The sequence below is a fragment of the Magnolia sinica genome, unplaced genomic scaffold (assembly GCF_029962835.1).
Source record: "Magnolia sinica isolate HGM2019 unplaced genomic scaffold, MsV1 ctg202, whole genome shotgun sequence".
NCBI classification, from domain to species: Eukaryota; Viridiplantae; Streptophyta; class Magnoliopsida; order Magnoliales; family Magnoliaceae; genus Magnolia; species Magnolia sinica.
In genome coordinates, this window is record NW_026682776.1 from 10607 (window position 1) to 82695 (window position 72089).

At 42.1% G+C, this 72089-nt stretch overlaps 1 protein-coding gene across 6 annotated transcripts; it reads right to left on the bottom strand.

Annotated features, from left to right (window-relative positions):
* Positions 1 to 1157: 1157 nt before the first annotated feature.
* LOC131236083 (putative beta-glucosidase 41) lies at positions 1158 to 29897 on the bottom strand. 6 transcript variants are annotated; one of them, XM_058233175.1, is made up of 14 exons: positions 29671 to 29897; positions 28753 to 28819; positions 28602 to 28660; positions 16340 to 16415; positions 16170 to 16241; positions 15579 to 15666; positions 14142 to 14400; positions 11448 to 11563; positions 10899 to 11122; positions 10776 to 10807; positions 10581 to 10683; positions 10026 to 10134; positions 1563 to 1744; positions 1158 to 1444 (listed from the first exon to the last, which is right to left on the bottom strand). In XM_058233175.1, coding segments are annotated over exons 1-14 (1512 nt in total). In that variant the 5' UTR covers positions 29794 to 29897; the 3' UTR covers positions 1158 to 1442. The 6 variants fall into 6 exon arrangements, with proteins under 6 accessions (XP_058089158.1, XP_058089156.1, XP_058089154.1 ...); XM_058233173.1 differs by having other exon boundaries at positions 1514 to 1744; positions 29671 to 29896; XM_058233171.1 differs by having other exon boundaries at positions 1158 to 1744; positions 29671 to 29893.
* Positions 29898 to 72089: the final 42192 nt, after the last annotated feature.

Below are 72089 nucleotides of genomic sequence, written 5' to 3' on the forward strand. Positions count from 1 at the left end.
TAGATATGTCTAGATGGGAGTAAATGATATAGATTGAAATCCAAATATCTGTTTGGATGGAAATAAATGGGAGGAATTGGACTACATAAAAAATTTCAATATATTCATAAGAATATATATGGTATCCAAAATCAACTTTAATATCACAAATTAGTGCGTATATGTGATATATAATATAATAAGTACATTGAAATATACACTTTTGCTAATAATGAGGATATTTCAAGCATTGGGTAGGCCACAAATGTAAGGATTACAAAGAAACAACTTGCCAATGTTTTTTAACATACATTTAGATGGCCAAACTTTGGATGGTTTTAATCATCCTATTTGTATGATTTTAGCAATGTAGCTAATAATTGAATTGTTTTAGAGTATCATCAACGTGCCACAAGTATGGCGGACATGTGCATAGCATCAGCTTTGTTTATTGGTGCAACCCTCTAAGGGAGCTCAAAAGAGCATTTCATCTCCATTTACTTCAACATCATCTCTTAAAGAGGATTTCATTTACATACCCATTTACTCCCATTTTCATTTCATTTCTATTCATTTACTCCCATCCAAACACACCTCAAATACCATCTACCTCCATATACTCCTAATTCCTCTCATTGGCCTCTAGTTACTCCCATCCAAACAGCCCCTATGATGGGGCCTCCTCTCATTGGCCTCTAGTTACTCCCATCCAAACAGCCCCTATGATGGGGCCTACCATCTTCTATAAGTGCAATTCAGATCATGCATTTGGGTTTTTCCACCTTATTAGCCAAACATTCCAAAACCCAACATCATTTGTAGCCATGTAGGCCACACCTTTGAGAACAATGAACAACTCACTTAGTTTGATGCCGACCATTGAAACTTCCACATGCCATGCATCACTTTCAAATTTTGGGCCGAGATGATTTTTTGGATATATGGTGAGGATGAGATGATTGACCATACGCACAATTTGTATTCTATGTACACATCACATGGGGGCCTCACAAAGTGAAAGTTCTTGTGGAAAGATATGACTCAAAACATGTGAAAGGAATCCTACATGCAACAAGTAGGAAAGAAATATTTCATATTGGATAATATGCCCTTTTTGTATAAATTGCTTACTAACAAAGCTTTGTAGTGGATCCCACCCCACATTTTAATACAGGAAGTGAATCAATCTTAATCTATTTCATAGAAAATGAATATTTCATAATGTACAAACAAGGTGAAGGATCCATTGCTAAATTCTAATATTTGACACCCTGACTCTACCCTATGCTGACAATCACACCGATCAGATAATCCTAGCCGCATATTTGATAACTGTCAATTTTTTTCAAACAATACAATTGAAATTCAAAATGTATATAATCAACTCGCCAGGAAAGCCCAAACAGTATCATTTTCGGCGTCAGCCACATCCATGGTAGGTCCTTACAGATGAACGGTCTTGATCCTGCACATGCATTCCATGTTTACAGAGATTTCTTGCTTAATTAATTAGATATTAGCATTTGGCACCTACCTTGTTAAATAAGAAACCAAAGAGAAAGATTAGCAGGACATGGTGATACAATTAGCATCTGTTTGCCTGAGAAGAGATCTGAACCATTGAACAGAAGCTTTTGGGATCCTTGTAAGGTTGTTCTTGTAGTCGACGAAGTAAAGTCCAAATCGGACGGTGTAGCCCGAGTTCCATTCCCAGTTGTCAAGTAGGGACCACACAAAATAACCACGAACGTTGCATCCGTCCTCCCTACATTTTTTAGTATATATCAATCTTTATTCTATAGTTGTTTAGGCCTGTTTGGATAAAGAAAATCCAAAACATGGACATGGCGAATTCCTACGGAATCCTCATCAAATGAAAGACTATGGAATGATGCATGTTTGTTTTTTTATTCACTTTTGATCATAAAAAAAGCTCTCAAAAGTTTAGTCAAAGAAATGACTATGGCAAAAATTGGAGAATAAAAACTTTAGGTTTAGCATGGTCAATTAAAAATTAGTGGAAAAGGTAGATATATACATGTGTGTGTGTGTGTGTGGGCACACACACTATAAAGACTATAAAGAACATAAGTAATACCTCAAAAGCTCATTGATGGAATGCATCAAGCTAGGCTCTTTAGACCGTTGGAATCATAACATTCCACTACGTTCTACATTCAACATCCATGGTGGCCCAATCTGTGGTAGCACTCACTCTAGCTTTTTTCCAAGACATGACGGTTGCACTCTAGTTGTCCAAACAGACCTTTTGAGGATGTGGTGTTGAATCTAATACTAATTGTTAAGAACCTAACCAATATGCCAAAAGCTCCAAAATTGATAGGATGCATCAAGCTAGGCTCTTTAAGCCATTGGTATCTTGACACACACACACACACACACACACACACACATATATATATATATATATATATATATATATATAATAATTAAAAAATAATCAACTAAAATGGGTAGATATCTATATATGTGAATAATAATGTACATGGTTATTCAAATGGTGGATTAATATCATTCTTTGCCCCACGAGATCTTTTATTTTCAAGTAATCCTTATAAAAACTAAGGAATTTGACCATACTAACCTCGAAGTTTGGTCAAATTACCTTGGGAGCTACGACGTTCCAGATATCTCAAAAGTGGCCTTCTGACAACTTTTGGATATTGTTTCGGACGAAAATGCCTCTATCCTTGGTTCAAGAGTCGTACGGTCCTTGAGTGAAACAGAACCTACCTTCTGTTTCAACCCTCAAGAAAGTGACGGATTGGCTACTCCCCTGCCAGCAACCAATGGCTAATGCTCGGTTGTCTATGGGCCCCACCACCATGTATGTGTTTCATCCATGCCCTCCATATATTTTTGCAGATCATTTTATGGCATGAATCCAAAAACGATGTATATCCCAATCTCAAGTAGACCACATTACAGGAAACAGTGTTGAATGAGCGTCGTAGACCATTAAAAACATTTTGGGGGCCATAAAAGTTCTGGATCAAGCTGATCTTTGCCTTTTCCTTTCATTTGTGTCTGTACGACCTAATAAACAGTTGGGATGATGTGGTTATCATGTTACATGGGTCGTGACTAGCATGTTACATGTGTCGTGGTTGGCAGATGATACGAGTTGTGGTTGTCATGCCAGATGGGTCGTGGTTTTGACATCCCATATAGCTTGCATTTTCTGCTCCTGCAATCTATCAATAGTCATCTCTACATTATGGTCCATTTAAGATTTATATTTGAATAAAATTTAGTCTCCACGGTGTAAATAGATCATTTCATCTGATGGACGATAAGGATCTTATGTATGTTTATCTCATGTAGTCACCAAGTTAGTGCAAGTCACACCATCGTCATGCAAATGATATATGTATAATAGCATAGGTCGCATCAGGTGTAGAGTTGGGCAGAAACGAACCGATCCGACGGATCTGACCCGATCTGACCCGATCCGCTTTAAACCGATTCGAACCGAAGGCCAAGATCGAGTCGAATCGAGTTGGCCCAGTCAGATCCGACCGTAAAACGAATCGAGTTCGGATCAATAGTCAATCCGGATCGATCCGATCTGAAATCCGATCCGATTCGATCCGAACAATGTTTATTCAACAGTGTTTCTTATAATATTGTCCACTTGAGATTGTTTAATACTATAAAATGATCTAGAAAAATAGATGGACAGCATAGATGAAATAAATACATCATGGTAGGGTCCACAGAGCACCGACTACCCACCATTGGCTAGCATGGGGAGTAGCCAATCCGTCTTCTCACCCCTGGGTATAAGAGGGCAGGCACCAGGTGGCGAAGTGACGTTGGCTAGCTATACCACTTTTTTAAATCGAATCTGCTGCAACACCGATTTCACGCAGAGCATAAAACATCCAAGCTACGTGGTGTTGTCCATGTTCTAAATGTAAAATCCACTCCGTCAAAAAGGTTAGAAATAATATATTAACTGTACATAATGAATATTATTTTTAATAAATTCTCCATAAGGACCCACCAAAGAGAACAATGTAAAATTACATCAAGAACACTTAAGTTCATATATTGTGCTTTCAGAGTTTTTTATCAGTCTGATTTTCATATATTTTATTCATCCTAGATATTTACACCTGATTAACGGTTTTGATGATATATAAACCCCAAGTTAACTCCACAAATAAACCTGCGGTTGGAATCTCTTTCTCAATGTTTCCTCTAGTGTAGCTCACCTGAGGTTTATATAAATCTAAATTTTTACTCAATAATCTAATATATAGAATAACACTTGATGGATGAATTGGATTTTAAAGTTAAGATATGGCGGACCGCAGATATCTTTGGTGTTCCACGCAGTAGGTTTAAACAGGTGTTGTGAACAACACTCGTCCAACCTTTTTCTCCTCTTTTTGGAAAAACTGCCTTCTTTCTCTGCGTTGTCAGACGGCGTCTAACCGACAGTTGATTTTTCTCCTGAGTATGGTAGTCCACGTGACCACGGATGATCTTTTACCTACAATGCTACATCCTCTAATCAGAACCGTTCATACCATGGGCCTCACTAGAATGGGCCATGACCAAGGAAATTGGATACATCGTAGTCATCTGATCAGTGGATCTCAGGTTGCCAAGTGGAATAGGTGGTATTATTACCGTAAACTTTGCTTCTCTTGGAAACGGCGTAACCATCCGATCAATGGATGCAATGTTAACATCGTAGTGCATCCTTTGTGGGGTCCATTGGATGAACAGCTGTAATATCTAAGAGTTGTTTGGGAACATTTGAATGGTGTATTACCCGCGTGCTATCATAACACGGCTACTTCTCTCTCACCTGCTTTATCCAATGCTTTTCTTTTTCTCATATTCCTACACGCTAGCTAACTTCTGCTCGCAGTCATATCGAGCCACAAGCTCTCTGACGGCCGCGGGTTTCAAGCGAAAGCCTTTCACACGAAGTTCTTACGAGGGATGCTAAGTGGGTCCCACTGTGATGTTTGTGATAAATCCACATCGTCTATCCATTTTGGGAGCTCATTTTAGGACATGCGGCCAAAAATGAATTGTATCCAAAACTCAAGTAGCCCTTAGAAGAGGAAACAATGCAGATTCAATGAAGATTCGATTCGAACCATACCTAAACTAATTCGACTCGATTTTCCTTGCTGAGTCGGACTCAGTTCGGGTCAAGCTAGCAGTGCAATGGATCGAATCAAGTCAGAGGACTCGGACTTGGTCCCAGATCGGATCGAGTTCGGGTCGGTCATAAGAAATTTTGGACCGAGTCGAGTTAGGCCCAATCCGGTCCGACTCGACTCGATGCCCATCTCTAATCAGGTGGTTGTAATGCGGTAAGAGTCATAGTTGTAGTGTCGTAAGGGTCGTAATTATCATGGGTTGTGGTTGTTTTCATTTTATAGGCCTTGGCCCTAAAATGATAACTACGACCCATATAACATGAGAACCACGACCCATATAACATGACAACCATGACCCATGTAACATGTCAACCACGACCCATGAAAACTACGACCCATTATAACCATGACCCATATAACATGATAACCACGACCCATATCATATGAGAACTACAATCCATGACAACCACGATCCATAAAACATAACAACCACGACCCATGAAAACCACGACCCATATAACATAACAACCACGACTCCATAGGAAACCACGACCCATATAACATGACAACTATGACCATAATTATAATACAATATGAAGAATAGTTCTCTTTAACGGGCACACAGGGAGCCTGACCATAAACTGCAAAACCACAACTCCATGGGAAACAAACAGTTCTCTTCAACGGGCACCCAGCGAGCTGAAAAACTCTGTTGAGAATTTTTTTTAGTTTGAGCCTGACCATAAACTGCAAAACCACAACCCCATAGGAAATGAACAGTTCTCTTCAACAGGCACCCAGCGAGTCGAAAAACTCTTTTGAGAATGTCTTGTTTGACCCTAACCATAAACTGCAAAATCACGACTCCATGGAAAACCACAACCCATATAACATAACAACCACAACCCATTTAACATGACAACCATGACCCATATAACATGACAACCACGACCATAATTACAATACAATATGAAGAACAGTTCTCTTCAACGGGCATCCAATGAGGTGAAAGTAATTTAAAACCCAAGTACCACTTTTATAGGCTGATGAACCAATGGTTAATATGATTAGGATGAAGTGCGACTATTAGGTTTTCAATGCTAGGAATACCATTTCTCGGGATTACGGGGAAGTAGTGACATTAATGGCATTTCCTGAAGAAAAAAAATGTGGCACTGATATCGAATGGTTATGGATATGACGAACAATGGGTCGTAGTTGTCATCCACAATGGATCATAGTTGGTAACCACGACTCAGTGTGTATGAAAACTATGTCCCTGTCGTGTGATGGTGGTTTACATGTACATTAAACCATGGTTGTTATCCACGTTAAATCATGGTTGTCATCCAACGTTGGATTGTCGATTTGGAGGAAAACGAATTGGCTACTCCCCCCGTCACCAGTCATGGGTCCAACCATGATGTATGTGTTTCATTCATTCCATTCATCTATTTTAACAGATCATTTTAGGGCTTGATCCCAAAAATGAGACGGATATAAATCTAAGGTGGAACACACCATAGGAAATCAACTGACAACCACGACCCGTGTAACATGAAAACCATGACCCATATAACATAACAACCACGATCCATAATAACTGGAAGCCACGATCCATATACCGTGATAACCACTACCCATATAACCTGCCAACCACGATACAAGGTTATGGGACAAACGAGTTAGGCCTTGCACAGGTCGTGGTTGTCATGTTATCTTCTTCATACTGTATTGTAATTGTGGTCGTGCTTGTCATGTGATATAGGTCGTGCTTGTCATGTTATATGGGTCGTGGTTCTCATTTTAAGACCAAGGCCTATAAAATGAAGACAACCACAACTCTTATCTCATGACAACCACGACCTATGACAACTATGACCCTTATGACACTACAATCATGACCATTTTCCGCATTACAACCACCTGATGCGACCTATGCTACTATACAGATATCGTTTATATGACTATGGCGTGACTTGCACTAACTTGGTAACTACATAGGATAAACATACATAAGATCCTTACCGTCCATCAAATGAAACGATCTATTTACACCATGGATACTAAATTTTATTCAAATATAAATCTTAAATGGACCATAACGTAGAGATAACTATTGATAGACTACAGAAGCAAAAAATGCAGGCTATATGGGTCATGGTTGTCATATTATATGGGTCGAGGTTCTCATGTGATATGGGTCCTAGTTCTTATGTGATATGGATCGTGGTTGTAATGTTGTAAAAGTCATAGTTGATATGGGTCATGGTTCTCATGATATATGGGTCGTGGTTGTCATTATATATGGGTTGTAATTGTCATTATATATTGGTCGTGGTTCTCATGTGTGCCCCACGAGTTTGGTCCTTGCCCACGCCCAAAAAAGAGTTCCGTACACATCACTTTCTTAGCATTAAATACGACGTAACTTCTTATTCCCTAAAAAACCGTGCGACTACTGAAAAAGGATAAGGGCATTTTAGTCTAAGTAATTTTCAGAAGCTTGTCACAAGGCCACCCTCGGAATATTTGAACGGTTGAATCCTTTTAGGTAACTTGACCAAACTTCAAGGTCAGTACGGTCAATCTCCCTAAAAACTATCCATCTCCTCTAAAAAAATTCACTTTTTTCTCAATTCTGCTAATGGGTTGCAACTAGCAATCCTTCAAAAAAAAAAAATCGCACTCGAAAGTGTTTCTTTTAATAAAAGGCTGTTTTAAAAAAAAAATGTCTATTTTGATTTGCCACAAAAAGGTGAGTCAAATCCATAATTCTAAAACTCACTTAACTAAAAATATGACTGAGTTAACTCAACCTGGTGAGATTTCAAGCCCAGTAATGCGCTAGCAAATATGACTTCTAATAGAGGAGAGGGGGAAAGTAATGTGCTAGCAAATATCCACGTTAATATTACTTCTAACACTTCTAATATTAACTTATCAAATATCTAGTTGAGTGATGTCAACTCTTCTTGTCAGCACAACTTGGCTAATCATCGAGTCGAGTTGGGTTTTCAATGCTTCTTTTCCTTTTCTGATCTTCTGAAATATAGTTTTGAATGTTGATTGAGCATGGATGGTTTTTTTTTTTTTTTTTTTTTGAAAAAAAAAAAAAGAGTTTAAAACAGAGTTTTGCTAACTGCATTTTTTGAGTAAATCCTTGGAAATGAAAAATCAAATTCACAGCTGTGTTTTTTCCATTAACAGTGGCTAACTCAATTTCCATGTAGTCAGAATTCATTTCCAAAGTATTCTTTTGGTTTTAAAAATAAAGGCTGGTTTGGGAATGTAGATTTAAAATCAGGTGAATTTTAGTCTCTACGAAGCAAAGTGGATTTGAAATCATAACTTTGATAGAGGAGTTCAGAAAGACCTATTTTGGGGGATTTGGATTCCTCTCAAATCCAAATCTCTCCAATTCCTTGCTCCTAAAATGACCAAAAAAAACAGCAAATTCCTCCAATTCTATGCTGCCAAACGAGCCCTTAGAAAAATCAAAACCTAGTTGAAAAAGTTCATGGTTCATGAGCGAAAGGACCCAAGTCAAAACCTAGCCCATTAATCGACTAAGAACCGGGCCCACTAGCCAAATGCAATCTAAGAGCAGTTTGGGCAACCTTGCAACCCTTTAGTAGACTCAGCCCAGGCCTAGCCCAATCAAGTAAAGGGCAAGAAAACTAAGTCATGGGCCCAAAAAATGGGCCCCTAGCCCAAAGGAGGGTAAGATCATCAGGCTATCCATGCCCAGCACAGCCCAGGGGCAATCCCATAATAGTCTTGTGTGATGAAGAGGGGCAAAACTTCTATTTGTGTTTTCTAACAATTTCATCAATGGTGATGAATTGTCTATTATGTGTGGCATAAATGTACATCAATCCAAACCGTCCATACTAGAGCTGTACATGAACCGAGTTAGCTCGGTTAACTCACTTGACTTGACTCAGAAAATCTCAACTCAGCTTGAAACTTGGTTTGAGCCGAGTTGAGCTGATTTTTTAAGCTCGAAAAAATTTTGAGCCGAGTCCGAGCTTCACCGAACTTAACTCCACGTAGCTCGAAACTTGACTCAGTTTGAATCAATTCAACTCGGATCGAGTTCACTTAATGTAAATATTTTGTAAATATTTATATATTTACATAAATTATATATTATAATATATATTTTATATTATATATATTAAAAATCCTAAAACCTAAACTCGAACTCAACTCGTAGGCTCCAACTCGAACTCAACTCAAAAGATCAAGCTCCAGCTCAGCTCAAGCTGGCCTGAGTGTTGAACAAGCCAAGCCAAGCCAAGCTAAGCTGGCTAGTTGCGCTTGAGGACTAAGCTGAGCCGAGTTCGAGCTAGGGTAGCCTACTGGCTGAGTTGGGCCAAGCTGGACTTAGTTCGGCTCGTGTACAATTCTAAGTCCAGACCATGGGTTCATTGTGGTCAGAGCACGTTCCAAAAGAATCACACTGTTCAGATAATCCTAGCCATCCATCTATTTGGCCATCAAATAGTTGGACAATAAGAAAATGATCAGCGGTCCAATTCGACCGACATTACAAATGGTTCAAGTGGCCCATCAATGTGCCACTTGATATGCTCTATCGATAACTGGGCCCACAATTCATGTAGTCTAGTCTCGCCCGAGTTGACTCAGCTCGACTCGATTTCATCCCTGATTGGGTTGAAACTCGACTCGACTCAGAAAACTCGGTAAAACTGGGCACGACTCGACATTATTTATATTCTAAATATCAAATATTACCGAAAAAAAAAAAAAAAAAAAAATCTGAAATAGCTGAACAGGTTCTACGAGTTTTTGAGTCGACTCAACTCGACTGGGTTACGAGTTGAGTTGGGTTTTCTTCTTTTAAACTATGGTTGTGACACACGACCATTATCATACCTTATTGCAGCTGATAAATTGGACAAGTAGTCCTTGTGGTAGCTGATTCTCTTCTCATCCTGTAATGCCTTGCTCAAAGACATGAAAGGGCTGTTTGGATCATCCATGCCTGCAAACATGATTCTAAAGTTCAATGTTGTTGGTAATGGAATATATATATGTACATATATAGGCATGTTTGGATGAACAATTGAAATGAATTGCAACAATGGCTTCCCTTCAATTCCAGCTTGGAACACATAGAATTCCAATTAGGTGGTTCGATCGTCGTTGTGAACTAAAATGGTGCTAAACCCAATTCAATTCAATCGAGCATCCAAACACGCCTGTTACTGTTGAAACATGTTTGGATGCACCATTGAAATGAACTGCAATAATTGTTTCGCTTCAAGTCTGACCTGAAACTCATATAATTGCAATTAGGAGATTCGGTCGTTATTACGAATTAAAATGGCACTACACCCATTTTGGAGATTCCTCTACATTGAACCAACCAAATCGCACTTCAATTCAATTGAGCATCCAAATGGCCCGAAACTGCGAATTCGGCAATACCGTTTTCGGTTATAATAACTGGTGGGTCCCCATAGTTATCCTTCATGTATCTTGCCAACTTGCGAATACCCCACGGGACGATATGCAGCCAATGAGAAGCAGCCTGAGGGAACATGTAGCACAAGATCTTTAAATCTTAGCTAGAAATCAGTTTCAAAGATGCAACAAATTCAAAGTAAGCAGGGGGAAATGTACTCTTTCTCCAATCTGCACTCCATGCCGAAACGCTACAATCAAGATATTGAGCTGATTTATTAGGACCCCATTTTATCAGATTTTGAAATCTGAAAGAAGGGCTGTGATTTCTTGGTGTCTTACAGGTTGTGATCACGGCCGCGTCGGATGAAGCATCCTGCAATACCAACTTCCAAATCCTGCTTCTATCATTCCGAGCATACAATGTTGTGTAATGGTTGAGGCCCACGAAATCCAGTGACCCAATCAATGATCTGGATGCCTCGGGTGTGAACTCGGGAAGTCTACTCCCGACGAGATTCTGCATCGAATGTGGATATCTGCCGAAGAAAATTGGATCCAAGAACCTGATTCAATTAGCTTATGTTACCACCTGTATGTCTGTTAGATAATGAGAAATGTGATTGCACCAAGTTTCCGTGAGTGATCCTAGCCATCTGTCATGTGGGCTGCTACATTTATTCTCGCGGTTGAAAATTTACGCTTGTCCGATAACAGATGGACAACATATGAAAAAACAGGAGATTAAAAAGTAGGCCAACAGCCCATTTTCAATGTTCATGTGTGGCCCATTTGTATGTCCATATCAGCCTATTTTTTTGTGAAAATGCAAACTTGGTGGGGGCTACCTGATGATCAAATGGATAGAATAGGATTTGAGTAAAAGGATACCATCCAAGCACAAAATCTATTGCTCTTCTTGCAGCATCCCTGTCTTCATCAGCATCAGATATCGGTTCATACCATTTGGCATCAAGAGCCATTCCGATGAGGCCTCCTTGTCTTTCCTGCAAGACCCAAATGAACCCAATGACCTCCATCGCAAGAAAAACATGAACGAAAATTCAAGGCCATGTTTGGATGCTCAATGTAATCGGATTGCAATAATTGTACTTGCCCCCAGATTGTATGTTCCATCATTTGGTCGTTTGATTGCCATTATGAACTAATTGCAATTGACCAAATAGCAATTAAATTCAATTGTGCAACGAAACACACTCCAAATCCTACTTTCTTGTTTGGCATCCATTTAGGAGAATGGGAACAGTAGGGGCAAATTAGATGGGTCACCTTGAAATGAAGATTGTAAGTATGAAACACAAGCCATGTTTGAAAGCTCAATCAAATCGAATTGCAATAATTCAATTCAATAATTTGACTAGCTTTACTAATCGAATTGCAATCATTCAATTCAATAATTTGACTGGCTTTACGAATCGAATTGCAATAATTCAATTCAATAATTTGACTAGCTTTACGAACAGAATTGAAATAAATCAATTCAATAATTTGACTATCTTTATGATCATTAGCCGTTTGGTTGCCATTATGAACTAAAATGGAGCCACCCCACACTGTTCATTTCGCCTACAATGAATTGAATGGATCACAATTCAGTTTGATTGAGCATCCAAAAACACCCCAAATCCTGCTATCTTGTATTGCATCCATTTAGTAGAATCAGAACCTTAGATGCAAACTGAGTAGACTGATCACCTCAAAATAAGGATTCTATGTATGAAACACAGGCAGTGTTTTGATGCTCAATCAAATTAAATTGTAACAATCCAATTCAATAATCTTGTGTATGAAACAAAGGCAGTGTTTTCATGCTCAATCAAATTAAATTGCAACAATCCAATTCAATAATCCAATGAAGCCCCATTGCATTTACGACAGGCAGTAGTTTGGCTGTTGCTGTGAACTAAATTGGAGCCACCCCATATTGGTCATTTCCTCTATAATGAATTGAATGAATCACAATTTGCATTGATTAAGCAGACAAACACACCCCAGATTCTGTTTTCTTGTTTTTCATCCATTTAGTAGAATCAGAACGGTAGATGCAAATTGGGTAGACTGATCACCTCCAAGTAAGGATTCTATGTATGAAACACAGGCATTTTTTGGATGCCCAATTGAATTAAATTGCAACAATCCAATTCAATAATCCAACAAAGCACCATTGCATTTACGACAGGCAGTAGTTGAGCTGTCGCTGTGAACTAAATTGGAGCCACTCCATATTGGTCATTTCCTCTATAATGAATTGAATGAATCGCAATTGGTATTAATTAAGCATGCAAACACACCCCAAATCCTGTTTTCTTGTTTTTCGTCCATTTAGTAGAATCAGAACCGTAGATGCAAATTGGGTAGACTGATCACCTCCAAATAAGGATTCTATGTATGAAACACAGGCAGTGTTTGGATGCTCAATCGAATTAAATTGCAACAATCCAATTCAATAATCCAACGAGGCCCCATTGCATTTACGACAGGCAGTAGTTCAGTTGTTGTTATGAACTAAATTGGAGCCACCCCATATTGGTCATTTCCTCTATAATGAATTGAATGAATAACAATTCGTATTGATTGAGCATGCAAACACACCCCAAATCCTGTTTTCTTGTATTGCATCCATTTAGTAGAATCAGAACCGTAGAGGTGAATTGGGTGGACTGATAACCTCAAAATAAGGATTCTGTGTATGAAACACTGGCAGTGTTTGGATGCTCAATTGAATTAAATTGCAATGATCCAATTCAATAATCCAATGAAGCCTCATTACATTTACGACACGCAGTGGTTCGGCTGTCGTTGTGAACTAAATTGGAGCCATCCCATATTGGTCATTTCCTCTATAATGAATTGAAGGAATCGCAATTCACATTGATTGAGCATGCAAATACACCCCAAATCCTGTTTTCTTGTTTTGCGTCCATTTAGTAGAATCTGAACTGTACATGCAAATTGGGCAGATGGGGTCACCTCGAAATGAAGATTCTATGTATGAAACACTGGTTATTTTGGGATGCTCAGTCAAGTAGAATTGCGACAACTCAATTCAATAATCCAACGAGGCACCAAATTGCACTTACCACGGGTAGTCGTTTGGCTGCCATTTTGAACTAAAATGGAGCCACCAATGTTTGTCATTTTCTCTATAATGAATCAGATGAATCATGATTCAGTTTGATTGAGCATCCGAAAACACCCCAAATTATGTGTTCTTCTTTTCTGTCCATTTAGTAGAATCGGAACCATAAATGCTAATTGCACAAACCGGCCACTTTGAGAAGAAGATTCTCAGCATGAAACACAGGCCATGCTTGGATGATCAATCTTATCAAATTGCAATAATTCAATTCAATAATTGGACGAGGCCCCACATCTCATTTATGACCAGTAGTCCTTCCTCTGTCATTATAAACTAAAATGCAGCCACCCACATTGGTCATTTCCTCTATAATGAATCATGATTCATTTCGATTGATCATCCAAACACGCCCCAAATTCAATTATCATGTTTCACATCAATTTAGTATAATCGAAACCAATGACACGAATTCAGAAAATGGTCACCTTGAAATGAAGATTGTAAGTACGAAAAGTAGCAGCATGAGATAAGAGGATGTGGTGTGCGACCGTATAAGGTTCCATCGACGATTTTCCTTTCTTACAGAATACATGAGATAGAATCGAACACCTTCCCGGAGCTTGAATGCCAGTGTCGTAGCCTTGAATAGAGAATCCGTGCGGCTCGTTGAAGGTGATCCAGTACTTGACTCGATCGCCGAAAGCTTGAAAGCATGTATAAGCATAATGCTCAAAATCTTCTCTGCTACAACAGAGGAACATTACTGCAATCTGAACAATGGTTTTACTACTCAGACGACTCACTCCGACTGGTTCAACCCTGAGTTGGGTCATGACTCGCCGAGTCTGTGCCCATTTTCAATTCTAACTCATGGTGTCGAACCAGATTGGATCTGACCAGGTCTGAGTCGACTCGGGTGGGTTGAATAAGACTCATCTGAGTTGACTCAGACAGTTCGCACAGGACTCGTCTGAGTCTTACAACCTTGATCTTAACTGAAAATTTTTGTTACAGAACAAGGACCCATAACACATACAGTCTGAAGACAGGTAGGTCCCACTAAGAACATGATGTAGGTCCCACTAATGCCTAGAACTAAGGTGTTCCAAAACAGTAATGGCCACCATCGTTATCTTTATGACACTGGCTGTAACAGCCTCCGTATCGGCCGTTATAATTCTTTTTTATTTTTTTGAAAAAACTGTTATGGGCATTACAAAATCATTACGGGATGGCCGTTTTGATCCCTAACACATAATAGATATGCCTATTACCGTTACGTGACGGCCGTTACATAACCAATTTGGAATACCTTGCCCAGGACAGGTACAGCAAAGGTGTGGGGTTAGGATCATTCATGAGATAGGTCCCACTAAGAACATGGCTTGATCTTGTCCAATCATCAGATGGTCCACGCATGTACATTGAGTATGGACTGTAGGCCTTTTCTTCTAACCATCCATTTTTTCTCGTACATGTGGCACGCTTGATGTCTGGACAGCTCTGATTTTTTGCAAATGGAGCATTTGCAAAGGGTCCCATTTGATGAATGGCACAGATCATGCACTTCTTGTGACACATTGGCGCTTGTATGGTTAATCTTGCACAAAGTATTACCATCAACAGAAAATTAGGTGACCCACCTTCAGTGAAGGTTGACCGTTGGATCAGAGGATCCCCCATGTATTGCAACCTGACGAAAGATCGGCTTGATCGGACAGTAGGCCACCGTTGGATCAGGGTGATCTTTGTATATGTTGGAGAAACAAAGATCACACTGATCCTATGCTTGCCTGTGTCCCAATGAACAAGAATTTCAGGCATGTGCAATACACGAGTGGCCTGTTCAATTGAATGGTCAAGATTAACAGTAGGTGGACCCCACAGTGATCTGTGAGCAGTATCATATACATCGAACTTACATAATCTGTGTGCTCAGCCAACCATCATATCTATCCTCAAGTGCCTGTGGAAGATCCCAATGATATAGAGTAACGTATGGTTGTATTCCTACAAAAACCAAAATAAATAAATAAATATTAAATATTTACATCTGGACACTTGGAGAATCCGATCGACCGATCTGAACGGTCCATTAGGTCGATTATAATACCATACAAAAATCATGCCGCCTGGATGATCTGAACCAACCATATGGTGTCCTTTTCTTAAAGCCATCCGTTTTCCAAGTGAAGGATGGGGTGGCTAGGATTGCCTGATAAAAGAGACTCTTTAGAATCATAAGCAATCCTTGATGGTCCCTGGTAAATAGAAAGCTCAAATTGCTGATTGAGCTTATTTCTTATAGAGATGATCTTGACCATCCATTTAATAAGCTATTGATCAGATGGTTAGAATTGTCCAATCATGTAATAATTGAATGGTTCCTGATGAAATGGGTGATAAACCTAATTCACGGTCCAGATCGATCAATCGGCCATCCAAATGTTATGATGGAGTGGATCAATCCTTATAAGTAAGATTTATTAGGGAGTGGGTTATTTGAATTAAACCCTTTTCTAATAGAGCATCAATGAGACTGTTGTAGTAATCTATTCCTTCTGGATTCGGCTCCCCAGTTCCATCTGCCAATACAGGAGCATGTCATGATCACCGTTTAAAAAAATAAGAGAAGCGATGGATATATCTCTCACCGTTGAATACGTATACGGTCGATTCTTACTTGGGAAGATCCGGGACCACGAGATCGAGAATCTGTAAGCGTCCATCCCCAAGTCCTTCATCAAGTCTACATCAGTCTGTAAATGGAGTTTCAATCTCATTAGCAAACCGTTAATCAGTGTGTTTGTACCCCCCCATGAGTACTAATGTCGACCATTAATTTCCACCGGTAAACGGTCTTCTTTAATTAATGGACGGTTTCGATCTGAAAAAACATTGTTTGGTACAAGTGGCATATTTATCTACCAATCAGGTCCATTTATTTATTAGACCGTCTATGTATATCACATGTGCGCAAAAAGAATATACATATACATATAGGCATTCTTATCTATCTAACCAATCCAAACAAAAATAATTAATGGACAGGATTGTGTGATAAGCTAGATATCATCCTTCGATATGTGGTTGGTAACAATTTTTATTATTGAATTTTGTCTTAGCATATAACCATCAAATGTCAGCTTGATCCAAAACTTCAGTGGCCCCCAAAAAGATTTTAATGGTGAACGTTTAATCCCCAACACGTGGTCCACTTGAACCTTGGATGCACTTCATTTTTTAGACCGTATTCTAAAATAATCCAGAAAAATGAATGAATGGCATGGATAAAACCCATACATCACACTGGCACCCACAGAATCCCTGGACTGATTCCGTCCATGGTAGGGAAGGACACAATTCGCTTCCTTCAATTTCCACCCAAGATGGCCCATCAACATCATAAAGTGTCCTATTTAATTAATGGATGGTTTCGATTTAAAAAAACATTGTTTGGTACAAGTGGCATACTTATCTACCAATCAAGTCCTTTTATTTATAAGACCATGAAAGTCACATCCATAGGTCGGGTCACATCCATAGGTCGCCCTAATAAATAAGTATATGTATTCAGTATTCCTTATTATATTATTCCATAACCTAATATATATATATAGAGAGAGAGAGAGAGAGAGAGAGTCATGCTCACCTGCCCACCTACACACTCACCTGCCCACTTACACACATGCACACCTTTGTAGACGTTTCATGGGCGTCTAATCCGAACGGTCCATGTGATGCAGAATCACATGAGACTCAAGGAACAAATTTTCACCCTAGTCTAAAATTATGGTGGGTCATAGCAAAGAAAAAAATTATGGTGGGTCATAGCAAAGAAAAATGCAAATGAAGGGAGCAAACTGTTTTCATTTTTCATGGCCTCTCAAAGTTTTGGATCAAATTAAAAATTGAGCCCGGTGGGTTTCATCCGGTTCTGCTTCATGTGGACCGTTAGGATTTTGAAGTCACATCACGTGTGATGATTTTTTTTAAAAAGTTTGCATGAGTGCGGTGAGAAGTGGTGCTATGAGGTCAACCGCAGCTTCCCATTAGGTTGAGCTCTGTGGGCCCCATCATGATGTATGTCAAACATCAACACTAACAGTCATGCATCATTTTATGGTGGACCACGGGCTTAAAAATCAAATCAATACATGACTTGGGTGGGCCACAACACATACAACAGCTGAGAGGGGTTACCCTCCCATTAAAACATTCATAAACATTTATTGAGCTCACCAAGATGTTTTTCATCCAAACCATTCATTATGTGTGTCCCACTTGGATGAGGGGTCATACCAAGTTTCAGCTGCATCCAAAACTCAGGTGGCCCCACCAAGTGCTTTTATATGTTTTAGGCATGTCTTCACATGGTTTTAGTGGTATGGCCCACCTAATCTCTATATACAGCTGATTTTTGGGATATCCCATTACCTAAAGGGGACCCATCAAATCACGGTGTTGATGGTCAACACACATCGCGGTGGGCCCAAATGCTCAGCTGCCCACCAGTTCACATGTAACTCGAGCGAACTGTTTTGAGAACTCACTATTAGTTATGTGACTCTAAAATCTGGACGGTCCACGTGAATCAGAACCTCATGAAACCACCCCAACCCAATTTTTACTTTGATCCAAAACTTTGGTGGGCCATGAAAAATGAAAACAGCATCCTTCTTGATTTGCATTTCTCACCAAAATTTTAAATCAGGGTAAAAAAATTTCTCTTGGAGTTTCATGGGATTCCGCATCACATGAACCGTTCAGATTAGATTCTCATAACACGTGTGCAAAGGTGTACACGTGCGTAGGTGCACAGGTGAGCTGACATCCAGAAGCCGCATGCTTTGGAAGAAGCTTTTACAGTCTGGGAAGGGATTTTTACCGATCAAATAAAGAATCCACTTCAACCGAATATATATATATATATATATAGTCAGTATTGTTTGATAGGCTAGATTTTGTCCTTTGATGCGCAGTCCTTAACAGTTATCTTTATTGAATCTCTCTTAGAATATGACCATCTTATCCAAATACATAAATTTTAAGTATTATTGTAAAAGAGTTGTTTGGTTCTTGTCAAGAACCAAACTTCTTGTTCTTATCTTAATGGAATCCTTTTGTTTTGTTTCTAATAATATTTTAATGCATGCGTTCGTTTGTCGCTAATGTTGATGCAATTATCTGGTTCGTCCTCCTGGATCCTTGTATGCCTGCACAGAAAAAGGACAAAGGAGACCCTGGCTAGCGCAGGGGACCCTCCGATGCCAAAGTCAGGCCTGGACTCGGGGTCTTAAAGTATTGAAAAGTCTTTTGGAGGAATTTGTTTTCGTACCTCTCAAGGTGAGGGCCCCCCCTTCTTTTATAGCTGCTGGGGCATTTAATCGCACGAGGATTCTCTTTCTGGTATTGTGCGCGAGATCTTCTCCTGGGATCACGGAATCTTCTCCTGGGATCACGGAAACAGGATCGTGCCCGTCTCATGCCTTCATCCGATCCCGTGAGCTTCGGGATCGGGAATCTTATCCCAAGACATCCGGAGTGCGGCTTCATCTTGTGACGGTCGATCCGATAAAGAGGTCCGCCCGAAGCATGCCCGAGACACTGACGACCCTACCGACCCGTCGGGGCCGACTCAACCTTTGCCTCGGTCTAGCGAATAACTCCTCGGATTTGACACATCCTTTGGTGGCCCGAGGCATTTAGTCCGAGTCTGCGGACTTGTATGTTTTGTCCCCAACAAGAGCCCCCTAAAATTTAAGTGAATTTTCCATATGACACTGAGGAGTAGCGAGTGCTGAGTCGGTTCATAACTTAGTCCGAGACGAGAAGTAGTCGTTAAGCGCATTCATTGAGACCTTTGATGGGGACGGTTCAGCTTCTGACATCGTATGCGCCGTCAGCTATCAAATCGCAGGTCCCGCCAATGAGGATTGGACACGTAGTAAAGCTATTATTGTTGCTAGTCGGCGTGCTCCACGTGTCGAGTGGGGGAATCGATGCAGGCGTCGAATCATTTCCCCATTAATGTCTCCGCCGTAGGGCGACCTTATAAAACGTCAGGGGTCCCGCACTTCGAACTTTTACTGCTCTTGCCATTCTCGCTCTGCGTTTTCTCTAGGATTTGCGTAGCCTTTCATCTCCTTCCTTTCTTCTCTCTTTATCGTCGGCACTTCTTTCCGCCACTGTTCCTTTCTCTCCGGTGAGTTTCTCCTTCCTCTTTATTACATAATAATAATGGCGGATAGGAGTTCTCAAAGCCCCCAGGTGGGAGTTTCCGGAGACGAAGGCGAAGCGCAACGTTTTTGGAACGTTGCGGAATCGCCCTCTTTACTAACGGAGATAGCAGTGGATGCCAACGCTGCTTGTATGCCTGAGAGAGTCACCGACGATCAGGCGGAGCGCCCTGCTTCCGTCGTTCCTTCCCGTGGCGGGTCATCCTTATTAACCCGCCCGGGGAGGCCCAACTTACCAAGGGACATGGAGGAAGATGAAGAGGAAGAAGATGAAATTTTAATCGCCGGAGGAACCCCTGACCCAGTTCCTGCTGATGAATCGGCGCAGGCCGAGTCTGAAGGGGAAGAATCGGGGAAAGATTTAAGCGGTCCGGTTCCTTCAGTCTTGACTGAGGCGGACTTGGACAGAATTCGAGTCGGGTATCATATCCCCGAGTCGGTCATCACGTATCTTCCTCGCCCGAATGACCTGCCAGATCACCCTCCTGCTGGGGCAGTCGCAATTTACCAAGTATCGATGCAGTGCGGCTTGCGTCTGCCCTTCAGACCATCGTCAGGGGAGTTTTATCTCGCATACGGATTGCCCGGGCAGATAGTCCCGAATGGGTGGAGGAACTTACTCGGATGTGCGGTGTTGTGGTGAGATGGAGCGACCACCGCTCACGATCGGCGAGTTTCTCCACTGCACCAAGTGCGGGTAAATCCGAACTACCACGGCTTCTACGTCTTCTCTGCTTGGCGAGGCGGAGGCGGTTCCACGATAACCGACCCTCCCACTTCCAACAAACATTGGAAAGAGCGTTGGTTGGGCATGTGGTCGATGGGAGACGGACGAGTCCGGTCTTGCGAGGCTCGTGTCCCTCGGACATTTCAGAGAGCAGGTGACTTGGGTCTTCTCTCCCTCGCCCTTTTTCATTTTTTTTTTTTTTTTTTTTTTTTTGTTTTTGTCGAAACTCTGTCTGGCAGATATTCCGAAGAAGAAGCCGAAGCTACTGCTGCCTCGGCTCGGATCAAAGAGTTGAAGTCGTTGGATCCGAGGGACAGGTCTTGGAAGGTGCTTCTACAGCCGGAGCGCCTTCACCTTGCAGGTCTGGACTCGGAAGTTACAGGTAATTAAGAACGAATCTTCTGAATTTTTCAAATTTCCGCCGACTTACTTCGCCTTGCTCTCCCCCTCCTTTTTTTGTTTTTGCAGATCTGCCCGAAGCTCGTCCCAACCTAAGGATTGTCCCCGAACCGGAGATGACTGGAGCTCGTCCTGCCCTTAGACCAGTCACGAAGTTGAAGGCTCCTCCACGGTCAGTTCTTCTTTCAGAGCCTCGGCCACCGAAGAGGCAAAGGGTGCCGCGGAAGGAGAAAGAGCCAGCGAGCTCTTCTGCCCCTCCGGTCGTCGTGATTCCCGACCTGGACGAAAGGGCGGAAGAGACGGCGATTGATGCTTCGGATCCTCAGGCGGCACCTGACTCGGCACGCGTTGAGACGACGGTGCCGAGTCGGGAAGGAGAGACCGGGGCCACGACCTCAAGGGGGGAGGAAGAGACGAGGACTGCGTCCTCCCGAGGGGAAGAGACGAACCAGGAGGGGCCGTCAATCCTGCAACAAGTGGTGTCGGGGATGGTTCCTTGGGCCCTGGCCCATGGGTGTGAAAGAGAGTTCGTGAAACTGTACAACGCCCCGTCATCGCAGACCGTCAGCCACGCTGCCCGGATGCTTTTTGAACTCGCTCCTTGCTTAATCAAGGCCAGCAAGGAGCTATCCTCAACTCATCGGCTACAGGCTCTTCTGTCTGAGGCCGAGATCCGGGTCGGCGTCCTGACAGGCGAGGCGTCTCTTGCTCGGAAAGCTGCCGAAGACGCGAGGGCAGAGGCGGCTTCTTCCAGAAGGGCCCTGGACGAAGCGAAGGCAGAGGTCGCTCAGGCACTGGTTCGACTCTCCAAAGCCGAAGAGGAGAATCAGCGAGTTCTGGCAGTCCATGCTTCGTGCGCGGATGACTTAGCTCGGGCTAAGCTTGAGGCGGCGGAGCGCATTCAGCAGGCCGAGGAGAAGACTCGGGAGGCCGAGACGGCTAGGGACCAGGCTGTCCAAGCATTCCTTGAGTCGGCCGAGTTTGAGGACGAGAGGGATCGCCTGTTCCAGAGCGGATATCTGGAATGCGTCAAGGATATAAAGAAGTCTTTTCCTGACCTTGACCTTTCAGAAATCGAAGGCGGGGCAGCCTCAGAATCCGAGAATCCGGACGCCGCCGCTGAAGACACAACTGCCGGGGACGGGGCCGACGCATGAAGACTTTGGTTTTTTTTTTTTTATATGTAAATATTTTTTTTGCTCCGATGTATTCGGTTGCTTTTGTACTTACACGTATTCGGACGAATGAAAAAGCATGTCTTTAAACATCAAATAGTAAGCTAAGGATAGTAGACCTTGAGGTGTTCAGCGTTCCATGGATGAGGCAATGACTGTCCGTTCAGGTCTTCCAGCCGATATGTTCCTGGTCTAATGGTGCCCGAGACGATATAGGGTCCTTCCCAATTGGGTCCCAGTGTACCCGACCCAAACTCCTTAGTGTTGGAAAACACTTTCCGAAGAACCATATCTCCCCTTCGGAATCTTCTAATCTTAACTCGGGTATTGTAGAACCGAGTCACTTGTCGTTGTCGAGCCTCCGTGCGCAGCCTCGCCCTTTCCCTTTGTTCGTCCAGAAGGTCGAGTCCGAGTGCAAGGAGTTCTTCATTCTCTTCTGCATTGAATAAGGTGATTCGAGCCGAAGGTAATCCGATTTCGACGGGAGTGAATGCTTCCGACGTAAGCGAGTGAAAACGGGGTTTCTCCTGTGGCCGTTCGGGTTGTAGTTCGGTAAGCCCAAAGAATTTTCGGGAGCTCTTCGGCCCATGCTCCTTTGGCCCGGCCAAGCTTGGTCCGAAGATGTTGCTTGATAATCTTGTTAACTGCCTCGACTTGTCCGTTGGTTTGAGGGTGATGCGGTGATGAATAAATATTCCTGATCCCGAGGTTCTTGCACATCTCACGAAAGCTCCTATTATCAAATTGCCTTCCATTGTCTGTGACAATGGTACGGGGTCCTCCGAATCGGCAGATAATGTTTTTCCATACAAACTCGGTGATCTTCTGCTCGGTTATTCTGGCTAATGGTTCTGCCTCGGCCCACTTCGTAAAATAGTCCACTGCTACCACAGCAAACTTGGTCTGCCCTTTTCCCATAGGGAGCGGTCCTATGAGGTCGATGCCCCATTGTGCGAAAGGCCAGGGACCAGTCATCGGCGTCAGTGCCTCGGGTGCTTGCCTCGGAATTGCCGCAAACCGTTGGCATCTGTCGCATTTTTGAACGAGCTCACGAGCGTCGTGTTGGATAGTGGGCCAGTAGTATCCCTGTCGTAAGACCTTGTAGGCGAGGGATCGCCCTCCAGAGTGGTTTCCGCAGATTCCTTCATGAATTTCCCGTAACACATAGTTTGCCTCGCTGGGTTTGAGGTACCGCAGCAACGGGGCGTAGTATCCTTTCTTATAAAGGGTCCCGTTGAGTATGGTGTAACGGGAAGCTCGGATCCTAATTCGTCGGGCCTCGGTGCGATCTTCTGGCAACTTTCCTTCGTCAAGGAATTGGCGGATTGGATCAATCCAGGATGGTTCCGAGTCGATTGTATTGACGGCCTCGCTAATTGGCTCGTCTATACTTGGTTTATCGACGTATTCGACAGGGACGGACCTGGGTATATCGTCTTCTTCGGCCGAGGCGAGCTTTGCTAGCAAATCAGCTTTGCTGTTTTCCGTACGAGGTATCCGAGTTACACGACAGAATTGAAATCTGTTGATAAGTTCTTTCGCTTTCTCCATGTAAGCCCTTAGCCGGTCTTTCCGTGTCTGGTATACACCGGTAACTTGGTTAACAACCAACTGAGAGTCGCTGAAAACGCTTAGGTGCGTGACCTCCATGCTAGCGGCGAGTCGGAGGCCGAGTAGCAACGCTTCATATTCCGCCGTATTGTTCGACGCTTGAAATCCAAGTCGTAAGGCATACTGTATATAGGTGTGATCGGGGCATACTGTATATAGGTGTGATCGGGGGTTTCCAGCACTACCCCAGCCCCACTGGCCTTCGAGTTGGAAGAACCGTCGACATACAGATTCCATGGAATAGGGCAAGGGGAAGCGGTCGAGGCGGGCACTGCATCGACCTTCGGCGTATCGTTCACTGAGAGTTCGGTTGAAGGTGTTCCTTCGGCGATAAAATCAGCTACGGCTTGCCCTTTGATTGCTGCCTTTGGTCGGTATTGAATATCAAACTCACTCAGCTCGATAGCCCATTTGGTGAGTCGGCCGGAAGCTTCTGGTTTTTGCAGTACCTGGCGAAGCGGAAGGTCGGTCATTACAATGATGGTGTGGGCATGGAAATACGGCCTAAGCCGCCGAGATGAAGTTATTAAAGCCAAGGCAACTTTCTCCAAGCTTGGGTATCTTGTTTCTGCCGGCAGTAATGCTTTGCTGACATAGTAAACCGGCAGTTGCTTTCCTTCAGATTCTCGTATCAAAGCCGAGCTAACTGCTGCCTCGGACACGGCTAGGTAGAGGAGCAACGACTCCCCTGGTTCGGGTTTTGATAAGAGAGGTGCAGAACCGAGATATGATTTTAATTGCTGGAATGCTGCTTCACACTCTTCCGTCCAACCCATCGCTTGTCTCCCTTTCAATTGATTGAAGAAAGGGAGACATTTATCCGTAGCTCTGGACAGAGGAACCGATTGAGTGTTGCGACTCGTCCGGCCAATCTTTGGACGTCCTTAATGGTTTTGGGGGATTCCATATCAATCAGAGCCTTTATCTTCTCAGGGTTTGCCTCTATTCCTCGCTGACTGACTAAGAAACCGAGGAATTTTCCGGAGCCTACTCCAAAAGCACATTTACTTGGATTCAGCTTCATCCGGAACTTCCGTAGGATTAGAAACATTTCTTCCAAATCATTCACATGATCCGCCGCGTGTATGCTCTTGACAAGCATGTCGTCGATGTATACCTCCATGGTTCGGCCTATAAGTCGAGCAAAAATTTTGTTAACTAACCTTTGATAAGTTGCACCGGCATTCTTCAGACCAAATGGCATCACTCGGTAACAATAAAGGCCTTTGTCGGTGACAAAGGTAGTTTTTGATTTATCTGTTTGATGCATTACAATTTGATTATATCCCGAATAAGCATCCATGAAGCTAAGGAGCTCATGTCCGGCTGTACTATCTACTAGCTGGTCTATCCTCGGAAGCGGAAAGCTATCTTTGGGGCAGGCTTTATTCAAGTCGGTATAATCAATACAGACTCGCCATTTCCCGTTGGACTTCTTCACAAGCACGACATTCGCGACCCACTCTGGATAGTGTATTTCTTCTATGAAATTAGCCTGTAGTAGTTTGTTGACTTCTTTCTCGATGATGGCGTATCGTTCAGGGCCAAGCGGTCGTCGCTTCTGTCGGATCGGTCGATATGACGGATCGACGTTAAGCCGGTGAGTCACCACGGAGGGGTCGATCCCTTGCATATCTTCATGATTCCAAGCGAATACGTCGGCGTACTCTCGGAGCAAGGCGATCAGCTTTTCTCTCAAAGGGGACTGCAGAGATGAGCCAATTCGCACTGTCTTGGATCCATCTGTTTCGACTAAGGCGATTGAGACAAGATCTTCGACCGGCTGTCCTCGTTCATAATTCTCGCCCCGAGGGTCCAACGATTCGATTGTTAATATGTTGGTCGGAATCTTGTCGGCGGCTCCTTTTACAGCTATCATGTAACATCGCCTTGCGTCTTGCTGGTCTCCCTTAACAATTCCGACTCCTGACTCGGTCGGGAATTTCATTGTAAGATGGTATGTGGATACCACTGCCTGGAGGAGACTCAATGAAGGTCGGCCGAGTATCGCATTGTATACCGAGGGTTGATCGACGACCAGGAAGTCAATCATCATCGTCGTCTGATGTGGAGCATTGCCAGCAGTGAGTGGTAATGAGACAGTTCCTTCAGGCAGCACCTGTCCTCCGGAAAAACCGATCAACGGGGTCCGAACTGGGCGCAGTGTGGATCGTTCGATCCCCATTTTGTCGAACGCCTGGGTAAATAACACGTCTGCAGATGACCCCGTATCGACTAGTATACGAAACACCTTTCGGTTAGCGATAGTCAGGGTGACAATCAATGCGTCATCGTGGGGGTGATAGATGCCTCGGGCATCTTCTTCTGTGAACGAGATGCAATATCTTTCTCTTTTCTTCTCCTTTGATGGCCGATCTATAATCATGAGCTCGGACTGAGGCTGACTAAGTTTTCGTGCGTGATTCCTTCGCGCGTTGTTTGAGTCGCCCCCACATTGTGGACCGCCGATAATCGTCCGGATTTCTTCCATAGGCTGACTCTCGGTCGGGCGCGCCTCAGATACCCCAGCTTTGACCATATGTTCTCTGAGTCGGCCGTCTTTTATGAGTCTTTCGATCTCTTCTTTTAAGTGACGGCAATCACTTGTGTTATGCCCGTGATCGCGATGATAATGACAGTACTTATCCTTATCCCGCCGATTAGGATTACTCCTGAGCTTACTGGGCCAGCTGACAAAGCCTTCGTTTTTTATTTCCATCAGTACCTCTTCCCGAGTCTTATTCAGGGGAGTATATGTGGAAAATTTTCGATCCGGCCGTTTTCCTGACCTTCGCTCGTCACGTGCTTGATCCTCTTTGCGTTTCCTTCCCCCGGCCGAGTCGGCTTCTTTTCTGGCCGACTCTTTGGCCGAGGTTTTGGTTTCACGCAGGATTCGCGCTTCCTCAGCGTTGGCATATTTATCGGACCGTGACATAAATTCTGCCAGAGTATCGGGCGGAGTTTTGTCTAGAGATGCCAGGAATGGCTTATCCCTAACTCCTTGCATGAGTGCATTGAGGGCCGTTTCTTCCGAATGTTTCCGAACTTGAAGGGATTCGAAATTAAAACGCTTGATGTAATCTTTCAATAGCTCTCCTGCTTCTGAACTACGCTATTCAGGTGCAGGGGGCTTTAATTTTTTCTTTCCGCCGATGAAGTTGGTGAGGAAGGCGTTGCTTAGCTCAACGAATGAACTGATGGATTTTGGCTTCAGCTGTTTGAACCACAGTCGAGCTACATCAGTCAATGTAAGAGAAAAGGCCCGACACATTACTGCATCCGAGGCATCATGGAGTTCCATATAGGTTCTGAAGCACTCAATATGCTCGGTCGGGTCAGTCTTGCCGGTGAAAGGAGTGATTTGAGGTAATCGAAACCTCTCGGGCAATCGGGCTTTCATTACCGAGTCCACAAAGGGGGACGCTTTCGCTTCGGACCCGGTTGAATATACATTCCGGCCGTGCTTTATGTCTGCCATCTCTTTTGCCATCTCTTCCCGCACTTCTTTTTTGAAATTTTGAATGTCGGCTTTCCAAGGTTCGCTGCTTTCTGCCGTGCCTTCCATGGAAGGGCGATTGCGCCTTCTTCGTTCTATTTCGTGCCGAAGATCAGTCGGGGGGAGGGAGGCGTTGGCTGACTGCGCTGGAGATGGTTCTGACCCGCCTTGGGGTTGGCTCGGCCGGAAAGACTGCGGCGCAGAAGGTTGAGGATCAACCGCCGCCGTCGGTACGCGCGCCGTCTCCCCTTGAGGATGCGGGAGTGGTTGCATTTGCTGCTGATACATTCGTTCCAGCATCTGTTTCATCGTATTCATATCAGAACGGATTTCTTGAACCTCCTTGTCCAACCGCCCATCGTCGCGACCCCGTTGATTGTTGCTTGTTCCGGTCGCCCCTCGTCGGCGGTTGTTAGGTGCGTTCTGGGCTGAGGGAACGGCGATTGGACCGGGTGGCCCTGTAATCGCGTTCTCATTCAAATCTTCTTCTGGGACCGTCCTTCTAGTCATCACCATTGGACTCAATATAGAGGTACGGGATGGCTTTTTGCACGTTCCCACAGACGGCGCCAAACTGTTGATGCAATTATCTGGTTCGTCCTCCTGGACCCTTGTATGCCTGCACAGAAAAAGGACAAAGGAGACCCTGGCTAGCGCAGGGGACCCTCCGATGCCAAAGTCAGGCCTGGACTCGGGGTCTTAAAGTATTGAAAAGTCTTTTGGAGGAATTTGTTTTCGTACCTCTCAAGGTGAGGGCCCCCCCTTCTTTTATAGCTGCTGGGGCATTTAATCGCACGAGGATTCTCTTCCTGGTATTGTGCGCGAGATCTTCTCCTGGGATCACGGAATCTTCTCCTGGGATCACGGAAACAGGATCGTGCCCGTCTCATGCCTTCATCCGATCCCGTGAGCTTCGGGATCGGGAATCTTATCCCAAGACATCCGGAGTGCGGCTTCATCTTGTGACGGTCGATCCGATAAAGAGGTCCGCCCGAAGCATGCCCGAGACACTGACGACCCTACCGACCCGTCGGGGCCGACTCAACCTTTGCCTCGGTCTAGCGAATAACTCCTCGGATTTGACACATCCTTTGGTGGCCCGAGGCATTTAGTCCGAGTCTGCGGACTTGTATGTTTTGTCCCCAACAGCTAACATGCCACATCAATCACAAATCATATTTACTTTCTAACTTCTCTCTTAATTGATTGGGATTGGACAGAGTATGATTAATGGCCCACAAGCTTGCTAAAAACATACATAATCTATCTTTAGTATTGGTAAATCTTCCCGAACTTACCTTAAATCGATGGTACTGATCGACCGCCGTGTCCGCATTGCTGAAGTCCAAAATCCGCCCTGTCCACGCATATACAACAGATTATGAAAAAGGCCATGTTGATGATTCTCCATTATCAAATCATTAGTGAGTTTTGGATTTGAATTCCGACCTGGCCGCCTAGTGAATGTGTCCCATATACTCATTCCTTTCTTCCCTTCACCCACGGCGCCTTCGAACTTGTACAAATGCAGTTTGTGTTAATAAATCAAATCCCAAAAATGAGGAGAAGAAAAAAAAAGGAAAAGAAATGAGGTGTGTTTGGATGTTCTATCAATTTGAATTGTGATGTGATTTATTTCCTTAGCATGGTCACACAATTTCAAGTTGGACCCTAAAGAAACCCAAGTCCAATTGGTCATGTTTGGATGCTATTGAATTTATAATGAGTGAAATTGCCATTAGCCCAAATGGCCATTATGATCATTGGCTCGCTCGTTGTTCCAGGCCAATCCGACCATGTGGGCGCCATGAGTATTGGGTAGAATGCAATTTGAGCACTGTTTTGAACACAAACTAAACCAAGTGATCACAACTACTTTCAAGTTGAACCCAAAAGAAACCCAAGTCTAATTGGTCATGTTTGGATGCTATTGAATTTATAGCGAGTGAAATTGCCATTCACCCAAAGGGCCAATATGATCATTGGCTCGCTCGTAGTTCCCATCCAATCCAACCATGTGGGCCCCATGAATATTGGGTAGAATGCAATTTGAACATTTTTCCCAACACAAACTACACTAAGTGATCACTACTACTTTTAAGTTGAACCCAAAAGAAACCCAAGTCCAAAATTGCTCATGTTTGGATGCTATTGAATTTATAATGAGTGAAATTGCCATTAGCCCAAATGGCCAATATGATCATTGGCTCGCTTGTCATTCTAGGCCAATCCAATCATGTGGGCCCCATGAGTATTGGGTAGAATGCAATTTGAGCACTTTTTCCGAACACAAACTACACTAAGTGATCAAAATTCAATTCACTTATGTATCCAAACATGACCGAAACAAACAATGTAAAACCAAACCTGGTAAGCCGAAGAAGCGGTCCCGAAGACGAACCCGTTTGGGAAATCGGCTCGACCAATGCCCTCCGTTTTGGCGGCGATGAGGCCGACTACTAATATAAACAGGATTAGAATGATTGGCATTGGAAAAAAATTCAATGTGGTCACAAATATTCAATAGACTTTGGTTTGCCTTGGGAAGATATAGGAAAGAAAAAATGGGAAGGAGTGGTTGTGTTGATTGTGTAAGAGAAGGAAACGTGGCTAAAGAGATGAGTAAAAGCGACCCCTTAATTTTCTTGTCTTGTAAGGGGATGCCCACTAATACATGCGTTGGACGTAAGCTAATAGCATAAATGGATGGTTGATAGGAAAGATTAAGGTGAGTCTACTTGCAATAGTATGATCAGGATCGTGGCCGTAGGGCACATGTGTGCAAGATCTAAGCAGTTCATCATGTGGGGCATACCATTCATGTGCAATGATTTGGAAACTAGGACAATCGGACCGTTGAAAGTGATTTATGTGCTGGGGATATAGGCCAATGGTCATATTCAATAGTATGGCCCATCTGAGGAATAGATTGGGAATATCTTTGGGTCATGTATGGAAGGAATATGCTTGGATGCGGATTAGGTGGTTTTGCCCACACCACCCCTCTCCGTGGTTGGATGATGTGTTGGGCATTGTGGGGCCCACCTTGATGTATGTGTTTTATATCCATACTGGACATCTGTTTTTCCAGCTTATTTTTGGGCATGTAAACCAAAATGAAGTAGAATTGAAGCTTAAGTGGACCACACCACAGAAAACAGTAGTGATTGAATGTCCACCATTAAAATCTTCATGGGAGCCACAAAGTTTTGGATCAAGCTGATATTTGTGATTTCCCTTCATCCAGGTCTGTGTGACCTTATCAACAGGTTGGATGGCAAATAAACATTACGGCGGTCCCTAGGAAGGTTTTAATGGTGCGTGTATTAGTCCCACAGTTTCCTGTGGTGTGGTCCACTTGACCTTCGATTCTTATTCATTTTTGGTTTTGTGCCTAAAATGAGGTGAAAAAACGGATAGATGGATTGGATATAAAATAAACCTATCAAAGTGGGCTCCACAGCTCCCAACACATTACGTGTGGGCAACACCACCTAATTCCCGTCCGATATGGACGCAGATTGCGTCCTGCCCGCACGTCTCCAGCTGAGAATGGGATGCAGCTTTGAGTGACCATCGTAATGTATGGCTCTTATCCATACCGTTCATCTATTTTTTCGTATCATTTTAGAGTGAAATACCAAAAATTAGGCAGATATAAAGCTCAAGTGGACTACACAATAGGGATTAAAATCTTACCGTTGAAAATTTCTTAGAGCCAATGAAGTTTTGGATGGATCTGATATTTATTTTTTTCTCTGCATCCCGGTTTATGTAACTTTATGAATAGGTTGGATGGAAAATAAAAATCACGGTGGGCCCTGGAAAAGTTTCAACGGTGAGAGTCATTATCACTGCTGCTTCCTGTGGTGTAGTCGACTTGATCCTTGGATGTGTCTCATTTTTGGGCATATACCTTAAAATGATACGAAAACATGGATGGACGGTGTGGATAAGACTGGTAAGACGCAATCTACGTCCGTTCGATGTGTTATGAACATCCTGGATGTTGCACACGCGGATCGTGTACTCTCTACGTTCACGGGTGAAAATCCTACTCGTGCGAGTAGAACTTCCATGCCCTTTTCTTGGATTGTAGTTGGGAGTTTGGACAAGAAGCGTGCGATAAACTGGGAAAGGGTGGGTTGGATAAGGAAGTTCAAATGGTAGGAATCTAGACGTTGAACGGGGCCCAATCCACGTCAGCAACAGGGGCCGTTGACGCATTCTCTATGGGCCCACCATCATGCATGTGTTGTAATTATAATGTTCATCAGTTTTACCAGCTCATTTTAAGATGTGAGCTCAAATATAAGTTAAATCCAAAAATGAAGTGGACCACACCACAGAAAATAGAGGGGATTGAATACCAACCGTTAAAAACTTTTTGGAGGCCATGGATGTTTCGGATCAAGCTGATAATTGTAGTTAACTTTTTCATAAGGTAAGACAGGGCCAGATAAAGGTAAATCATAAATATCAGCTTGATCCAAAACCTCTGTGATATACAAGGAGTTTTTTCAATGGCCTGCAATCAATCCCCATTCTTTCATGTGATGCGGTCTACTCTCGTTTTTATTACACTTTAATTTGGGGCTTATGGTCTAAAATGAGCTACAAAGACGGATGAACTGTATGGATAAAACACATACACTACAGTGGACCCTACGGAGTCCTGCCATCATGGAGATGCAATTGAGTCCACTGTACCGCCTCTGGGCGTTTGGATACGGAAGCGTGGATAAATTAAGGGCGTGTTTGGGCAGTAGGATTAGAAGGGATTGGGTGGGATCGGATTCATCTGGGCTAATTCCATTCTACGTTTGGGAAGAATGGAAAAGCTTAGAATTAGATTAGATGGAATTGCATTGGTCCCGTTCCAATTTCACTCATTTTTAGCAAGTTGTGTAGGTCCCACCATGATGTGTGGGCTATATCTACACCGTCATCCATTTTTGGAGATTATTTTAGAGCATGGGCTAAAAAATCAAGTAAATCTAAAGCTCAAGTGGACCCCACCATAGAAAACAACAAGGATTGAATACTTACCGTTGAAAACTTCTTTGGGGCCACATAAGTTTTGGATCTACTTCATTTTTAGGCCCATGCCATAAAATGAGGTTACAAAACAAATGAACAATTTAGATATAACACGTGTGATATTCTCAATAACTTCAAATGATGGTGGGTATATCCAATCAATGCACCACCATATTATCAACAAAGTAGGGCATTAATCTTATCCCATGGCAGCAGGGACAATCCTGTCATGGTAATAATTAGGTTTCCCACCTAATCCCTTCTATTCCCACGGCACAAATAGACCCTAAGGGTGTGTTTGGGCACTGGGATTAGGTGGGATGGGATTTACCCGTTCGTGTGCCAGATCCATTCCATGTTTGGGAAGAACGGAAAAGCTTGGAAGTAGGTTAGATGGAATTGCAGTGGGTTCCATCCCAATTTCACTCAATTTTAGCAAGTTGTGTAGGTCCCACCATAATGTGTGGGCTATATCTACACCGTTCACCCATTTTTCGAGATTATTTTAGAGCATGGGCCAAAAAATCAGGTAAATCTAAAGCTCAAGTGGACCCCACCTTAGAAAGCAACGGGGATTGAATACTTACCGTTGAAAACTTTTTTGGGGCCACATAAGTTTTGGATCTACATCATTTTTAGGCCCATGCCATAAAATGAGGTTACAAAACAAATGACCCGTTTAGATATAACACATGTGTGTTATTCTCATTAATTTCAAATGATGGTGAGTAAATCCATTCAATGTACTACCATATTACCAAGAAAGCATCAATTAATCTTATCCCATGGCAACGGGAACAATCCTGCCATGGATAATAATTATGTTTTTTGAATCCCATCCCACCTAATCCCACCCGTGTTTGAGCATGAGATGGGATTAGGTGGGATAGAATTACATTTGGTCCCTTCAAGCATTTAGAGAAGATGGGAAAGGTTGGGATTAGATGGGATGGAACCGTATTCCATATCATGGAATTACATTTAATTTGGTCCATGCAAAATTTTCATGGATTTTGAAATCCACTGAACATGTGGGTTGGGTTCCACATTATTGCACGTGTTTATCCATGCCATCCATCCCTATACACTATTTACACGTGTCATTCTCATTATATAAGTATACAAGTGAATGACATTCATTGTGAATTTGGTCCGTTGATTACAATTCCATGGTCCCTAAACATGATTTGGCTTAATCCAGTCTTTCCGTTACAAAACTTTTATCCCAAACATAAGATTGAATGGCTATATGGTAATTCGACAGTCATTACCTGCAGCAGGTACTAACCTCTATCGGGCCACCATAATGTATGTGTTATATCATGCTTAGAGCTGGACAAAATTGATCCGATCCGGTTGATCCGACTCGATCAAACCCCATCCTAACCGAACCGACGGCCTGGATCGGTGAGGATCAGGTTAGTCATTTCAGATCCGAATGGTTTTTGGATCTGGCTCGGATCGTGGTCAATTCGGACAGATTCGATCCGAAACCCGATCCGATCCGGAGCCTGGGGAGGATTTTAATAGAAGATATCCAATCATTATTGTTTTCCTATGGTGTGGTCCACCTGAGATTTTTACCCCTCTAATATTTTTTATCAAACCTTAAAATGATCCGTAAAAATGGATGAACAGCATCGATGAAAGACATACATCATGGTGGGGCTCACAAATCACAAACACAGCGAGTAGCCCATCCATTTTCGTCAGCACCACTAACATTATTTTATGGCACGGATGACTTCAGTATGCTTTAATGTCATTGAGTAAACTCAGTGGGGCCTACCATAAATGTGTGTGGGTTATCCACGTTGTACATCCGTTTTTCCAGCTAATTTTAGTGGTTGAGCTGAAAATTGAAGAATGGACAAAGCTCAAGTGGACCACACCACAGGAAACAGTGGAAATAATGACTTCCACCGTTGAAACCTTGGTAGGCCCCACGGTGATGTTTATTTGTCATCCAACCTGTTCATAAGATCACAAAGGCATGGATGAAAGGATAACACAAATAAAAGATTGACCCAAAACTACTGTGGCCCCTAAGAAATTTTCAACGGTATAATTTCAATTCACACTGTTTCTAGTGGTGTGGCCCACCTGACATTTAGATATATTTTGTTTTTGGTCTCGGTTACTCAAATTATCTTTTAAAATGGATGGATGGAGTGGATAAAATAATTAAATCATGGTGGACCCCACAGAGGCTGGCGTCGGTAAGTAGTCCACGTCCAGACTCCCAGACTCCTAGTACAAGCACTAGCCACCACCACCAGTTGTGCCGTAGGCTGTAGCCTAGGCTAGCTGGCTATGGCATGCGAAGACGAGCGGACGCTCCTCGAGCTCCGAGTTGTACGAACGGTTCAAAGGAGATCAAGTTATATGGGCCCACAATGATGTATTTATTACATCTACACTGTTCATATATTTTTAGAGATCATGTATTAGCATTAGTAAAAAAATAAATAATATCCAAAGATTATGTGGACCACACCACAAATAGCAACAAAGAATGATTTTCACTGTTAAATCATTCGTGTGGTCCACTTGATAGTTAGATCTGCTTTATTTTTCGTCACAAGCCTTAAGACAAGCTTGCCAAATGGATGAACGGTTTGGATATAACACCTACCCCATCATCAGATGTACAAATCTCGCCAACGTGAATACACAATTCACCCGTCGAATTCACCCGGACGTGCTTGCATGAAAAGCAAGCAAACAGTTTAACTTTAAAAGTTAAATAAAACTCTATGCACGGAGATTAGAAGTTCTTACAGAGCCATGTGGGTCCCACCTTGATATATATATTTCATCTAAGCCGTTTATCCATTTTGAAATATTATTTTATTCATTGAGCACAAAAATGAGATATATTAAAGGTTAACTTATACCACACTATATAAAACAATTTGATTTAATTTATATTATTCAAATCATACCTAATCCGATCCGGTCGGTTTTCCTGACCGAGGCGGACTCGGTTCGAGTAAAGTCAACCAGGCATCGGGTCTGTCCAAATCAGGTGACCCAAATCCGGTCTTAAAACGGGTCGAGTTCAGATCTGACCATTGAAAATTCGGATCTGATCAGATTATATCTAATCCGATCCGATCAAGACCGATGTCCAGCTCTAATCATGCTGAGAGATAAAGTGGACCACACCACCGGAAACGGTGGAGATTGAACATCCACCGTTAAAAACATTTTTAGGCTACAGAAGTTTTGAATATATTTGTGTTTTCCCTCCGTCCAAGTGGGAGTAACTCACGAATAGGTTGGATGGCAAATAAACATCGTGATGGGCCAGAGGAAGGTTTCAATAATGTGGCGTCATTGTTTCACTGCTTGCCATGGTGTGGTCCACTTGATATTTAGATCGGCCTCATTTTTGGCCTCAGGCTCTGAAATGATATTTCAGAATGGATGAACGGCATGGACATATAACACATACATGATTGTAGGTCCCACAAAGTTAGTGATGCAGGAATCCACATGACATGGACACTTGTGTGGACGTTGGCTGCGTCCAATCCCGCCAGTCTCTAGCCACGAACGGCCAGTTTTGTGGGTAGGCCCACCCTCATGTATCTATTTATCCACACCGTACATTCCTTCTCTCGTGTCATTTTAAGGTATGTGTACATGAATGAATAAGATACAACTTTCAAGTCGACGCCCCACAAATTACTCTTGCATTTAATTCTTTATGGCGGAAGCCAAGCTTATTATTTGGTATTTTCCACTTGGGTGTTTGATCTGACTCATTTTTTGTGCACAGGTGTTAAAATGATCAGAGAGAAAGGATGAACGGCCTGGATAAGCAGATAAATCACAGTGGGCCCACCCACAGAACTGCTCGTTCGTTGCTAGAGGCGGCGGGGTTGGACGCGCGTCCCACTTCCTTACGGGGATAAACTACGACGGCCAGATCCATCGTCCAAACTGACACGTGTACCGTGAGAGGCAGGTTACATTTAGAGAAATTTCCGACTGTGCGACCCATTTATGGCCCATTTCCGAGACGAAGCCCACCTCATTTTACCTTCCAAGAATAAGCCCCAGCTGTACGGACGCCTTCTCAAAGGTCGAAAATGCCCCTGCGTTTTCCTTCGGCCGGATCGGCCGGTGCTCGAAGACGAGCGCTGACGCTCCTCTAACTTCGAGTTGTAAGAACGGTTCAAAAGAGATCAACGTTACCTGTCCTCGCAGTTATGTATTTATTATATCCACAACGTTCATCCACATTTTGAGATCATTTCGGAGCATTATCCAGAAACCACACGTTCATCCACATTTTGAGATCATTTCGGAGCATTATCCAGAAACCACACCACAAAAGCAGCAGAAAATTGATTTTCATCCTTGAAACTTTTGCAGGGCCCACCATAACATTTGTTTTCCATCCAATTTATTCGTAAGGTTACAAAGACTTGGATGAAGAGGAAAAACAAATTTCGTAATGATTCAAAACTTCCGTAACGCTTAAAAGGGTTTCAATGATAGATGTTTAAAGTAGAATGGTAAAGTCATTTGCTACGTCAAACCTATGGCTACAGATTATAACCGTAGCCATAGATGCCCTAATCCATAGCGATAGATGTCTATCCGAGGTAAGCTCACCGAACTAATGGCCCCCACGCCAGTTGCTAGCCCGTCAGGCGGGGCCACGCCCATCTGGCGGCCCTATGGATACGGATTATAACCGTAGCCATAAACAAACTGCAGTCACAACAGTCTATGCATTTTTATTTTTAATTTTTCTTTATATGGAGAACTTTATTCTACTTATAATTTTCTCTAACATATATTTATATAAATATGTATATATAAGCATATAAAATTTTTTTTCTCTTTTTTCATTTATTTCTTTATTCATTTAACAAGAATATCTTCTAAACTAAAATTAGTTACTTGATATACCCTATATGATTTTGGGGTAGGAGAAGCTACTTTAACCAACCAACCTGGTTATTTTTCAAGATTCCATCAGGTCGATAGTCGAAAATCCATTTCATTCACTTAGTGGTCAATTTCATTCATTTCATTTACTTCGTGATCAACTCCATGCATTTCACGGTCAATCCCGACGATTCCATTTTGATCCACGGTCATTTCCATGCATTTCACGGTCAATTTCCTTCACTTCACGGTCATTTTATGTATTTCACAGCATTTCCCTACACTTCACGGTCATTTCCATGCATTTCACTGTCATTCCCGGCGATTCCATTTTGATTCACGGTCATTTCCATGTATTTCACGGTCAATTCCCTTCACTTCACGATCATTTCCATGCATTTCACGGTCAATTCACTTCACTTCACGGTCATTTCCATGCATTTCACGGTCATTCCCGATGATTCCGAGGTAATTTACGGTCATTTCCATGCATTTCACGGTCAATTCCCTTCACTTCACGATCATTTCCACGCATTTCACGGTCAATTCGCTTCACTTCACGGTCATTTCCATGCATTTCACGGTCATTCCCGGCGATTCCGTGTTGATTCACTGTCATTTCCACACATTTCACGGTCAATTCCCTTCACTTCACGATCATTTTCATGCATTTCACGGTCAATTCGCTTCACTTCACGGTTATTTTCATGCATTTCATGGTCATTCCCGGTGATTCCATGTTGATTCACGGTCATTTCCACACATTTCACAGTCAATTCCCTTCACTTCACGGTCAATTCCGTGCATTTCACGGTCAATTTGCTTCACTTCACGGTCATTTCCATGCATTTCACGGTCAATTCCCTTCACTTCACGGTCGTTTCCACGCATTTCATAGTCAATTCGCTTCACTTCATGGTCATTTCCATGCATTTCACGGTCATTCCCGGCAATTCCGTGTTAATTCACGATCATTTCCATGCATTTCACGGTCTATTCCCTTCACTTCACAGTCATTTCCACGCATTTCACGGTCATGACCGTGAAGTGAAGGGAATTGACCGTGAAATGCATGGAAATGACTGTGAATTAACACGAAATCGTCGAGAATGACCGTGAAATGCATGGAAATGACTGTGAAGTGAAGCGAAATGACTGTGAAATGTGTGGAATTGACTGTGAAGTGAAGGGAATTCACCGTGAAATGTGTGGAAATGACCGTGAATCAACACAGAATCGCCGGGAATGACCGTGAAATGCATGGAAATGACTGTGAAGTGAAGCGAATTGACCGTGAAATGCATGGAAATGACTGTGAATCAACACGGAACTGCCGGGAATGACCATGAAATGCATGAAAATGACCGTGAAGTGAAGCGAATTGACCGAATTGACCATTTGGGAGAAGAATGCATGGGTTGACAGCGTGGTAAGTAAATCACACACATACATATGTGGTTTTATTCAGAACACTTATATTAAAGTAGAGCTTAATGTTTCATCTTTATTAATTACGTTATCAACAAGTACGTTGATTTTTTGGAGAGAAGGCATCGATCATTTCCTCTATTATATACAAAGGATTGCAAGTTATGTCTCACATTTTTTCTGGTAACTGTATGATTTGGATCATGTTTATTATGTTATTTCATTATATGATATATGTTCTAATTTAGTATGTTATTTGTAATAGCAATGTATCGGCATGCAAATGTTGACATTGCGAATGTATCGGGATATTGGCAGTGACGAAGCGCGTTTATTATTTTACGTCATAGGAGATAGGTCTGCGTTGGAAGGAAATGCTTGGACAGTCAGAGAAGATACCTCTATACCAAAGCAGATGAACGAATATGACTGTGGCATTTTTGTCATGAAATATATCGATATTTTGTGCAGTGATCAAATTTTGTCAGGGAGAGACTTGCAGCAATTCACTTCCAGCTTTATGGAGTCAATAGCCTATGATTGCCTAAGTGATCTCAAAATATGGTATATTTGTCTTAGGCATGAGAGGAATCATGAAATTTTGTAAAATGTTGTAAACTGTTGCAAATGATATATTATAAAACATTCATGGTGAAATGATGTAAATGATGTGTTGTATATTTTGTCATAATTTTGTAGCAAATGATGTATTCGTAATAGTGATTTCATTTTGAATGGTGAAGTCATCATTTTGCAGTAAATGATATCTTCTCTTCACGGTCATTTCTAAGCATTTCACGGTCAATTCGCTTTACGTCACGGTCATTTCCATGCATTTCACGTTTAATGCCGGCGAATCCGTTTCATTTCACAGTCATTTCCATGCACTTGACGGTCAATTTGCTTCAGTTCACGGTCATTTCCATGCATTTCACGGTCAATCCCGGTGATTCTATTTGGATTCATGGTCATTTCCATGCATTTTACGGTCAATTCCCTTCACTTCACAGTCATTTTCATGCATTTCACGGTCAGTTCGCTTCACTTCACGGTCATTTCCATGCATTTCACGGTCATTTCCGGCGATTCCGTATTGAATCACGGTCATTTCCACACATTTCATGGTCAATTACCTTCACTTCATGGTCATTTCCACGTACTTCACGGTCAATTTGCTTCACTTCACGGTCATTTCCATGCATTTCACGGTCATTCCCGGCGATTCCGTGTTGATTCACGGTCATTTCCACGCATTTCACGGTCAATTCGCTTTACTTCACAGTCATTTTCATGCATTTCACGGTCATTCCTGGCGATTTCGTGTTGATTCACCGTCATTTCCATGCATTTCACAATCAATTCCCTTCACTTCATGGTCATTTCCATGCATTTCACGGTCAATTCGCTTCACTTCACGGTCATTTCCATTCATTTCACGGTCATTCCCGGCGATTCCGTGTTGATTCACGGTCATTTCCACGCATTTCATGGCCAATTCCCTTCACTTCACGGTCATTTCCACGCACTTCATGGTCAATTCACTTCACTTCATGGTCATTTTCATGCATTTCACGGTCAATTCCCTTCACTTCACGATCATTTCCACGCATTTCACGGTCATTTCGCTTCACTTCATGATCATTTCTATATATTTCACGGTCATTCCCGACGATTCCGTGTTGATTCACGGTCATTTCCACGCATTTCACGGTCATTTCGCTTCACTTCACGGTCATTTCTATGTATTTCACGGTCATTCCCGACGATTCCGTGTTGATTCACGGTCATTTCCACGCATTTCACGGTCAATTCCCTTCACTTCATGGTCATTTCCACGCATTTCACGGTTAATTCGCTTCACTTCACGGTCATTTCCATGCATTTCACGGTCATTCCCGGTGATTCCATGTTGATTCACGGTCATTTCCATGCATTTCACAGTCAATTCCCTTCACTTCACGGTCATTTCCATGCATTTCACGGTCATTTCGCTTCACTTCATGGTCATTTCCATGCATTTCACGGTCATTCACAGCGATTCTGTGTTGATTCAAGGTCATTTCCATGCATTTCACGGTCAATTCACTTCATGGTTATTTCCACGCATTTCACAGTCAATTCGCTTCACTTCACGGTCATTCCTAGCGATTCCGTGTTGATTCACGGTCATTTCCATGCATTTCACGGTCAATTCCCTTCACTTCACGGTCATTTCCATGCATTTCATGGTCAATTTGCTTCACTTCACGGTCATTTCCATGAATTTCACGGTCATTCCCGGCGATTCCGTGTTGATTCACTGTCATTTCAACACATTTCACGGTCAATTCCCTTCACTTCATGGTCATTTCCTCGCATTTCACGATCATTTCCATGCATTTCATCGTCATTCCCCACGATTCCGTGTTGATTCACGGTCATTTCCATGCATTTCATGGTCAATTTGCTTCACTTCACGATCATTTTCCATGCATTTCACGGTCATGCCCGATGATTCCGTGTTAATTCACGGTCATTTCTACGCATTTCACAGTCAATTCCCTTCACTTCACGATCATTTCTATGCATTTCATGGTCAATTCGCTTCACTTCACGGTCATCTCCATGCATTTCACGGTCATTCCCAGCGGTTCCGTGTTGATTCACGGTCGTTTCCATGAATGAAGGGGAATGAAGGGGAATTGACCGTGAAATGCACGGAATTGACCGTGAAGTGAAGGGAATTGACCATGAAATGCATGGAATTGGCTGTGAAGTGAAGGGGAATCAGCGGGATTGACTGTGAAATGCATGGAATTGATCACGAAGTAAACGAAATGAATGGAATTGACCGCGGAATGATTGAAATTGACCGCGAAGTGAATGAAATGGATTTTCGACCATCGACCTGATGGAATCTTGGAAAATAACTAGGTTGGTTGGCTAAAGTAGCTTCTTCTACCCCAGAATCATATAGGGTACATCAAGTAACTAATTTTGGTTTAGAAGATATTCTTGTTAAATGAATAAATAAAGAAATGAAAAAAAGAGAGATTTTTTATTTTTTTTTTATATGCTTATATATACATATTTATATAAATATGTGTCAGAGAGAATTATAGGTAAGAGTAAAATTCTTCGTGTATAAAAAATTAAATTTTTTTTTTAAATACATTGACTATTGTCACGATGGTTCGTATATGGCTACGGTTATAATTCATAGCCATAGGGACTGCCAGATCGGTGTGGCCCCACCGGACAAGCTAGCAACTGGCGCGGAGGCCGTTTGTTCGATGAGCCCACCCTGAGTAGTTCTCTTTGGCTACGGATTATGGTATCTATGGCTATAGTTATAATCCATAGCCATAGGTTTGATTGTAGCATAGGACATTATCATTCTGCTTTGAACGTCTACCATTGAAACCCTTTGATGAGTCACAGAAGTTTTGGATCATTATGAAATTTGTTTTTCCACTTCATCCAAGTCTCTGTGAACTTATGAATGGATTGGATGGAAAATAAATGTTATGGTAAGCCCTAAGAAATTTTTAACGGTGAAAATCAATTTTCCCGCTGCTCTTTGTGGTGTGGTTCAGTTGATATTTGAATATGATTTTTTCTTTTTGATAATGCTCCAAAATGATCTCAAAATATGAATGAACGTTGTGGATATAATAAATACATAACTGTGGGGCTCATGTAACTTTGATATCTTTTGAACCGTTCGTGCAACTCGCAGTTCGAGGAGCGTCAGCGCTGGTCTTCGAGTAACAGGCGATCTGCTTCCGTAAAAAAAGCAGCGGCATTTTCGACCTGAGATATAGGGCCGTACAGCCGGGGTTACTCCTGGGAGGTAAAAAGTAAGTGGGCTTCAGAAGGTTGATGGCCCAAATATGGGTCGTACAGTTGGAAATTAGTCTTACATTTAAGTTCGTGCGCATGGCTCCACTGAAACCGGACGCGGATTGCGTACTACCCCCGCCCGTCCCTAGCTCCGAACGGGCAGGTATGTGGGTGGGCCCACCGTGATGTATTTGTACATCCAAGTTGTCAATCCTTTTTTTCCAGATTATTTTAAGGTATTAAAACAAAAATCAAGTGGACCACACCAAATAATAAGCTTGGTTGCATTAAATGCAAGAGTCATGGTGTTGTCCGTTGAATCGTTGGATCTGCCTCATTTTTTTTTTCATGCCTTAAAATAAAATGAGAAAAGGGATGGACGGCTTAGATGTACAGATACATCACAATGTGCCTGCCCACAGACCTGCCCGTTCGGAGCTAGGGACGGTCGGAGGTAGTACGCAATCCGCGTCCACTGGTATCTGGAAACGGGAATCGGATTGCGTACTGAGTTACTCAGTACGCTCTTATCGTACTGAGTAAACTCAGTTGGGCCCCCCACCAATGCGTGTGGTTTATCCACGCCGTCCATTCGTTTTTCCAGATCATTTTATGGGTTCAACCCAAAATTGATACATATACAAAGCTCAAGTGGACCATACCACTGGAAAAAGTGGAAGTATTGATTTCAACCGTTGAAAACTTTCTATGGCCCCCAGTGATGTTTATTTGTCATCCAACCGGTTCATAAGATAAGAAAGACATGGATGAAGGGGAAGACACAAATATCAGCTTGATCTAAAACTTCTGTTGTCCCCGAGAAATTCTCAACCGTAGATGTTCAATTCACACTGTTTCCGGTGGTGTGGTCCATTTGAGGTTTGTATATATTCCATTTTTTGGATGAAGCCCTAAAATTATATGTTAAAAGAGATGGACGGAGTGGATATAATGTATGAATGACACTGGGGCCCACGGAGTTTACTCAGTACGCTTACCGTACTGAGTTACTCAGTACACAATCCGCTTCCCTGGAAACGGATTGGCTCCCCCCCCCCCCCCCAAACTAGCCAGGTAGCTGATGGTGGGTGCTTTTTGAAACCCACCATGGTGTATGTGTTTCATCCATGCTGTTCATCCATTTTTACGGATCATTTTAGGACTTGATGCATAAAATGAGAGGTATATAAATCTCAGGTGGACCACACCATAGGAAAATAATAGTGATTAGATATCCACCATTAAAATCCTCCTAGGGCTCACTGTAATGTTGATTTAATATCCAATCTGTTGATTAGGTTATAAAGACCTAGATGAAGATTAAAAACAATGATCAGCTTGATCAAAAACTTTTGTGGCCCTCAAAAAGTTTTTAATGGTCAAAGTTCATTCCACACTTTTTCCTGTGATGTGGTCTACTTGAGATTGGGATATAACTCATTTTTAGTATCAAGCCCTAAAAAAATATGTAAAAATGGATGAACGGAATGGATGAAACACATACATCTAGGGCCCACGGGGCACCGACCACCAGCCATTTGGCTAGCGGCATTTTTTTAGCCAATATGTTTCCCTGGTGGCTTCGGCTACCTAAGAATATTCATGGTTGGGTTGAGACAACACGTCAGCACCGTAGGATGAAAACGGACGCGGATTAGCTACTGACAGGTTAAGCAGTGAGAGTCGCTAGTGAGAGTCGCTACTGAAGTGACGTCACCAACTTCCTTGGGCCCCACCGTGATGTATGTTTTGTATCCACACTTTCCATCCATCTGGAGAGATCATTTTAAGACAAAATCCAAAGAATGAGTTAAATCCAAAGCTCCGGTGGACCCTGGCACAGAAAACAGTGGGGAGAGTAATGCCTACCATTAATAACTTCTAAAGGCTGCAAAAGTTTTATATCAAGCTGATATTTGTGTTTTCCCTTATTTCTTGTCTTTTTAAACTTTTAAACAGGTTGGATTTCGTATAAACATTATGGTGGACCTTAGGATAGTTTCAACAGTCGGAATCACTCTCCCCACTGTTTTCTGTGGTGGGGTCCACTACTTTCTGTGGTGGGGTCCACTACAGCTTTTTATATGACTCATTCTTTGGCTCATGCTCTAGAATGATATCTCAAAATTGATGGACAGTATAGATATAACACATACATCATAGTGGGGCCACCGAACTTGGTGACATCATTTCAGTAGCCAACTCGCTGCTCAACCTGTCAGTATTTAATCCGCGAGGACGTGGATTGTGTCCCACCCTGCCGGTCTCTAGCGCCAAATGCCCACAGTTTTACATAAGCAGGCTCGACGGTTAGATAAGCTTACACAAGGTAGTGATTAAGATTAATGGGTCGAATTCATAAATGGATGTGTACATGCACGGGTATAACGAGTCCATAGTTGGTTTGTCATGATTGGGTGGCCTAAAAGTATGATAGACTTGCCTAAAAGTGTAATAGACAGCCAAATGTCTAAGTTTAGTGATGTATAGCATTTCCAACAATTTGTTTGATGGCTTATTGAGTATATGATAATTAGGGCCGAAAGTCGTGCGGGTTGGGCCAGGTTGGTGATCCACCCTAGCCCAACCCAGGTTTCCTATACCTCAACCCTAACCCAACCCAACCCAACCCAACCCAACCCCGGGTTGGGAATTCTCAACCCAAGCCCAACCCAAGCAGGTTCGGTCGGGTTGGCTGGGTTGGTCGGGTAGATATATGTTAATATTTTCATTATTACATTAGTCTATTATATTTTCAATACAAGTTTTATTTTTTATACCTATAATTGTATTAATTATATATGTAGTTATTTATCATAAAAAAATATTTTTTCTAAACAAACAAGCTAAAATATATGACAACTACTCTTTTGAAATTTGTATTGTGTATCAAGCAATCGATATGGGAGAGAGAAATCCAGTGTATCTTGTTAGCTTGAGTCATCGAAAATGACGTAGACCAATGAAACCTGATGGCATTGGAATTTTTTGTGCCTTCAACATCGACGATCCACACTTAATTATAATAAATTTATAAGGAACTTATATATTGATCAGGTTCGGGTTAGGTCGGGCAACCCAAGACCTCAACCCGAGCCCAACCCAAGTTTTATCAGGTTGGCATTTGTTTGGCCCAAGCCCGAGATCAAATGCTATACATCCTGCCCAAGCCCAACCCATTGTCGGCTCGGTCACGGGTCGGTCGGGTTGAACCCACCGAACTTTCAGCCCTAATGATAATATATTGGATATTGAAAAACATTATAAGGCATACATGGGTTTAAGTGTGTTCGTGTGCACAAGTCCAAGTGTAATTCTCTTAAAAACACAAATTTAAATTAGGATATATACAAGAATAATCACTCATGTACCTACACAAGCGCAAGAATTTTCAGTGTTACAGACAGTCTTTTAGACCTGGATGGTCGTGAGACAACTTGGACAGTCGTGGTTTAGTCAACATGTTGTAACCAAACAATCAAAAAGAAAAGAAAAAAAAAAAGAAAGAAAAGAAATCAAACCCAGTATAAAAAAAAAAAAAAAAGAGTATAATTCTCCAAAAATCACCCATTTCCTTCTTAAGATAGTTATATCCCTATACTAATAGTTAAAATTATGTGGAATAGTCAACCACAACGCATCGAAAATTTAACGGAGCTTAGAATTACGGCTAAGTCCCAAATGAGGTGAATAGGATCACTTAAAAAATATTTACCTAATCAATACAATTTGCCAATTAAAACTAATAAGGCAAATTAACACTAAGACTTCTAAGCTAAAGTGGGTCCAATTACATAGACTACAAGAGATGGAACAATTAAGCAACTAGCTTATAGAGATAATAAGCTTGTGTGTGTTTACAAGTGCCTAGCATACAACTTGATTCAAGCATATATGTGATTTAACTAATCAAACACAAAAGCACGAATAAAATTGTGCTCAATTAAAACTATTAAGGGCTTCTAACTCACTAAAAAACCATCATATTGCTTAAGAATCAAAAGCCCATTTTATATCAATTGGATTCCAACAGCTATAAAATGACTAGTTTATGGCACTATCGATAGGATCGAAAGACCCTTTGATGGGATTGAAGGTCCTTCGATAGGATCAAACATATTATCGATCCCATTGAAAAAAATTAGAAATATATCTGTTTGGTTACTGGATTGTTTCTTTGATCGGATCGAGTGGTCGTTCAATGCTATCGAAATCCATCAAAAGCCTATTGATGGGATCGATGACCACTCAAAAACTGTAGTTTTGGGTAGTTAAGTTTAAAGCAGTTTAATATCTCTTTTAGCATTACTTATCATGCTCTAATTGAGCTCTTAAGGCTAAATGGATGATCTATACCCGTGTCAGGTGAATTCAACCATACACAAGAGCCTAGGTTCAACACAATAACCTATTTGAGTTTGGATCACAAATTCTAACACTTAATCCTACATAAGGAAGAAGTGTATGGACTTTAAAATTGACAAACTTACTTGCCGGATTGAACCCTATTGCTGCATCTTGCTTGAGCTGCTTGATTGATGCTCTCTCATGCTTTAATCAGCTCCCCTTATGCTCCCTCGATCATTGACGACTATGCTTTAACTCCTATGATTTACTACCTTACATATGATGCCCTAATGAGGCGAATAAGGTGGTGGGAAGATAGTGGAATCTCCTATAACTATTGAATAGTTGATTTCCTACGGGATTCACCTAGACGGGTGTTATAGGGGATTTGGACAAGGGTTTGACTATAAGTTCATGTCTAATCTCTAGAACAAAGGAGAGATCAAGTAATCATCATAATCGAGGTTAAAATTTTCATTACAGTAGTAAAGCTTAAAAATATGACTTAAATCTCATTAGTTTAGAGGTTTAAAATGAGATATATGAGTGGAGAATCACCTAGGCTTCTATTGTACCAAAAATCCATCATAATGCCCATGGTCCAAGTGCCCTTTATAAATGAATCAAGTTCCAATGGTAAAAAAAGGATAGAAAACGGCACCTTCTATTGATCGAGGGACCCTTCGATGGGATCAATAAACTCCAACATTTAAATAGATAGTTGTTGAACGTTTTTTGTTACCTTCGATCGATCGAGCCTTAATCTTCGATCAAGACACATCGATGATCTATCGATAGGATCGAGCTTCACTCGAAATTTGTAAATAGGATCGAGCTTCACTCGAAAATTATTGTTTTAGGCGTATATTTTTACAGCGGTTTTACACATCTTTTACCCTTACTTATTGTCACGCCCCAAACTCGAAAATCGGGCTCACAAAATTCTCAATCGTTGAATCTGGCGCCGACAGCCCCATAGTACCCCATTCTCGGCTCACGGCATCTATGCACTAGGTTCCGATCCTATAATCTCATAAGGAGAATTTCAAACATGATTTTGATTCAGTATAAGCATAACCCACAAACAATAACCACAAGAACACCATCACAAAATCCACTATAATTAAAAACTTTGAGTACAATACGTAAAAAAAGAAAATACAAGATAATGAAAGTAACAAAAACTCCAGAAGCTCGGCTGCACGATCCAACGGTGCTGAGGCTATGGCTGCGTCCTAGCGTCACCTGCACGCATCAATCGTGCATAAGCTTATAGAAAGCTTAGAGGGTGGTGTAAGTGTGTGCGCAATATAAGCGTGCTCAGAATGCAAAGTCAGAATAATGTGGAATCATGCTGGTGAGCACATGAATGCAATCAACCGTACCAAGGCTATGCGGTGCAGGATATAAATGCTATTAGCCATAACACGGTCATGCGATGCGAGATGCAACTCAAGCATGCCAATCCTCATCATATATCAGTACAGTTCTCATTTTGGATAATCACTAGGGTTTAGTACACTCCAAATGGTACTGCCGCTCTCTCAGCCCCACAGTCTAAGTGAGCGTAAGAAACCTAACTATCCGCCTGGCCAATAGTCTGCCGATACCTATCCGGCACGTCGATAGCGGACCCATTCACGAGCTATTCAAACTCAGCCTAGTATTGCCCCCTACTCTCGGGCAAGTCACCCATTTCCAACCGACCACGATACAGTGGGAGATGCAGCCTCCTGGTATTCGGCCCTCATGCGCTCATATATCCACTCGGTCTTGACGTTGGAGTCATCCTCTGGCACCACCGGGTTTAGGAATTTTCACCTAGGGACATCTATGACGCCCCGATGCTTAAAACAATATTTTTGGTATCCAATCCAGCCATCCACGATGTGTCTTTGGAGGCTATGGCCCTGATATCGCTAGGACATATGACAATCATAATCACACACATGCAAGTGCATGAATCACTTTACCAGACTGCAACAATCCTGCGCGTACCGCCCGCTCATATAGGGCAACTCTGCCTATCAGGGAGCCCATAAACGATCTGTCTGAAGGCATAGGCTATTACCAGTCACTCCTCATATCAGGCATACATATGATGCATATAATCATGAATCATGGATCTATACTAAACATGTTATGTGGTGATGGGCTCTGTTTATAACAAAGATGGGCCTAAATGGCTTCCACACTACAAGTATGGGCCTAACAATGGGCTCTAAGGAGAGTGACAATGTAGATATCTAACCAACATCATCCTACAATGTGGATGTCAAACCATCATTGCTCCCAAGGCATAGCCCACCATAAACATTATTACATATACCATGGTAGAATCACACATTGCGATAGACCTTGTGTATATCCCATTAGGCCTCAACCCATGGCAACAAATACACCTAATGGTCGTATCACATGGGCCTCGTATATATCAAAGTGGGCCTCAACGAATGGGCCATGACTACATCAAGATGGGCCTCCTTAAATGGGCCTTATATATGTCAAGGCGGGCCTCAACAACGGGCCACAAATACATCGAGATGGGCCTAATCACATGGGCCTCATTTATATCTAGGTGGGCCTCAACATCGGGTCTCATATATCACATTGGGCCTAATCAAATGGGCCGAAACAATGGGCCAAATCAACTAGGGCCAAGTCAAATGGGCCGAGTCAAATACATGAAATGGGCCACCTCACGTGGGCCTCATATATATCAAAGTGGGCCTCAACAACATTCCTCATACACATCAAGGTGGGCCTCAACAATAGGCCATAAATACATCAAGATGGGCGTCATCACATACCAAAAGAAAAGGTCATATTAAAGGATCATTTAGACCATGCCCCAAGTAACAGTGGAAATAATTTTCACTGTTTAAACAATTCACAAGGTCCTACCATAAGGTTTATTTCCCACTCAATCTAATCATAAGGTCTTAAACACCTGGATTAAGAGGGAAAAACAAATATCATATTGGTCCAAACCCTGAAGTCCAAGGGTTCTAATGATGGACGTTTAAACGCACTATTTCCTGAAATGTGGTCCACCTGATCCTAGATCTGTCTTATTTTTAGTCTCAAGCCTCAAAAATGAGTTTCCAAAATGGTTGGACAACTTGGATGCAACCCATGCATCATGGTGGGTCCCATAGAAATGGACGGCATAGATAAATCACATGCCTCATGGTGGGGTTCCACATTGAGGAAAGGTGTGGATACACCTCATACATCAATGGGTCCCACGTGGAGCCCACCATAATGTTTATTTTCCACCCAATCTGTTCACGAGGTCACACGGACCCAGGTGAAGTGGAAAAACAAATTTCATATTGATACAAAACTTCCATGACTCAGAAAGGGTTTCAATGGCAAACGTTCAATCACCTCTGTTCCCTATGGCATGGGCCACCTGAGCTATGTATAGGCTGATTCTGGGGGGTGGCCCACTACCCTAAGGGGCCCACCCAAACACATGGTGTAGATGTTTTACACACATCACGGTGGGGCCCATAACTGCCTCCAGCATCAGGCAGCAGGACGTTGCTAGCGTCCTCTGACTGGCAGCGGCAGCAGCAGTTGTTGTTACCTCTCTTATGTATTTTTTTTTTATTTTTTTCTAAAATTTTGTGGTTTTTCATATATAGGGCCCACGTTTGAAAAATCCAACCCAGCCATTAGATTGTACAGCCCATGATCGATCAAATGAGACCAATATGCTACATGTTTTTGGTGAATAGAAGAATCAAGGTAGGTTTTAACGGTAATAGCAATATTTCCTATGGTATGGACCGCCCGAGAATCGGATTGGGTTCATTTTTCAGCTCAACGTCTAAAATGAGCTGGGAAATAGAATGAACGGCGTGGATCACCCCCATACATCAAGATGGGGCCTATATGGGTAGCCCACCCCAACTAATATATATATATATATATATATATATATATATATATATATATATATATATATATATATATATATTTAAGCATAGTATGAGTATGTAACTAGGCTAAATATGTAAATGTATTTGTTTAGTCGGCATTCACGTCCAGCGTCTAGGAACGCTGGACATCATGGATATAACATAAGCATCATGGTGGGTCCCACATGTATGTGGCCCGCCTGTTTGGATCACCTAATACTTGTATTTTTTTCCTTCCGTCTGGGCCCACTAATGGGCTGGATGGTGTAGATCCAACACATCCTAATGATGGGTCCCACATGAATGGATTAAAAATATATACTCCATGGTGGGACACACACACACTAGATGGGCCACACACCCCTTCATCATCATCATCACATAAAGAGAGAGAGAAAGAGAGAGAGAGAGAGAGAGAGAGAGAGAGAGAAATATACGTGAAGGGGAGGGACCCCGCCACTATTGGGCCCTCCCAAATCCTATGCATACATCAAGTGGGTCCCACAATAAGTGGGACCTAGAGATGAAATTCAACGGTCGATCACCCACTTTATTGGCCTCTTCTTACTCCCTTAGGCTTGTATGCTCCTATGCTCAACTTTTAATAGTGGTTGATGGGATTTTGATGGTGGGGATGAGAGATGAGAGGGTGGGCCACACTTGTTGTTTGGGAGAGGAAGAACTTGGACGTGGGATATTGTTGCTTGGGAGATATTTTGAGAAATGAGGGAGAGAGAATAATAAAAGGAATGGTTGAAGTGGTGGGTATAAGGAAAGGTGATGGGAGGTATGGCCTTAGTTGGTATGAAAGAGGGATGGTTAGGGGAGGGAGAGAGTTGACTTATGGAAAAGGAAGGATGGGTTGTTGTACTTGAGGTATGGCTTGTACTTGACATTGATTGATTGATGGGACATGTTGTAAAAATTCTCTCGAAATTCGCAATGCGCGGCGTTTCTTTTGAATGAACGCGGACCCACAACTTCTGACTTGGGTATCAAATCGATGCGCAAGTCACAGCGTTGGAACCGCCGCGATGGCGTGGTCGCCAAGGTACAAGTTTCAGTTCGAGCCAGCTTCGGTATACAAGGCTCAACTTAAGATCATGTGCAAATGTCAGATACGGGTTGAGGATTGCTGGAATTCGACCGGGAGGACTGCGAAATCATATGAAACGGTACGGTCTAGGTTACGGGTCTTACACTTATTATATTCCAATTGGGTTCCTAGGGCTATTCACTCAAAGGTTTACCTATTGAGGCATGATCATCTAAAGCTTATTTTGAATTTAAGGTTAGGGTCACTAAGGCACCTCATTTACCTATTCTTCATTCATTGATACTCCATGTCCTCTTATGTCTTTAGTTTTTAGCTTCCAAAGACTCAATCAACTCCCTGACGCAATGTGAGACCCGTATCCTAGCCCGTACCGTTCCGTAGGCTTCCACGGTCCTCCCGGTAGAATTTCAGCGACCCACAACTCGTAGATATTGTTTGCACACGATCCTGAGTCGTATCCCGCATTCCAGATTCGGCTCGACCCAAGACTTGTACCCTAGCGACCCCGCCGTCGCCGTGGTTTCGAAGCTGTGTCTCGCGCGCTAAAGCGATACCTGGGCCAGGAGATGTGGGCCCATGTTCAATTCAAGAAAACACCACACATTTACAAACTAAAGAAAAACATATCAAATCAATCACATCACTAGTCATAGTATAACACCCATCCCCAAGTACAACGACCCTCCTCAAAGTCAACTCTCTCTCTTACAACGAAGTACACCCATCACTCACACCCATCACTGACCCATCTCTCTCTCTCTCTTACAACCTCTCTCTCTCTCATCTCTCTCTCCCTAATTCTCCAAGCAACCCACTTCCAAGCTTCCATGAGAGAAGCTAGTGTGGCCCACCTTCCTACCTCCCATCTCCACCATCCTAAGATCATCTCGACTGGTGAAATCATTCCCTTGGAGCTCTAGAGGCTATAGGCGGAAGAAGGAAGAGGAGATCAAATCAAAGGTGGGTGTTCATCATCTCGATCTTTGATGTTTTGAGGGCCCACATGTAGTGGGACCCATCTTGATGTATGCATTGTATAGGGAGGGCCAATAGTGGCGGGGTCCCTCCCCTTCTCTCTCTCTCTCTCTCTCTCTCTCTCTCTCTCTCTCTCTCTCTCTCTGTTGCTGCCCATTTTTGGGACAGATCTGATGAAGGAAAAACACAAATATCGGTTTGATCCAAAGCTGGTGGGCCACGCTGCCGTGGACCCCACCCTAATGCATGGTGTATCCATGCCGTCTTGCGTGAGGACTACCATGATTTATGGGTTTTATTGCACCGTCCACCTCCACTCGATGTGGGATCGGATTGGCTAATGTACCTACAGCAGCTATATAGCTGCTGTATTGACGTCATCAAGTTAGATGGGCCCCATCATGCTGTATGTATTATATCCCACCGTCCATCACCCCACCGTGATGCATGTCTTGTATCCACACCGTCTGTCCAGACATGGGTCTGGATGGTGGACCATTTCTATATAAAAAATATATAATAATAATAATAAATGGAGCAGATTCAAATATCTGGTGGGCCACATAGACCCCACCCCTGATGTATGTGATACATCCAAACCATCCATCCATCTGTGAGGACCCCATCGTGATGTATGTTTTGTATTCCAGCCATCCATCAGGTGGGATGTGTGGACCCCACCTTGATGTGTGTCTCGTATCCAGGCCATCCAGGGCCTGGACGCTGGAGCTAAAAAATTAAATATATAATATAATATACACTATATGGCTAGTGGGTCCCATGCTTGTGGACCCACCTCATGCATGTATTCTATATCTGGGCAGTCCATCTGTTGGACGACCAACAGCTTGATGCTGCCATGACGTCAGCAAATACGTGGGTCCCTCATGATGTATATGTTATATACCTATCGTCCATCAACTGGACAGTGGGCTAGCAACCTCCCAGTTGCTGCATTCGTCAGGAAGTTTTGTGGGTCCCATCTGGACCGTGGACACCACCATGATGTATTCATTTCATCCACACCGTCCAGATTGTACTGGATGGTGCTGGACAATGTTTGGGCAATGCTGATTTACATGTCTAATGTTTGAACAGTGTTGATTTACATAGTCAATGTTTGGACAATGCTGATCATCATTAGTGAGCCATGTGCCCTATAGAATGAGAGTGTATAGTGATACACATGTTACACCTGCAACTATTGAAATGATTTTTGGTGTAATCCAAGCTCTCACTTGAGGCCCTTTGTAATGGATATAAGGCCCATTGGTGCGGCCATCCATGAGGCCCATCTTGATGTATTTTGTGACCCATCTGAGAGGCCCACTTTGATGTATTTCGTGGCTCATTCGAGAGGCCCACTTTGATATACTTGTGGCCCATCTATGAGGCCCATTAGTGCAGCCCATTGATGCAGCCTACTTGATGTGTATGAGGCCCATTAGTGCGGCCCATTGATGCAGCCCACTTGATGTGTATGAGGCCCATTAGTGCGGCCCATTGATGCAACCCACTTGATGTGTATGAGGCCCATTAGTGCGGCCCATTGATGCAGCCCACTTGATGTGTATGAGGCCCATGTGCAGGGCCCACTTGTGATGTATATTAGGCCCATGTGTAGGAACCACCTATGATATATATTAGGCCCATGTGCAGGGCCCACCTGTGATGTATATTAGGCCCATGCGTAGGGCCCACCTATTGTGTATTTGAAGCCCATGAGTTGTGGCCCATTGTGATGTATTCGAGGCCGATGGGCAAGGCCTGATGTGATGTATTTATGGCCCATATGATAAGGCCTATTGAGATGTATTTCTGGCCCATGTGACGCGACTCATGAGATGCGGCCCATGTGATATCTGAGACCCTTGTGTAAGGCCCATTATGATTGTATGGGGCCTATTGAGATAGTATGTGGCCCATTATGTTATGTATGAGGCCTTTGTGTGAGGCCATGGACCTAATATACGTTTGGCTCTATGTGTGCCACTCTTTGGGAGCAATGATGGTTAAATGTCCACATTGATGGGCGATAATGGTTAAATGTCCACATTGTGACCTTCCCTTAGGCCCTTTGTTAGACCGATTATCAATTTTGATTATCGATGTTGATTCTGATTATCAAGGTTGATTCTGATTATCGATGCCGATTCCGATTATCGAGGCCAATTCTAATTGTCGAGGTCGATTGTATAGGCTAATTATCGAGGCTGATTATCAGTGCCGATTGTCAATACGATTATGAGTGCATGACAACATAACACCGTCATACATGCCCATACACATTATTTACATGTTTATTATGAGATATGGTTGACCATTGCATATGTCATTAGGTAAGTTGTTATGAGACTCCCTGATAGGCGGAGATTGTCTTACATAAGCGCATGATATGCGCAATATTGATGCATAATTGGATTGTATGACTCATACATCTTGTATTATGTGTTGTGATTACTGTACGCCCTAGCAACATCAAGGTCAAGCCTCCACAGGCATGTCGTGGATGGCTAGATGGGACACCAAAAATATTTGGTTCGAGCATTTGAGTACTTTGAATGTCCTTGGGTGAAAGTCTCTAAACTTCCGTGGCCAAGAGACGCCCCAACGTCTAGACCGAGTGGATATATGAACGTCCGAGTGCCAAATATCAGTAGGCCATGTCTCTCATTGTGTCGTGGTCGGTTGGGAGGGGGTGAAGCCTTATCCGCCTGAGTGAGAGAGTTGTAGCTAGGCTGAGTTTGACCAGCTCCCAAACAGGTCCACTATCGACGAGCCAGGTAGGCATTGGTATATTACTGACAAGCGAGTAGTGAGGTCTTTTCCACTCGCTGGGCTGCACAGCCGGCTCTGGCGATAGCCAGCTTGGAGTATACTAGACCTTGGTGATGATCTCAGAGATGTACGGTACTGATATGTGGACTTATTGAGTAGGAGTTACATAGTCATTCATTCACTATCCACTCGGGCTGGTGATGCGCAACTAATTATTATGTACTTTTGCAATGGTAAGAATTTCGGTTGGGGTGCGTGACTAACTTAAGATCAGGAGTCTTCTACATTGAGTCTGACTATCTAAATTTAGGTATGGGATTGGTTTGGATAGAAGTCTCTTGTAATGGACCTCATAGCCTGCAATACTATGTACTATCACCCCAACTTCACTCCAGCTTGGTCATTTCATTTGCACCGCATATTGCATTGCATCTGCAACATTTAGCATTCTGGGTTACCATGTTTCTGCATTGATATGACTATTAGCATTCATGTCTTACATCGCATAGCCTTGGTATGGCTGATGGCACTTATGGACTTACCAGTATGTTTCTGCTTACTCTAATATCTTATGATTCATGATCTTGCCAGTATTTCTGACATTGTATGATTATGACGTTGTATTTGTGTGCTTGGCACTTGTCTTGTGCACACACTTTCACCACCCTCTAAGCCTTCTATAAGCTTATGCATGATAGATGCGTGCAAGTGGCATTAGGTTGCAGCAGTGTGGAGCTTGGAGCATGTAGCTGACTTTTGAAGCTTTGATTTCGATATATGTATTTCTCTTTCAGCATTGTATTCAAATGTTTATATTAGTGGATATGTGATGATGATGTTACCTTTGTGATTTGAGTAAACTTGTGGTTATGCTTATTACGAGATAAAAGTATGTTGAAAAATCCTCCTTGTAAGATCCCAGGATCGAAAATCTAGCGTATGGACGCTGGGAGCTAAGAATGGGGTACTACGGAGGCTGTCGGCACCGGATTTGGCGATCGAAAATTTTGTGAGCCCGGTTTCTGAGTTTGGGGCGTGACACACACGGACTCATGTGATTGACAAATAGGCGCACAAATCAGTGTACTAACAATCTCCCAATTTATCAATTACATGACAAAAACCTAACTTAAACCTTGTCATGGTCCATACCATTAACAAACCAAAAAAACTAAAAATATTACATGTCAAATACAAAGATTTACAATTCGAATATACAAAGACATGTAAACTCTTGCATTGCTCCCTTATAATTCCTCCCCATATCTTCATCAATTCCTTACAACAACAAATAAATTCTGCGAAATAAAGTTTGACTTGCTTTAGTAGGACTTGATCTTTCTCCTCATTTTTATTAGTATTTAACAAATAGACAATTCCGTATATATACTAATTAAGCACAGAAAATGAAAAGCTTTATAAATTATTAATTTTCTAATAAGAACATACTAACAAGGGAATAGGGTGCATATCACATTAAAACAGGGAGCATGCATATTATGGTCATTTAAAAAGATTTACCATTTGAAATATCAATGACTAATGTAATCTAGCAATAAACACACGATACTTAAAATTAAGCAACTTTAAAGCTAAACTATTAGAAAAATGAGGCTACAAATTCTTGAATTTATCTATTAAGCACACAATGATACTCTATTTCTCAGATTACTTATATGCTCAAGAAAATATTGAAATCCTTTGATATTCCTATTAGTAGAGCTGGGCATCGGACCGAGTCGGATCGGATTGGGTCCAACTCGATCTGGTCCGAAGTCTACGTTGGCTAACCCAAACTCGATCCGATCCAGGACCGAGTCCAGTATGCCTGAATCAAACCAATTCGACACACGTTTGGATTGACCCGAACCAAGTCTGACTTGCTTAGGGAAGTTGAGTCAGATCGGTTTGGATAAGGTTCGGATTGGGTTGGGTTTATGGTTCAAACCATGAGGTATGTGCTATATCCAAACCGTCCATCCATTTGGAGAGTTCGTCTTAAGGTTTGAACCAAAAAATAAGATAGATCTAAAGATCAATTGGACCACACTGCAAAAAACAGTGGGGAATTGAACGTTTACCATTGAAACCCTCTTGAAGATCATGGAAGTTTTGGATTAATATGAAATTTGTTTTTCCTCTTCATCCATGTATTTTTAACCTTATTAACTAATTAGATGGAAAATAAACGTTATGGTGGGGCCTACGAATTTTGTAACGGTGAAAATCATTATCCTCGTTGCTATTTTTGGTGTGGTCCATTTGAGCTTTAGATATGATTCTTCTTTTTTCAAATGCTCTATAATGGTCATAAAAAATGGATAAACGGTATGGATATAATAAATACATCATTGTGGGGCCCATGTAACTTTGATTTCATTTAAGTCATTCGTACAATGTGGAGCTCGAGGCCCGTGTGAGCTCTTATTTGCGCGACACGTATCTGCACTAGCTGTAATACAGCTGGTGTATTTCACTTGCACACGCAACAATTGGAATTTGGAAATGGATTGGCTACTCCCTGACCACTGGCCCCGCGGTGGTGGTCTGTGCTCTGTGGGCCCCACCATGATGTATGTGTTTCATACATTCCGTTCATCTATTTTTAAAGATAATTATAAGGCTTTGTACCAAAAATGAGAGGGATATAAATCTCAGGTGGACCACACCACGGGAAAACAATAGTAATTGGATATCCACCATTTAAATCCTCCTAAGGCCCAGTATACTATTTATTTGACATCCAATATATTGATTAAGTCATACAGACCCAGTTGAAGGGAAAAAAAACAAAGATCAGATTGATTCTAAACTTTTATGGCCCCCAAATAGCTTTTAATGGTTGACCTTCATTGAACACTGTTTCCTTTAATGTGGTCCACCTGAGATTGGGATATAACTAATTTTTAATATCATACCATAAAATCATCTAGAAAAATAGATATACGGAGTAGATGAAACAAATACATCATTGTGGGGCCCACAGAACACCAACCAAGCCAATCCCTTTCCCTACGTAATACACCTGGTGTTGTTTCACTTTCACTGTTTCACACGCAATTAGTTACACTTACACTCACGTTAAAAATATTAAAATATCATGATATTTTTTGGGCCCACCAAGGTGTGGTTCACAATCCAGACCATCCATTATGTGTGTCACACTTGGATTAGGTGTCAAACCAAGTTTCAGATGCATCCAAATTTTAGGTGGGCCCCACCAAGTGCTTTTATATGTTTTAGGAATGTCTTCACATGATTTTAGATGGTATGGCCCACCTGAGTTCCGTATACAGCTGATTTTTGGGATATCCCGTAATTTAAAGGGGACCCATCAAATGCACGGTGTTGATGTTCGACACACATCACGGTGGGGCCCACACAACTCGACCTCACCGGAAGTGGCATGAGCTAGACGACATAGAACATGTTCCCCCTATGTGTAGCTCAGTGCTCGATGCACCTGAGCCTTATCATGTGGCAGAGGTTTTGGCTACTCCTTCCACCGGCCAATGGTGGATAGTCGGTGCTCTGTGGACCCCAGCATGATGTCTTTATTTCATCCATGCCATCCATCTATTTTTCTAGATCATTTTATAGTATTAAAGTAAAACCCAATCTTAAGTGGACAACATTATAAGAAACAGTGTTAAATAAACATTGTGCAGATCGGGTCGGATTGAATCGAATCGGATCCAATCGGATCGAATTCTGGATCGGGTCGGTTCGAATTAACTATTGATCCGAACCTGATCCGATTTACGTTTAGATCTAATTGGGCCAACTCGATTTGACCCGATCCTAACCTTCGGTTCAGTTTAGTTTGGATTGGATTGGGCCGAATCGGGTCGGATCCGTCGGATCGGTCCATTTCTGCCTAGCTCTACCTATTAGGCTCACTCAATGAGGCTAAACTCCTCAGATTTAATAATTAAGCCCTCATTGACCTTTTAAGGTCACCTATCCATCTTCATAACCCACTTGGGTTTGGATTTCTTAGTGTAAGACCTGTACCCTAGTTCGTACCGTTCTGTATGCTTCCGCGGTCCTTCTGGTCGAATTCCGGCAATTCTCGACTCGTATCCCATGTTTGCGGGCGATCCTAAGCCGAGTCCCGTATACCAAAGTCGGCTCGAACCGAGACTTGTATCTTAGCGAACGCGCCGTCGCCGCGGTTCTAACACTGTGACTCGCACACCGAACTGATACCGAGGGTAGAAGATGTAGGCCCACGTTCAATTCGAAGAAAAAGCCGCACGTACGAATTTCGAGAGAATCTCTATGACCTATCCCATCAATCAATCAACTAATCCCATCAATCAAGTACACATCACACATCAAGTCAAGTACAAGCAACCTATACCCTATCCTTACCTCTCTCTTACACAAGCTACCCAAAGTCAACTCTCTCTCTCTCTCCACACATCCCTTTCTTACAACCCATCACTCCACCTATCACCCATCACACCTCACCCATCACTTCTCTCTCTTCCTCATTTTCTCAAAAATCTCTCCAAGCAACAACTCTCACACGTCCAAGCTTCTTCCTCCCAAATGCCAAGTGTGGCCCACTTTCCCTACTCTCTCATCTCCCATCTCAACCGTTGATCCATTATCTACCACCATCAAAAGAGAAGGCAAGGAGCTAAGGAGGCTAAGGGAGCAAGAAGGAGGCCTAGAGGTGGGTGATCTATCGTTTATTTTAACTTTAAGGGTCCACTTGTTGTGGGACCTACTTGATGTATGTGTTGTATCAATGAAGGGCCCATAGTGGCGAGGTCCCTCCTCTCTATCACCGTATATATATATATATATATATATATATATATATATATATATATATATATATATATATATATATATATATATATATATATCTCCTTTCCCTAGAATGAAGTGAGCCCCACCAAATCATGTTAAATCCACTCCATTCGTCAATGGTGTGGCCCACCACATTTTAGGCAAAATCCACTGTCCGGTGGGAAGTCCCACCTGCAATACACACACACACACACACACACACACACACACACACACACAATATATTATATTTATATTATGCTATTAAATAAATATACATATATATAGTTGGTGGGCCAAGTCCCACAATGCATGTGTTTATCCATGCCGTCCAGCGTCCCTGGACGCTGGACGGGCATGGCTAACATGGAGTATGTATACTGACGCGGGTGTGTACTAACAATATATATATATATTTGCTTTTGAGGTGGGTCGCACATGTAGGCCCCACCTTGATGCAGGTACTTAATCTAAGCCGTCCATCCTCTTCCTCAGATCATTTTAGGCGTTGAGCCAAAAAATGAACTTAATCTGGTTTCCTGGCGGGCCACGGTATAGGAAACAGTGTTCTTACCATTGATACACTCCCTGACGCTCCTGTACATCAAAAACCATCCAACATTGGACTCGATAGGTTTGTATCGAGCCACAGGGACCAATGGCTAGAGTGGATCTTGCTGATGCGGGCCCCACCTACTAAAAACCGTAGAAAAACTGTTTTTAAAAAAAAGGAGCAAGGCAGCACCTGCTGCTGCCGCTGTCAGTGGGCGGGCGGACGGACGGGCTGGGCCTCACGGCTCCAGTTGTGGACCCCACCGTGATGCGTTTCGAACATCAACGTCGTGAATTGGGTGGGCCCTTAGGGCAGTGGCCCCCCTGCCAAAAATCAACCGTAGACGAAACTCAGGTGGGCCATACCATCTAAAGTCATGTGAGGACATGCCTAAAACATATAAAATCACTCAATGGGGCCTACCTGAAATTTGGATGCGGCTGAAACGTGGTCTGAATCCTTAGTCAAGTGGGACACACATAATGGGTGGACTGGATTTGTGAACCACATTACGGTGGGCCCCAGGTCCACGTGACCTTTTAAATAGATTGGATGCAAATAAACATTACGGTGGGCCCCAGGTCCACGTGACCCTTTCAATAGGTTGGCTGGAAAATAAACATCACCATGAGCCCCCCGGTCCACGTGACCTTATGAACAGATTAGATGGCTTACAATTGTTATGGTGGGCCCCACGTGGAGCCCACAATGGCGTAAGTGTTTTATTCTCACTGCCCACTGCCGTGGACGGTGGAGCCCACCCAGATGTACGTGTTTTATCTATGCCCTCCAGCCATTTTATGTGGCTGCTGGCAGGGGGACCCCACCATGAGTTATATGTTTCATCGATGCCGTCCATCTATATGGGATCACCCCACGTGTGGGGCTGCACCTCGTGTATGTGCATGTGTATATATATATTATATTATATATATATATATATATATATATATATATATATATATAAATAAATTATTATATATATATATACATATATATGATGGTCGGCTTTTATGGGACCTACCATGATGCATGTGTTGCATCCAAGCTGTCCAACCATTTTGGAGATAATTTAAGGCCCATTGTTGAGGCCCATCTTAATGTATTGGTGGCCCTTGTTGAGGCCCACCTTAACATATATATACATATATATATATATACATATATATATATATATATATATATATATAAGACCCATGTGGTGAGGCCATTATGATGTACGCAAGACCCATGGGTTATGGCCCATTGCAATGTACGTAAGGCCCGTTGGTGCGGCCCATTGATACGGCCCACTTGATGAATATAAGGCCCATATGATACGGCCCAATTGATGTATTTAAGGCCCAGTGGGGCACAATTAGGTCCATTGCAATGCGTGATTCCTCCGTGGTGTATATAATGATGTTTATAACCGGTAGTGCCTTGAGAACAATGATGGTTAGAGGCCCACATTGTAAGGATGATGTCGGTTAAATGTCCGCATTATCACTCTCCCTAGGGCCCATTAATAGGCCCATACTTGCATTGTGTAGGCCATCTAGGCCCATCTTCGTTTTGATCAAAGCCCATGACCACATAACATGTACAGCATAGATCCATGATTCATGATCATACGCATCATATGTATGCCTGATATGTGAAGTGACTGATCATAGTATATGCCTTCAGGCAGATCGTTTATGGGCTTCCTGATAGGCGAAGTCGCCCCACATGAGCACTCGGTGCGCGTAGGATTGTTACATGTCTGATAGTATGATTTATACACTTGCATTTGTGTGATTGTGATTATTGTATGCCCTAGTGACACCAAGGTCGTAGTCTCCACAGACACATCGTGGGTGGCTGGATTGGATACCAAAAATATTGTTACTAAGCATCGGGGCACCATAGATGTCCATGGGTGAAAATTCCTAAATCCGATGGTACCAGAGGATGACTCCAACGTCGAGACCGAGTAGATATATGAGATTACGAGGGCCGAATACCAGGAGGTCGCGTCTCTCACTGTTTCGTGTCGGTTAGAAAGGGTTGTGGCCTTACTCGCCCGAGGGTAGGGGGAATACTAGGCTGAGTTTGACCAGCTCGTGAATGGGTCCGCTATCGACATACCGGATAAGTATTAGCAGACTATTGGCCGGGCGGATAGTGAGGTTTCTTGCGCTCACTTGGGCTGTGCGGCTAGAAGAACGGTAGTACCACTTGGAGTGTACTAAATCCCGGTGATTATCCAGAATGAGAACTGTACTAATATATGATGAGGATTGACATGCCTCAGTGGCATCTCGCATCACATGGCCATGTTATGGCCGATGGCATTCATATCTTGTATCGCATAGCTTTGGTACGGCTGATTGCATTCATGTATCCATCAGCATGATTCCGCATTACTTTGACCTTGCATTCTGAGCACGCTTATACTGCGCACATACTTACACCACCCTCTAAGCTTTCTATAAGCTTATGCACGATTGATGCGTGCAGGTGACGTCAAGACGCAGCCGTAGTATAGTAGCAGCAGGAGCGTGCAGACGAGCTTTTGGAGTTTCTATCATTTGCATTATCTTGTATTCCCTTCAGATGCATTGTACTTAAAAGTTTTTTATCATAGTGGATTTTGTGATGGTGTTCTTGTGGTTATTGTTCGTGGGTTATGCTTATGGTTTTGCTCATTATGAATTAAATTGATATTAGAAATCCTCCTTATAGGATCCTAGGATCGGAACCTGGTAAATGGGTGCCGGGAGCCGAGAATGGGGTTCTGCGGAGGCTGTCGGCACCGAATTCAGAGATCGGGAATTTTGTGAGCCCGGTTTTTGAGTTCGGGGCATGACACATAGGACCTAGTATAACACCCTAAATTTTCGTGGCCCAAGTATATACTCATACCTGAGAATTCTGGGTATTAATAATATAAAATTTAGATGCTTTAAAATCACACATTGTTTTTTTTTCTTTTTTCTTTTTAGATAATCACATCTAGTTACATTCACAAAGGTAATTATTCATGAGAATAAAATCGATTATATTTATTATTCCATTAGAATAAAAAGCATACAAATAATTCTTTAATGCCCTCTCAATGGGAGCTTATTACATTATTAAAATTTGCAGCAAAAATTAAATAAAAAAATTCGTGGTGTTATTCTTCTTCTTTTCTTTTCGAAAGAATCTTCCATAGAATGATTATTAGTCGTATCATCAACCTATAATTCACTTACAATATTTGTATGGTTGGAGAGGGTCAATGCCCTACTCATAGTGATGGTTATCTTTTAAAATAAACAATAATTCAAGAGATTCATAAGAATAATGTGAGGGTTCTAACACATCTCGTACTCCATCATTACGAGTGGTATCAGAATGCACAACCATATATATATATATATATATGAATGCATGTCTAGCAAAGTGTGTGCGGTCCATCATATATAGTGATCATTATAATGTGGAATATAATTCATAGAAAATTCGTCTCGCCCCGCATTCTCACACTAAGGAGATTCGCTGGCATATCTAACGTTAACGTGGATTTATGCAAATATCTTAAGGCGATACAACAACGTGATTTGGGGACTTATGTAACATGATGTGTTTATAGAGCGACTATTTGCGACATCCAATTACGAGAAGTAATGTAACATGCATGGTGATTTACTTATATCGATTGTGCATCACTCACCAACCTACGAGATTCGTGCCAACCAAGAGGGCCGTTACCCGAAATGCATTACGTCAACGATAATATATATGAACCACTATATATGAGGCTTATAATACATCACTTGCATCAATAGAGAAATAAGTTAAACCACGAGGGTTTTAGAATTCCACGAAACATGCCCAACCCATAAAGGAAGGTAGCACAAGGCTAACTTAATAAAGAAGAAAAGTAACATTAAATAAAAGGAGGTAGCATAAGGCTAACCTAATAAAGAAGAAAAGTAGTATTAAGTTATCTCAATAAAAGAGAATAGTAGCAAATAGGCTAACTCAACAACAATAAGGGGAGAGGAGCAAAAGGCCAACTCAATATAGGGTGGAAGCACGCGTCGTTCTCAAATTTGGCAAAGGGCAAGGCTTGTATCCATCTGTAACGCCCTATGTTTTCAGGACCCGAGTATATGACTCGTTTTTCAAAAACCCGAGTGTTAACCTATAAAGAACCAAATTTCATATATTTTTTTCTCTATCTTTCAAAGTTAGCAGTTTAGTGTAAAATAGACAAATCAACATTAAATAAAATTTGTAATTACCTTTATAATATACAAGAGGCTGCCCATAATGACTTATACAAACCAATGTTTTGATATTAACAATACAAAATTTATGAAATTTAACACATGAGAAATATTAAAATGCATTTAAACATAAGCCGTAAAGTCGCGCAACTTCTCTTGGCAGGTACAACCATGTATCCTTGACAGTTACACCCGACTTCTCATCAGTCTAAACATGAATATCATCTAAGCCACCTGTGCTACCTATATGGTTACATATTTGATGAATGAGTGACCAACTCAGTATGAATTCCCCTTAAGATTACACACCGCTGCCTTAGCTAAGCATAGTTAAAAACAACGAGGCAATCAAAATAATACATGATGCAGTCTTTTTAAATGCATGGATGTGTGAATGCACATCGACCTGGTGATGCTCATCTAGTCGGACTTGGCTCGTTACCTATGCAATCATCGAGTTGGGAATGCTCATCGAGTCGGACTTGGGCTCGTCACCCATGCAAAAGACTGGTCACCAGCGTAGCATATCTCATACAGCATAGTGTCAAGTCATCAAAATAAGTTGATAGTTGGTGGTCTAAGAGCTAGCAAAATGATACCCCAATGAACCTAAGAGCACGTACTATAGCATCCAGAATTAGCCACCCGTCATTGCCAATATGCTATGAATGCATGATTAGCTAAACCTTTACTATTCCAATTACGACAATCAGCCAATTTAAGTAACTCAATGGTCACTACGGGGGACTCGTCACCTAGCATAGGTCGACAGCTCGGGCATAGTGTCCCATGACTACCATCCCCGGCTCATGAGGTTCCCCATCTTAGGATGTTTAATGGATGTCCGTCGACCAATGGCCAGTCAAATTCCGTAAGTAAGGATTACCATCGCATGATATAAGCCATCAAAGGCACGCAAAGCAATCATCAAAACATGGGACAAATGTTAAATCACAGCGGTAAAAAGGGTACACGAAACATCAAATCAATTCACAAAAAGGGTCAAACAAGATTAAATCAGAGCGGTTAAAAGAGATCATTTCTAAGCCACTCAAGTCATATGTCCTATGGATGGTAAATCCCACATTAATGTTTCATATCCAAAATAACCTCTAAATCGAGGGCCCATTTCTTACCGCAACCCATCTTGTTACATCCTGAGTATGGGTTCACGTACACAAGAGGGAGTTACCCACTAGTAAGTGAAGTGAATAGAGATTGATAAGTAACTCACAACAATTCATGTGAAAGCACATAGACATAGCATGTCAGATGTATGTAAGCATTTGATACATAATAATCGCAAATATCATGGATTGAAATTTAAATGGAGCCATCATGTAAATAACAATTGCATACAATCATAAATCAAATATAAGCCATTTCTTAAGAGTTTATGACTAATGTAAGATATCACATCATATGAGATTACATGTGCAATTTTGATAAAGACTATTGCTTAAACTAATTTGAAAATGAAAAGCTTAAGGGGAAAAGTCATCAACTTATAAATCGGATCGCCACTAATGTTGCTAGGAAGCACGTGTATCCTTAGAATCAAATCCTACTATGAATTGTAAAATTTTATGGTCAGATATAAGTTTTATATGTTTCCTATGGTTAAGATCATAACCTAGGGTTCAAATAACTTAGGTTTAAGGTTTCGTCCTAGGGTTTAGTTCTAGGTTTTTATTATGAAATTTAAACTCTATTTTATGTGGCCATTAATGATATTATTAATGAGAATAATAAATGAATAAAATAAATCAAATAAATTGGTTATTAATTTTAGGAATATTAATAATAGCTACTATTATATTAAATTATCTAACAACAACCCATGATGAATAATAATACTAATAATTCCAAAACAACTATTAATATTAACAATATACTTAATATTAGCTAACATGACACTAATAATCATTATGAAGAAAATAAATAGTACGCTCTAACGTCAATAATAATATTTTAAGAAAGACAAATAAAATACTAATATTTTAATAATGATAATTTTTAAAAAAAAAATTGTATTAACTAATATCAGTATGGATAATTTACTAATGGTTTATCATACCTAAATTTAATAATCCTAAAAATGATAATAATAGTAACAATTGAAATAATTTCTGGAAAGAAAAGGTGGACTCAGCTTAGGTGACTCGGTTAAGTTAACTCGACTCACCATCGCTTGCCTCCCTCTTCTTCTTTCCTCTCCCTTTTCTTCTATGAATGACAAGTCCATCAGCCAAGTCAACTCAGTTGGACTTGCATGATCCTACCAAACCAACCCATCAAGGTTGGCAACATTGATTTCCTTCTTCTCCTTCCTTCTTCATCATTGGGATGTCAACACTTCTTCTTCTTCATTCTTCATCCTTGGGCAAACAGCAAGGTTTAGACTTAACTAGACCACCTCACATTGTAGGACTCAGCCCACCAACTCGACGACGCTTGACCCAACTTGGTAGAGAGTTGCCACAGCGGCTCACAAATGGCCGAATAAGAATCCCCACTCCGACTTCCTCCTCTTCCTGTTTCTTCCTTTCTCCTCCTGTTCTCCCTTTCAACTCAGCCGAATCTCTGCTCAGGAGTGACTCAGTGAATCAGCTGCCCCATGAAATGACTTTGACTCAATAGTGGAAATTGGTGAACAGACTGCACTCCAAGCTAGCCAAAATCTCGTCCATCTCGGCTTTTCTTCCCTCCAGAGGGGGATGTGGACGTGTTTGGGCAGCAACTGAACCCAACATGAACCAAACTGAGTCATGCCAGTGAGTTTCGATCCAACAGCGAGTTCGTGCGGCACGACTCTGCACTTTCTCCCTCACTTTCTTCTTCTTTTTCTTCTTTCTGTAACCCGTATTGTTGGAATGTCCAGCAAAATAGCGACCAACCCAACAACTGAGTTGTACACGACTCAGCCAAGTTTGGTTGAAGTGACATCAACAACATCAGCAACAGCGACTCAGCAATCACACCAGCAGCTTGGTTCGAGCTGCTTGTGCCGCACGATGGTAGACGCCGGCTCCTCTCTCGAATTCTTTTGTCTTCTTTCATTTGCTTCTTCTTTCTTTCTTTCTTTTTTCATTGCAGGTGGGTCCAGTAAGCATGCCCCGAGCTCGTGAGGCTCGGATCGAGTCTCGTTGCAGTGCAGTGATTGCAACCCCGTTCTCGAGCTCTCCTTCTCATTCTCCACCTCCTTCAACCTACTTCCCATCTACTGGAAGTCCAGAAACAACATCTGAGCAATAAGGCTCGACTTGGCTCGAACCGAGCCTAACTCGGTTTGCTACGGCGTGTTAAAACAGAGAGGAGATGGGCTGTTGCTAATGGCAGATTGACGTCGGGTGGGTTTTTCTCCAAAACAAAGACTCTACATGATGCAAACAAGCCTTTGGAAGCTCGGAGGAGCACAAGAATGGAGCTCCATCGATGTTTTCATGGTGGAAGCTTCGGGCTCGATTTTGAAAAAAAACAAGAAGAACTATTATAACTATTGTTTTTCTCCTGGAACTAGGGTTTTCCTATGCATTAAAAGCCTATGAGCAGATCGCTGGGATTAACTGGCTTTACATCCACTGTTCAAACACCACTTACAAAACTCAAAACCGACCGTCGGTTTCTCTTTACCTTGGATGGGAGAACCCTAAGGTAGTTTGGAGTGGACGGTTAGGATTTGCCTAAATGGAAGGCTGAGATTGAGGGATTCCTCCTCACACAGATCGCCAAGCTAGCATGCGGAAGGAGAAACAGAAACTTTCCATTTTTAGGAAGTGTTGTGTTTTCAGGACCCACTTGCAACAAGAATTGTGTGCATGTACGTGTTGAACCGTGCAAAACTTCCTTGGTTTTGGTCAAAGGGATCGTCCAAACTAGATGGACGTTTCAGATCTCCCATCTGATCTGAGATGGTGGGCCATAACGTGTCCTGAATGGACGTTATTCGTCGGCTGGTGCAAACCGGAGAGAGAGAGAGAGAGGAATCCTCTCTGTTTAAGGAAATCGCGGGTCAGCGCCCATTTGACCGCTCAGGTGGTCTGGTGCGCGTCCTGTACGCCGGCTGAGGTGCACACGCACCTCATTATGGGGTCCATCGTGATGTTTGCGAGAGATCTACTCCATCCATGATGTTTCATGGCTCAACTAAGCCATCTTGACTGAAGATGTGGCAGATCCAATACTTAGGTGGGCCATACTAACGGAACTAGGGTCTTTTAGTGTTGATTACATTGATCCGATGATCGGATTGATTCCAATCCGAGTATCAATGGTCAAAAGGTCCTACGGGATCATTTGTACGTTTAGGACCATCTATTCCATGTGTTGGTAATACCCTTACTACTATTAAAGTCCATACTAACATTATTTATATTATTATAACGTTATTATTCATTTTATCTTTGTACATTATTATTATATGTGTATACATAGTTGTTTACTTTTTCATTCATTCATTCTCATTAGTAGTAGTATTTTACATAGGACTTGCCTTTTATTAGAGTCATCAGCGGTTTGAATCACGTCTTGTTAAGTCATGTGTCCCCATCTCGGGCATGGCTACTACTCGATCGGCTTATGGTTAGTTTTATAACCCAATGGTCGAGTTATGGAAATCGATCGTTAGATTGATCAATGGAACGTTGTGATTGATTCATAGTCTATCCGAGGAGTCCTAATGTAAGTATATGGTCTACCTAATGTTGCTAATGAATGGCTTGGTTGTATTGGCCAAGTAATGGATTCCAACATTAAATGGCATGGCCCGACAAATTGTGGATCTGAGGATTCGGGGTTTGATGCTTGACGATGGGCAGCTTGATCTGCCTATTAAAGTAGTTGGTCTATCAAGGTGGTTGGAACCCTAAAAATGGAGTTATTTAATGATGTAGTGGTTCATCTTTAAAATTAACGGATGGGCAGTCTAATCATGGATATGGATTACTTTCAACTGTCGGATTTAGGCTAGAATGCACGTAAAGGTTTGCTTAAGTTAGGCTTACATTTATTCTAAATCTGGTTATACGGTAATACTCGAGTACTGAAAAGTATGGGGTGTTACACCATCACCCCACATTAATTCATAAAAATCACGCATAATTAAAATTATACCTTAACCATAATTTCTAAAATAATAAATAATTGATGATAGTAAATCAATCAATTGCATGAAAAATCATAGTAATATGAAAGCATACAAAAACAAGATAAATCATGTCAACTCAAATTAGTGTAAACTTAAAGGAATCCTCCATCTTAACCTTAGATCTAAACCCTAGGTAGATATCCATGTAAGAAAGCTTATACATGAATCACGACATTTCTTGAGCAAGAAGGGACACCACATGTGTAGATAATGAATAGGAAGAGGGTGTATAGGCTCTCTCTCTCTCTCTCTCTCTCTCTCTCCCCCTTAGGTGTTGAGAAGATTGGGCGTGTGAGTGGAGAAGGGACGCACACCCCTTTTTAAAAGGAGTGGGAGTGTGAGAGGGGTGTATTTCATATCCCACTTTGATTGGGTTTCTCCAATTTTTCATTTTCTGACGATCTTTCTTTAAACTTAATTCGTCCATGTATCAGGGTCGTCGAATAAAGTCGGGGCATATGATTTTCTTGGTGATCCAAAATTTAGATTAGTCTATCTTGAAAATTCTTCTAATGGGTGCCAAAATAAACTTAATCTCAATTAACGGTACACATGTAATGATCAGGGCCCAATTTTGAAAGAAATGTGTAGTCAGGATAGGCAAACGGTTAGACAAAATTTGGTGATTGATCGATGGTGGAAAAAGCTTAAATCTAAAATTTCACCTTTTATACTAAAAGGAATGAACTAGCTTCAACATTCAACGGTGTAAGATCATAAATCGGGGTCTAAATTTTGTATATCCTTGTAGTCATATAAGACCAGAGTTTGGTTCAAATTTAAGTTACGATGGACGACAGGAAGTGGTTAAATCAGAAGATCCAGATTTATAAGGAATTAGTAAGCCTATAAAGGATAACTTCACGCCTAAGAAAAAACTTACCAAAGTGGGATTTTCATATTTCAGACTTGGTCCATATGATGGGTAATCCAAGTAATTCATATGAAGGAAAATATCCTACTACGACTTCCCACGAGGTTTCTTCACTCAATGGACACCGAAATCAATAGTTAAGGGGTTAATTTGTCAATTAGGTCACTTTTGCAATGATCTAAGGGCCGAAATTTGACATGTATGGTTAATTTATGATACATGGCATGGTATAAATTTTCACATTAAACGGATTGTGGGAAACATTTGACCTAGAATTCAGGGGTCTGGGTTAATGACATTTTCATAATTATTACTAATATGAGAGTTTTGAGAAATCTAATGGTTCTACATGGTTGTAGGCACGTTTCTAAGTAATTCTTACAAAAGAACTTATATCTAAATCATTATGAATAAGGAATTATTCACCAAACTAATTAAGAAAATGTACATATATCAACCAACATAATGGATGGTTAGATGACATGTTAAAAGTAGAAAAACTTGATGGTTAATACTCTGATCATGTATATAAGTGGGTGTACGGCCGGTTTTGTAAACGAATGATCATAAGTGAGTTTTTGGAGTGATTAAGATGTAGAACATGTATACCGTTAGATTTAAGTAACTTGTTTACATGTGTACGTTTCTCAGATTGTAGTTTTCATGATGGGTTAAGCATATTCATAGGTGGTGAATAAGATGAATGGATCAGAAGCTTAATTTGATATGTGTACCAGTAGATGTTGAGATCAAATAGGTAATTTACTATGATCAGGTGGTCCAAATTCAGAGTGGACGATCATATATCTTTACCTAACAATGAATAGTTGACTGGACGGTTGGTTATGATGGATAAGTGAGAATACCTAGGTATATGATAATCTCATCTCAAAATCA

Coding starts and splice junctions, on each gene's coding strand:
- LOC131236083 (XM_058233173.1), bottom strand. CDS start 29,793: ATGCCAATCATTCTAATCCTGTTTATATTAGTAGTCGGCCTCATCGCC. Junction 10,808..10,898: donor CGCGGCCGTGATCACAACCT/GTAAGACACCAA, acceptor TCTTGATTGTAG/CGTTTCGGCATGGAGTGCAG. Junction 10,684..10,775: donor GAGTGCAGATTGGAGAAAGA/GTACATTTCCCC, acceptor ATGTTCCCTCAG/GCTGCTTCTCATTGGCTGCA.